Consider the following 64,045-nt stretch of genomic DNA (forward strand, 5'->3'; position numbering starts at 1 on the left):
GCATGGGCTAAAATTTTTTCAATGATTTCTTCCAAACGTAAATAATTAAATAATTCATCCTTCATCTTGTTATTTTAGCGATCGATCTTCATGTTTGAAAATGCTGGCTCAGAGTTCACACAATGATCGAAATTGTGACAATTAATGATCACGACGCAATTGAAAATTATCCATTCAGTAAGCAACTAAGCATTAGCTAATATAGTTTCAAATTAAGAAATGTGCTTCTTTTCTTCTTTTTTATTATTTATTATTTTTTTAAAAAAGCTTTCACCAGAAACTAATTCAGCTAAATATAAAAAACTACAAATAATAGAAAAAACAAATTATTTAATATTGTCTCCTACCGCTCTTCATATATATTTTATTCTCATATGAATTTGCTTCATAAAAATACAAACTATATATATATATATTAGGTGAAAATATTTTAAACGTGCATCACCTTAATTGCTTACAAACCCAAAGACGGGTAACATATTCTGTGAATTTATTTCATTCTCACATGACTTTCCTCCATAAAAACACAAACTTTTATTCTAATAAAGTAAAATTATTGTGAAATCAACAGTCAACCCCTAGAGTCTTTGCTTTAGGCTTAAACCCTTCTTTTTAAAAAAAATAAATAAATTAAAAAATCTAAAAATCTAAAAAAATCTAAATTTTTTTGGGATCGACACATAATAGGCAGGGTTCAGGGGCGTTCAGCCTCTATTTGCCGTTGGATCGGTATCAAATGACTGCATGTGGTCAGTGGTCACGCTTCATTGGTCTCAGTTTCACAAAAAGTTAAAAGCACAAGAAAACAAAAGGACATCAAATAAAGCAATTTACAAGACTAGAAGCTGCTGCTGCTGCTCCAGTCTCGTAAATCAGATATTATATACAAGTTATACAACAATTTATTTGTAGGAATATACGTTTGAATGTTTGATTACAATTAATTAATTCCTAAATCAAATTATAATAACAAAATAATTGATATATATATATATATATATATATATATATATATATATATATATATATATATATATATATATATATATATATATATATATATGCCAGAGAGCATGTTAGGGTGGTCCCAGCAGTAGTCCAGTTAGAATTTAAAACTTAGTATTAAAAATTTGGCATCGTTTGATTTGCGGAGAATGGAAGGTGGCGGAATGGAATGGTTATTCTTAATCTTTAGTTTTGTAAGAATACATATATTTTAATTGTAATTCAATCAAAATTACTAAAAAAATCTCACATTTTCTTTTTAAAAAAATACTCGTCGGGGGTGGCCGCGGAAAATCGGAGGTGGCACAAGCCACCCCCAAAAGAGCCAGGGGTGGTCGCACCACTCCCGAATCCATATACTGGCTGGCCGGCCACCATTAGGTTTTGTTTTTTGATTTTTTGGTTTTTTTTAAAAAAAAAAAAAAAAAAAAAATAGTGGTTTTTTCTAGAAAATATTGCATTTACCCCAATAAATAGTTATTCATCTTCATAAAGGAATATGTATTCCATTTGAATACCTATTCCAATGAATAGACCCCTACCAAACAAAAGAATGACTATTCCTATGAAATAGTCATTCAATTTCAGGGGTCTATTCAGCGAACCAAATGAAGCCTTAAAGTCTTAAAGCAAACAATGAGTTCATTCTTTAGGAACTCTTCCTCTATATCTCATATGCCTTCTTCTTTTGATAATAATGACGATGTCATAAATCACGAAGAAATTGATATTATGAATCAGGAATGAAATCTTCAAGAATGGAGTATACCTATGGTCCCTACAAGAAATATTTATAAATAATCAACTTTTTCAAATTTATATTTTCTATCAGATTATACCATTAAAACAATTGAAATAACATTTTCTTTAAATAAATAGTATGAAATTATTAAATTATTTTCAAAATATAATATTGAAAAGTATAAGCAAAAGTATTCTTTTATACATATAGGACTTGCCCAAGTAGCCGTTAAACCTTTAACAAGACAATGATTAAATAATAGTGTCTTATTATGTTTAAGAGATGGTAGACATTTAAATTTTAAGAATTCGTTATTAGGATCAATAGAATCATCTTTATATGAAGGCCCAATATATTTTAATTGTCACCCGAATTTTTCATTATCCTTATTTGACCCTACTCTTCTACATGCCTTAGAATTAAATATTAAAACCAATGGTTATAGAATGATGAAAGGTGCACTGCCTTTAACTATTGTTTATAGAATTTATTATAAACTTATGAAAACAACATTAGAACCTCAAGCATTATTAGAAAGTCCAAAAGGACAAACTTTATTATTACAATGTAACACACAAAATTCTACAATATGTACACCAAATCAAATTTGTTGGGATGATATAATCTTACCGAATAAGTGGACTTTAAAAAATTTAGTTCCATTACTAAAAGTAGAGAATAATGTAACAGATTTGAATTATGTTACCCAAGCAAAATATGGTACTATAGGATTAAATTTTCAACCTTATAGAAAATCATGCTCAAGAGCTTCTGGCTCAAGAGCTCCCACTTCATATAATGAAATAATAAATAAGCATGTTTCCCTTCCTATATATAATTTAAGTTAATTAGAAACTAACCTACAATGAATTAATAAGGGAAAATTTATAAATACTATTTTTTATTATGTATCCTTAGCAGCCAGTATTAGAGAAATGAATAATTCTCTTAATAATTATAATGAGATAAATAATCCAAATTCTCAAACTCAACCTCATATGGAAGATCCACAAATCATGAGGATAACTCGAGAATATAAAATAAATAAAGAAAAATTACGAAAATATTTTATGTCTCATAAATATGAACATAAGAGAACATAGTTTTTTAATACATTTTCACAAATAGAACTAAATCATATAAGAACTAAATGGTATAATCAAATGAATGAAACGAGAACAAATATATATTTCTTCCACTGGTTTGAACATAATTATAAACAAATTAACACTAGAGAAATTAATACTATTAGTAAAGCAAAAAATAGTTGGATAAAATTACAAACTAATGAAATTACTCGTGAAGGCGCAGATATTAATTGTATCAAAAAATGAATTTTATATATATATATATTCTCCTTTATAATTATTCCCATGCATTCTTCCATGATCATTTCCATTTCCTGAAGTCATTCTATTTAGATCTAAATTTTTGAATTGAGACTGTAACTTATCTACGTAGGATTTTGTATCTCATTCTGTTTCTTTTTCTTCATGTGATTTTTTTATGGTCAAAATTTATTTATTATGATTTGATGTGGATGCATTAGTTTTAATTTCATAATTTTAAATTTTTAAAGTATCTAATATCTTAGAAATTTATTCTAATAATTATGTATTGTCATTTTTTAATGAAAATTGTAAATTTGGATGGGTTTCATACGGTATAAATAAATGTCTTTCAGTTTCTTTTTCTTGATTTTTAATTGTTAATGGATTTATCTGATTTTCGATTCATTCTAATTTTTCACCAATAACTTTTATATATGTATTTGTAAAATTATTTTGTTGCAATCAGGCCAAATTAGCCTCCTCCAATTCAAAGCAAGAATTCAGAAAACATTTGTTAGAAACTCTATCTCAATTATCAAATGATGAAAAAGAATATAAATTAGTACTACCAGGGTACTCTCAAGATCCTTATGCAGATATAGAATTATGAAACATGCATGGAAGAGTATGATGAGATGAAAGTGGAAAATAAAAGGAATGATGAAAAATCATGATATGGAACAAATGGAGAATCCCACTACCATAAAAAAACAAAAGAATCTAATGAATTATTCATGTCGACGTAGAAGACAAAAATAATGGACTGACAAGATTATCAGTATTCAAGAATTATTGTTGCATCTACAGTTCAAGTCTGTCAAAAAATCATGACAACTTTCACTGTTTAGAAGACATGCGGAATCTTTTTTACCGTTTATGAATTATTGATATTTGTATTTTATCTATTTCTTTAACCTTTATAAGGCCAGCTTAATGTAGGAGGAAGGCATAGGAAATTCCACAAGAGTTAATTCCACAGAGAGAACATTTATAGCCTTTCTACTTGCCTTGTAATATCCCTTTTGTTCAATCATCCTTGTAATCTTAGCATCTAGTCCTTTGAAGCTTGTAACTATTTCCTCTTTCTATCAATAAATTCAAGTAAGAATGTTTATCTTTTCATCTCAATTTTCACTTATGATTCTCCTTTATTATATGTTGAATTAGAAGTATATTTATTTGTTTATTCTACAAGAATTTCTATTAATGTTTGTGAATTATTTTATTATTAATTTGAATTTAGATTTGTTATCTTACATTTGCATTTACATTAAATACTTTAACAAGAGAATAAAGAATAATATTAGAACTTTTATATCAAATTGAAGATCTAGAAACAAAAATAAAATATTTATCACAAATTAGTCAAAATGAAAAAATAATTACTAATAGAATAAGTTACAATTTTATTGATGTATCTAATAGATTCAAAAAAGAAAAACGTTTTATTACAGTTCAAGATTTACAATTTGAAATAAATAATATAAAACAATAGATAAAAGAATTAAAACTTAATTTTAAAATCTCTAATGAACAGTTAGTACAATAAATTATAATACTAAAAACAGAAAAACAACAAACAAATAAAATCTTTCAAAATGATAATGAAATTAAAGTTGAAAAGATTAAAGAAAATAATGAAGATAAGCTGAATTCAATATAATCAAGAATTATTAGAATATTGCAAAAAATAAGTCCATAATTTACTACAAAAATGATTAATAAGGAAAAGCAAATCACCTTGAAGTTGTTCAACCTTTTATGTTCAGAAAAATGTTGAATTTGAGAGAGAAACCCCTGGATTAGTCATAAATTATAAACCACTAAATGAAACTTTAAAATGGATAAGATATCAAATTCCTAATAAAAAAGATTTACTTTAAAGGTTATATGATATTACTATATTTTCAAAATTTGATATGAAAAGCGAATTTTTGCAAATTCAAATAGATGAAAATGACAGATATAAAACTGCTTTTACAGTACCTTTTGGACACTATGAATGGAATGTCATGCCATTTTGGTTAAAAAATGCTCCCAGCGAATTTTAAAATATTATGAATGATATTTTTAGTCCTTTTACTGATTTCTCGATTGTCTACATATATGATGTTTTAATTTTTTCCAAATCTATTGAACATCATTGGAAACATCTACACACCTTTGTCCAAATCGTAAAAAATAATGGATTAGTAGTTTCACCCACTAAGATTAATTTATTTCAAAATAATATTCGTTTTCTTTGCCACAATATTGTTCAAAATACCATTACTCCCATAAATAGATCTTTACAATTTGCAAATAAATTTTATGATGAAATAAAATATAAAAATCAGTTACAAAGATTTTTAAGAAGCTTAAATTATATTTATGATTATTATGAAAATCTTAAAATTATTTGTAAACCTCTTTATCAGCGATTACAAAAAAAATCCTCCTCCATGGTCTACTCAACATACAGAAATTGTTAGGTAAGTTAAAAAACGTGTCAAAGTCCTGCCATGTCTAGCCTTCATTATCCCAATACTTTTAAAATTGTTGAAACATCCTCTGAAATAGGATATGGAGGTATCCTTAAACAAAGAATTTCTAATTCTAAAGAACAATTAGTTCGCTATCATTCTGGCATATAGAATACTACACAACAAAATTATAGTACTATAAAAAAAGAAATTTTAGCTATTGTATTATGCATTCATAAATTTCAAGATGATATCTTAAATCAATAATTTATTATTCGTGTTGATTGTAAAAGTGCAAAAGATGTTTTACAAAAAGGTGTTAAAAATATTGTCTCTAAGCAAATATTTGCGAGATAGCAAGCGATTTTACGCTCTTTCGATTTCAAAATTGAATATATAAAAGGAGAATCAAATAGTGTCCATGATTTCTTAACCCGTGAATTTCTACAGGGAAAATGAATAAGTCCGATAGATCAAAAATTCAGAATCCTGGTGATTATACCATGAATAAGCAATTATCTCCAACTAATCATTCATTCATTTATCCTTCTATGAATATTGTCCCAACCTAGAATAAATTCACTGTCCCAGGAAATTTTCCTCCCTTACCATCTAAATTAGCTACTTTTTCTCAAACAACATCATATTCCTCAAAGGATCGTTCCTCTTCAAAATCAGACAGTATAAGTTCTCATTCTCTAGCGCCAGCAATACCCACTTTTGCCCAACCATCCCATGTACTGCACAAATACAAATCAGTCAAACCAAAATTGTTCCCTATAAAACTTGAGTATCAACATATGAAAAATGCTAGAGAATTAGTAACAAAAGTGTTTCTACCAGGATGGAATTGTATGTCAGAAGAGCAAAATAAATCTCAAAAATTGTATGAATTTATCATAGTTGATTATGGATCAGTTATTTTATCTCATGCTCCTTGTAAATTCGATCCAGAACATAAAAGAATTATTTTTTCTAAATGTACAATTAAAAATGCTATTTCACCAACCTAGTGAAACTATAGCCCTTGGCAAGGCAGAAAATTTTCACAACCTTTTGATCCCCAAACTTATAATTATTTTGATTATCAAAAAGCTTAGTATACTACCTTTTACCTCCAGAATAATCGTTATCAACCTTCTTTAATTTTTTATCTTTGACAAAATTCATCCAATCCAATCATTACCATTCTAGTATTTTAAATTGGGTTGAAATTTTGTTAAGTTGAGTTGAAAAAAGTTGAGTCGGCCAGTCGGGTATAACACTCAAACATCCCCTTAAGATCTTTATCATTTTAATCATGTTAATAAAGGGCCAGTTCAAGCGGCCCTGTTGGTTAGCGTTTAGTGGATTTGAAACGTAGAGCTCGGCCCAACAAGAAACCATAAAGAATCAAAAAGCTGCCCTGCCGGGAACGGGGAACCTCTGAGAAACCAGAACCGGATAGGCGTAGAAAAGAGCAATGAATTTTGAATGCTCTGAGATTGGTCTCTGGAAAGAGGCACTCTCTTCCTACTCATCTCGCATAGAATCCCTAAACAAACCCAATTTACTTTCCCTGGACGACTTTTACCGCAACCAACTACCTCCAGTCCTCCACCAACGAAACCCTAGCCCCCACATCACCACCACCGAGCTCTCCAAGCTCATGCAGTGGAAGCTCACGCGTGGCAAATGGAGGTACTCTCTCTCTCTCTCTCTCTCTCTCTCTCTCTCTCTCTCTCTAAATACATACATTTAAAATGCAGTGTGAATGTTATGATAGGAGTATACGTGAATTTCGTTCAGGCCGCGTTTGTTGGACTTCGTTTCGTCCTTGGACGAGGCCTTAGTGAATTCGGCATCCTCAAAAGCGTTTCAATCTCTTCCTGATGTCTCAAAGGCCGTCTCCGAGCTTACGGTGCTCAAAGGCGTCGGTCCCGCCACCGCCTCTGCCGTCCTGGCCGCTTACGCGCCGGATTTGGCACCGTTCATGTCCGATGAGGTATAATTAGGGTTTGGTTTTAATTAAATTATTGTGTTGATTATATGTGAGTCACTGGGTGGCTAAGTCACACGTCGGGTAGTTGTCACAATACTGAATGATTGATATATGATAATTGGACCTGAATCCGTATCTTGTGTTTATTACTTTATGAACTCTGTTTACGTTGCTGTTGATTTTGGATTCTAGGTTTTAGTTATTGATTTGTTGTAATGTTGGTAAAAAAAAGGCTATGGAGGCGGCTCTGGGCAACTCAAAAGATTATTCACTGAAGCAGTACTTGCTATTCGCGGATAAGCTCCAGACTAAGGCAAAGGTCAGTGAATGTCTCTTACTTGTTAATTATATCATTATATGTTCATGTATGTTTCAGGCGAGAAAAAGACTGGAAGTGTTTACTTGCTGTTATAAATGCTTTATCTGAGGCAAGGACGTTGTTGGATTGCAATAATCAACGGTTATTATTTGTTTCTCTACTACATTGATGTGGTAAAAAAAAATTGTGAAACTAGAGATTGTAAATGTTTATTTTTTAACCACAAGGTGAATTTCAACAGAAAATTTGAAAGCCTAGTTTGCTTATTCTTTGAGGGCTATTGTAGTTTGTTGGAAAACAAAGCTAGGGATTGATATCTCACTATCTTAATGAACAAATTATGCATATGTAGTGGAGTCCCTTTTGGCTTTATCCTATAAACTTACTTTCCCATTCATTTGCTTTACAGAATTTATTTTACCCCGAAGATAACTCTTTTTTTTTTTTCAAAAGAGACAAAAAAGAAAAAAGGACAAACTCTTCTTACGAATACTGTCCTTTTTCATCTAAGCTTATGGATAATTTGAATTATTTTCTTTCAATATATTTCTAATCCAATTTCTTGACTATCTTCTTTATAAAATAATTATTGTTTCTGGCGTGCTGACCGTTGGGATTCTGACTATTGTGTATTTGGTTGAATAATCAAATAATGGTCACAGGACATACAGGTTCTTTGTTGTTGTACTTAAAATATTTCTGTGGCTTCTTGGCAAATCTTTCTAGGTTATTTTTTACTTGATTGGTAACTTACATACACACTGGTGGGGGATGACAGCTACTCCGAGGTAGTGCTTAGTGCGAAGGGGCTCGCTCACACTCTGGGGATCTCCTTTGGGGTAATGAGAAAAGGTTTCTAGGTTTTTAAAGGTGCAAACTGCTTGGGAACCCATCACTCCTTGTCAAAACAAAGTTATTTGCATCACTAGCAAGGCTCAAGATGTTGATCATAGGGTGAATATCAACACATTTGAAAAATTTGAAGAAGACTTCGAAATGTTTTACGTGGCGGAGTAGGTGTCAGTTTTAGTAAATTAAGAAATATAGTGTAAGATCATGAAAAAAAATATATAGGTGGGTGTTGACGGCAATTTAATTCAAGTCGTCTTTGGTGGTGTTTAGGAGATAGTTTGGGCGGGTTCACATGGGACAAGCCTGTGCTAATATCATAAAGTTAGTAGTAGCTGCAGAATTTTAAGAGGCTGAACCTCCTTGAGAGGGATTGCTACTAACCATTGTGATAAAACCAAGGCCTTGTTTGAAAACCACCTTCCCCCTCCCCCCAAATTTTCCCCCACCCCCGGGCCCACACTCAGCAGACCAAAGGACAAGGCAAATGACCAAAGGACCCCAAATTTTTTTGCCCCTGCATCGTTCATCACTTCATCCAGCTTTTCTTTTTGACTTGTCCAATCCAACGCTGCAATTTACAGGTGTGTCTAAAAGACCAAAAAGCCCTCCATCTCCATCGCATCCCCATACCAGCAATCCGGATGCGATGGAGAGATGCTTTGATTACCAAGGAAAAAATGTGCATTTGGGGTTATGAGGGTGACATCTTATGTCCATTCTGCAGAGCATGTATTGAGTGTCGTGATCATTTGTTTTTCAAGTGTAGCTTCAGCCGCCGGATTTGGAGGAATGTGATGCAAAGTTGCTTGGAACCTTTTCCTGTTGTGGATTGGGATGATGTAGCTATTTGGTGTATAATGCAGTTGAAAGGTAAAAGCCTTAAAACTAGGCTCTGCAAGTTGAGTCTAGGTGCTGTTGTTTATCATATTTGGATTCAACGTAACAATTTGATTCATGGTAATGTGGTGTATTCAGAGGAAGGCCTTATTGCAAGGATCAAATGGGAAATCAGGTCAAGGCTTATGGGGAAGGGGCAGTATCGTAGATCTATGGTCAATATCCGTCTTCTGCAGAATTGGAATCTGCATAACTTGTTGATGGATTGATTTTATTTCTGGTGTTGTTTCTGTGTTGTTGTTGAGAATTGTTTGTGTAAGGGCTGTTGGTTGTATTTTTGTTTTTTGGTTGTAAGCCCTTTTGGGTAGATAGTTGTCCAGCTTGCTGGTGTGTTGGTGTTTTTGTTTGGTTTATAAAGCTCTTATTCATCAAAAAAAAAAAAAGAGCAAGCTGAATGTCTGTGTTTCCATAAGGAGAGTTCTATCGGCATGATACAAAATCATGATGGTCAATTTTAACACCTCAAGGACAGCGAGAAGAATGATCTATAATTATATGGGATTCTTGTTTACTCGATATTCATGTGTGCAAAGGCTTCTAACTTATAGGTATTCAGGGCACATTTTGTGAAAAACATGATTTCTGAAAACTTGATAGTTGCCAATAAAGCAACAAGCTAGTGTCAGAATGTTTAATATTCGGTATGAATGAAAATATGACTTTGTAAGAGATTGAAATCATGATTTTTTTCCTGCATAATAGTTCTAAAAGTTCAACCATTTCCCAGCAGCCATACACAGGTTCAAACACATGCCCATCAATGACAATTAAAACCAAAAAAACAGACCACAATATTAGGAAACAGACCAAAAAAACAGACCACAATATACACCAATCGAGACATAAACGAAGAAGATGAAATTTACCTTTGTTCGTGATCTGGTAATTGGACCCGTTGTTGTCTGCGTCTTGGAGGGCCTGGGTTGAGATGCAACACCGGGGAAATTCCTCTTGGGTCGGAGATGACCGATTTCAGGGGAAAATTCCTTCAAATGGGTTATGACCATCGTCACTTGGTGATTTCTGGAAGATGATAGATTCACTTATAGGAGAGTGATGTGGGGTTGTAGAAATCGAAATTCAACAGGTTGAGCGGATGGGTGAGCTGATGGGTGAGCCAAAGCTCTGCAGCGTATCGCACGGTTGATTTGGGTTTCGAAAAATAACTGACCAAAGTGAGCGTTATGACGCTTTGAAATCGAGTAGGTGACAGGCCAGACTACATTGATGGAGCGTTTGGTTCCCACGTGATTTGAGTAGACTGAATGCTAGGCCACAGAAGAATCCTTCTGAAGAGATGCTTATTACTGTTAGGAAAGGGATACACAAATTCATCTGCAATTGAAAATATTGGAGGAGGACAAAGGTCTCCTTGAAAGTGGAAGGAGTACGGCCGTTGCACAGGTTCAGGTGGGTGAAAATGGAAGAGGAAAGATGAAGGTGGATGAAAAATCTGGAGAAAGACGAAGAAGGTTCAAATCTGGAGAAAGACGAACCCATCCGGAATGCTGGTATGGGGATGCGATGGAGATGGAGGGCTTTTTGGTCTTTTAGACACACCTGTAAATTGCAGCGTTGGATTGGACAAGTCAAAAAGAAAAGCTGGATGAAGTGATGAACGATGCAGGGGCAAAAAAATTTAGGGTCCTTTGGTCATTTGCCTTGTCCTTTGGTCTGCTGAGTGTGGGCCCGGGGGTGGGGGGAAAATTTGGGGGGAGGGGGAAGGTGGTTTTCAAACAAGGCCCAAGTCATTTTGGAGAGTGAGGCTTTGGCAATTATTAGATTGCTTAACTCAGTGGCTTCTGATGTCTCTTGGCAGATGGGAGCTCTGATATTTGGATCAAACTGTGTTTATTTTCATGATTTAAACTCAATGCTAATTGAGGTTTCAGTGGCATGCTAGTAAGTTGTCTCTCCTATCTTGCATGTTAGAGCAAAACTTTATTTGAGTTGGAGTACAATTACTCATTGACAGGATGTATGAAATAGTACAATTACTCACCTATGAGCTTTAGCTCAAATGGTACTTCCTCCCTTTGTAGCAAGGTGGATGATGAGTTCGTGGGTTCAAGTCCCACTGGGTGTGTGTAACTTACCAATTTTTTTTTTTTAAAAAAAATTAAAAATAAAGTAGCCATTCACAAAAACTAACCACACTTTATGTATTCGTTCAAACACTTTGTGATTGGCATTTCAGATGATGGATGAGTCTACCTTGACCATTTACCATAGAAAATTCTTATCTCAGTTTAGTTTAGCAGAGTGTTTCCTGAAACATTCTTTTTAGTATCTAGATTTATAATGCATCAAATCATATATGCACTTGCTCCATGTGGGTGTATTCCTGTCAATGAACTGTAGAAGTAGTCAAAGTTGGAGCTTCCACTATTTTATGGACTGTAGCTGTCTTTTTAAGTATCTGGTGGAAGATTATCTGCAGGAATTAAGTTCAGAATGCGATTCCTTCTCACCATCAGATGTAGAAAGGGCTCTATGGAGTTCTGCAATAGGGGCCAAGTTGCTAGCTTCACATTCAGATCCAGATTCCAAGAGAAAGAGAAAACGTTGATTTGGTGATGAGAAAGTTGACAGCAATGCTTGTAAGTTTTAACCATGTATTTGTAAGTTATGTATGTCCTTACAGCTTGCTTAAGGCCCTTGCTCCTGACAGGAGTAATTTATCAACTCCTTAATGCTAACCTTTTTCCTTTCTATTAGTGGTTTCTGCCACAGCATTTTCTGCAAAGTACAATTAAATGACCCATTTTTGCTGATTTTAGTTATTATGTGTAGGAAACCTTCTCATGCAAATATGTTCCATTTGTTCTGACGTGAATTCCATGAAATAGAACATTTTCCTTGGGCCATATGGTATGCATATGGTGAATGGGGCCAAACATTTTGGTTTATGCCTCACCTAATTAATCAAAGCCCGTCTAAGGAGGTTACCTGATTCTTTTGCTAGTTTTGCTGCATAAAAAAAATCGATTAGAGTCTTCATTTAGCACTGTTAGTATGTTTTATTGCTTTTGGGAGACATTGGTGCATTCTTCCTTCGATCCCTAATTGAAGAACCATTGAAATATAAAGAACATTACATTGTAAGTTTGAAAGGAGTAAGTTTCCTAGATTCTGGAAAAGTTATTTCGTGAATTACACATATCCAGAGAGTTGATATCAGGCAAAGGGATTTTTAAGAATAGTGAAGCTCCTTGCATTGTCAAGGAAGTCAGGCAATCGTTCTTTGAACTAAATGTGAAGGATATTAAGAGCATGTTCAAGGGGTTGGAAGTAACAATAGATGGCTGCAGTTTGCCGTTTTTTTGTTGTTACTGGTATTCTATGATTGCAAGATAAGGTACAATTTTTATGAACCACAATTTTTAGAGTAGGTGGGATAAGGTCTCAACCATGGCCGCGGAAATTTTCAGACGTTACTTTGCCTCACTGTCTCTTGATAGCTCTCCAGTGCGGCTGAATTTCCCATGGTTATGTTACCCTTCCTCGTGCACTGGACTGGGTTCACTTTCTCACACCTAAAGGCTTAGTGTAAAATAAGCTCAAAATTGTCTTCATCGGCGTTTGAAGCACAGGGAGTTGTACCTCTACATTATGTTTGGCAACTCAGGTAGATAAGAAATGATCAGAAGTGAAGTGGGAAGAGAGAAATATGAAGAGAAGCATACTTATTTTTGTCAGTTTGGATTCTTGTCGTTAAATATACTCTTTTTTTTTTTTTTTTTTGACCGTTTTTGGTTGTGTAAGTTCTTTTAAAATAATTGGGGGTTTTATGGTATGAAATAAAAAGTGGTAAAAGGCCCTCCCGTTTCCATCCACTTGAGAGTTGGTTCTCTATTTTAATCTACCTTCTCTTCTATTCACTTTTCACACTTCCATCCAAACACACAGTCAGCATGCGTTAAAAAAGTTATAAAAGAAAATTTGCTTAAGATGGAAGAAAATTGTTTCTGTGCTGGAATATTAATTAGTTACAAATCTAAATGTACTATAAAATTTTCAATTTGTTGCCGCCCATTCTGTGATCAATGGTTTGTCTTCTCCCCTGAGCTGGCTTTTGAAACGTTCAAAGGGGATCAGCTTTGATTTTATAATTTATAGTAATGATGGGGCCCAAACATCCATTTGACACGACAAGTCGTGTTGGTCACAGATAGACACGTTCAATTCAAACTTGAAAGTTTCCCTTCAACAAAACGTTTAAGTTCCAACTTCCAAGCATTAAATTGCACCCCACCCCTCTCTTCTTCCTTTTTTTTTTTTTTTTCTTTAATTTATTTGGTTTTCCTTAATTTTCAATATTGAGACTAACAAGAATTCAATTTATAGCTACAAGAAACTAATACGACGCGTGGCCAGAGGTGTGATATTTTTCCAAATTTGAACCTATTTAATTAGTAGTAAATGTAAGTTAAATGCTTCTTTCCACTTTCAACCAAGAGGACTTGAGACTCCCTTCAAAAAAAAAAGAAAAAAAAGAGGAGTTGAGGCTCGTGAAAGTTGTAACGGATACATATATATATATGTAGCCGTTGCAACATGCGGCGCACAAAAGCGAATTCTAATATTGATGAAGAAATCAGTTGGTGCGTAGCCCTATTGGATTTCCTCGTGCTTGCAGTAACAGATTCGTCGAGTAGCTAGAAAGACTTCCCTTTTGTCGACTTAGTAACGGCTAACCCAAAAAGTTCCACTTCCTCTGAATTTTAATATTGATGAAGTAATCTTCCCATTCGCTTCCCACCACCGAATGCACGTTTGTACACTTCCTACTCCTGCTCCCGCGTAAACATCTCCGCTTCCCGAATCCCCTCCTTCCTCGCCCACCCTCTTGCGAAACGGCTAATTCTTAAAAAATGACGATTCTGCCCTCAACGGACCGGAAGTACCGCCGAAGTCCTCGGGCGCCTCTTCTCCTCCCCGAGAAACATGACGACCGCGAGGTGGAATTCGGCGGCGCGTCCTACTCAGGCGCCGTTTTCAATCTCTCCTCGACGATCGTGGGGGCGGGGATCATGGCTCTCCCGGCAGCCGTGAAGCAACTGGGGCTGGTGCCGGGTCTCATCATGATCGCCCTGGTCGCAGTCTTGACGGAGTCGTCCACCGACATGATTCTGAGGTTCAGTCGGGCCTCCAAGTCCGCCTCGTACTCGGGTGTGGTTGGTGACGCCTTCGGTGGCGCCGGGCGGACCCTCTTGCAGGTCTGCATTGTGGTCAACAACTTGGGCATACTCGTTGTTTACATGATCATCATCGGTACGTACCCTTTTTTTCGTGACTAGATTTTTTGTTTTTAGATTTTGGTAAATTCTTCTGTTGGGGTTTTGAATTGGGTCCTATGGCTCCCTTATGAGCACCTGTTAATTTTTTGGGATTAAAGTCTAAGGCAGCTGTAGGATTCAGGTTGGTATTAGCGGCGCTGAATTGGGAGTTTTTGTTTAAGGGTTTAATCTGGGGCAGCAATTAATCGAAGTGAAATCGGAGTTAATTAGCAAAGATAGTCAGCAGAGGGGCATCAACGACATAAATGAACGCATGTAAAGGACTATAGCTAGGAGAAGAAAAGCAATACAATCACACATAAATGTCGGAAGAGGGAGTCACCTCGGAATATAGAAATATTGGAGGGGTAAGGTGCTTGTGGACCAATGGGAATTTTGAGTTATCAGAGCCCAAAGAAGGGTAATGTCACAAGGTCTCTTCAAGACTGCCAGGGAAGGTTATTAAATCCTTGTGGTATGAGATGTAACCTTTAGGGATCCTGAGCTTTTAGTTGATAATATGTCTTATGACTTGCTTGTGTCATATTGATCGCAAGTTTTTGAGTCTTATGACAAGTGATATAATTTTCCTAGTCTAATGAAAAGCCATCTGTCATTTATAGGGTAATTGTGACAAGGATCACAATTTGACATTTTTAGTAGATGGAATCACATGTATCATTCAAAGTAGGAACATGCTGATACCAAAGTATGAAAGGTTATGGCGAAGAAGTCAGCCCTAAGGAGTAACGGCCATAGTGTTTTCCTCATTTAATCCATCGAAGCTACAACCCTAAAATGGCATTTCCTGTTGAGCTTATGACTGCCATGCTCTATGGGCATCCTGAGCCCTGTCTCCAGTCTGGCAGGCATGAAAAACTTGTGTGCTTGGGCAGCTTGACCAGGGCGTACAGAAGGCAAGCCCATCTAAGACGCCTTTGTGGGGTTAATATTAAGACTCCTTTGTGGCGTTAGATGCCTCTGCCAAAGCATGGTCATGACTAAGGCATCTTGGTTACATGTTTTAATTTGTTAATTAAAACAACGTGCAATTTTCGTTTGTCATCAGGGTTGAGGTTGGTTTTATAGTTAGACTTCAGGAAATTATTGCTAACTTTTGCCAGGTTGAACAGCCTAGCTAGTTAACATCTTCTCAAACAGTTGTACTAAGTCCCTCATTGTACATGATGTTATTAGTTTTGTTGGTCGAATTGCTTGCGCATGTGATCAGCAAAGAAAGTAAACATTGTGGAATTTTATTTTTCTTTTGATGTTATTTAGTACTTTTAATTATTATGCAATTGTGTGCAGGTGATGTGTTATCAGGGACATGGTCAGATGGGATGCGGCATTCAGGTGTGGTGGAAGAATGGTTTGGTCAGCATTGGTGGACCACACGCTCCTCCTTACTGCTTCTAACTACACTCTTTGTTTTTGCTCCTCTCGTTTCATTCAAGCGCGTTGGTGGGTCTCCACTTTCCATGCATGTGTTTGTTTATATATCTTATCTATGGTACCTGATACTCTATGCATTTTAGCCTGCTAGCCCTGATATGATTACTAAGTCATTCCCATTTTTTATTGAGAGCATGACTTTGGTTTACCATATGGTTTTTGTTTACCTGGCTGTCGCTAGACACTACTGGAGACTATAGTGTTGGCTATGGATGTCTGGCTGTTGCTAGACACTACTCTTTCTCTTATTCCAAGAAAAGAAGAGTTTGCCACTGGTCTTTGGCTTTTTACGCTTATGATTAGTTCAAAATATTTTGAGCTGTGTCATTCAGTTCTGGTAGTCCTATCAGTGCAATGTGCACAAGAGTTGCCAGTAGAGTTCCTTTATAACTCTATTAACTTGACAAGGCACACAGTTAAAGGAAGTTAAATTAGTTTCTTCCATGTTCCTTCAAGATGACGGTAGTGTTTGGTAAAGATTGTTGAGTTGATTTTTTTTTTTTTTTTGGGTAGTAGTAAGAAGTGATTGATGTGATATAAAGTAGAAAGAATTTGTATGAAAAAGTGAAAAAATTTTGTATTGTAGTGGATATTTTTATATGAATAATAATAAAAAATTATTGATGTGATATAAAAAGTAAAAAAGGTTAGAATGTTTTGAAGTTGTTTGTTTTTTAGAAAAATGAAAATAAAGGAGGGGAATATGTTGTTTGTTGCCAAACACCCCCTATAATATCTGATTGTAGGACATATACATATAAACTTGCAGAACTTTTCCTATGCGTTAGAGTGCATTCACCTTTCTAGTTTTTGTTGTTAACTGGCCCAACAGCTGTGATAAATATTGATTGATTTATGTGCCTGTATTTTATTGGTGATGTTAGATTCCTTGAGATACACTTCAGCATTGTCAGTGGGTTTGGCGATTGTATTTGTGGCAATCACGGCAGGAGTAGCAACCGTTAAAATGATGGAGGGGAGCATTAGAATGCCTCGTTTGATGCCTGAACTTGTTAATCAGGCATCATTTTGGAAGCTTTTCACAACTATTCCAGTTCTAGTCACTGCCTATATCTGTCACCATAATAGTAAGTTTTGGAATCTCATTTAAGTTCACAACAACTATGACAGCAATTACTGACCACCCCCTTATAAATTTATCCATAATGTTGGGGGTTGGCTCTGCGCAATTTTTTGTTTTCCTCTCAACTGCTCAATTTCATTTGTTATATAACACCGTGATGGACAAAAATATAGTATTTTTTGCTAATATGGAAATATTATGAATGCATTTTGATATCATTCGGAAAGTATTTTCGAGAAATATCTAGATGTATTTTCTGTTTGAGAATTTCTTGGTTTAAGAAGTCATGGCAGAAAGGCTCATATTACTTGATTTTTTACTATGATCAGATGTTTAAAACAAAAAAGAAAGAAAGACTTTTCAATTTACTTTTACGGGCTAAATACTTTTTTAGTACATGTGTTTTGCCTTGTCATCAAATAGCCACCTCGTTTGCAAAATTTTCACAACTGGTACATGTGAACATCTTATAAATGCAGTTGGTACTTACGTCCAATAACTTAACAACATGACATGTCAAGTCCTCTCACAATCCGACAAGTGTCTCACATGCCACATCAGCATTATTTTAAAATAAAATAAATAAATAACAATTTTTATTTTTTAAAAAAAGAAAAGAATGATGGTGTGGGAGATCTCCTGGTGGCGGGGTGTATCCCCCCCCCTCCACCCCCTAATTCTTTTCTTTTCTTTTTTTTTTTAATTTCCTTTTTTATATATATTTTTAATTTTTAAACAATACTAATGTGACATATGGGACACATGGCACTCTTTGATAGGTTTGACGTGGCGGGCAGTTCATTTTTTGGACGGAAGTACTAACTGCGTTTAGGCTATTTAGGCTTGTCATGAAATCAATATTTGGAAGATGTCCAATTGGTGTTAATTTATTGCTTCGACTTGTATTGATAACTTGCACAATGCTTTTTGCAGTTCATCCTATAGAGAATGAACTAAAAGATTCCTCTCAAATGAAGTCAATAGTCCGAATGTCGCTCACGCTATGCTCATCTGTTTACATTGCGACCAGCTTCTTTGGATTTATTCTTTTTGGGGATCAAACACTAGATGATGTACTTGCTAATTTTGATGGCGATCTTGGAATTCCATACAGCTCAGTACTTGATGATGTGGTTAGGGTGAGCTATGGCATCCACCTGATGCTTGTTTTTCCGATTGTGTTTTTCTCACTTCGCCTCAACCTAGATGGTCTTCTTTTTCCCTATGCCATTCCCATTGCGTTTGACAACCAGAGATTCTTCTCAGTAACTTCAGTTCTCATGGGGTTTATCTTTGTGGGAGCCAACTTTGTGCCTAGTATTTGGGATGCGTTTCAGTTCACTGGTGCCACAGCTGCCATCGCTGTTGGATTCATCTTTCCATCTGCAATCGCACTTAGGTAAGCAAAACCAACTACGTTGAATCTCGCTAGTTGCCTTTTAGTTCATACATTAATTAGCCAAAACTTGAAGACTAGCTGATTTTATTGTTTTGGCCAACACTCTTTAGCCTAAAAAATAATAACATCTATAATAATGTATATTTGTGCTTATTTTCACTATCGCATAAATAAATGGAAATGCATATGTAGTTTAAATTTATAGTCGCACGCTAAACTTTTTGCTAGTGTTTGTTTACTCTTTCTCTAGTTAGGTGGCTGTCAATGATAAGGCCACTGTTGTATGATTCTAAACGAACTGCATCTTGAAGCATAGTTGATATATGAATCCATATATCGATTTTTTCTTTCTAAGCCAAAATAAAAAATAAAAAAAATTATTGATAGTTCCTAATTTTCTTTATTTGATGCTCAAGTTGAACTCAGTTTAATTCTGTGAAAAAAAAGAAAAAAATTGATGTCCGATTTTGACTTGATTAAAGATACGGACACAGATAGAGCTGAATGGTGAAAGTGTGTACATCTGTGAGAAAGTTGATCTAAAACACCTCCTTTCTCTGTCATAAACTTATGCTTCCTTATTTTCTTAACGTTTTAAATGTAAATAATTATATCTGCTGTTGTGCAGGGACACTCATGGAATTGCAACAAAGAACGACAGACTAGTATCATGGGTGATGATATTGTTAGCTGTCTCATCGAGCACAGTGGCCATCTGCAGTGACATTTACAGCATTTTCAGTAGTGAGAAAATAGTTGGAAGCTAACCTAACAAAAAGAGTCGGACAACTTTGCAGTCCTTGTTCAAATTCCTACCCTGAAATGGGGGCCTCCTGATTTATCAAAAAAGAAGCCCTAAACCGTACGAAGAGCAATGCTTATGCTGCAGTTCCGCATCTGATTGCTGGCAGCACCCATTTTAGCGCCCATGATATTTACGTTTCATGGTTGCCATACTTCATAGTTTTTTTATGTTTTGTTCAGAGTTAGAAAGACGTCCATATCTGCATATGGCTGAAGTTGTTATTGTAGATTGTGGACATTATTGATATCTTCAACAAGGAAGTGGCGATGGTGACAATGAAGTAATCAGTAATGTTTCACATGGATGATGTGGATATCACATATCACAGCCATAATTAATTTCAACGGCAAGAAAGCGCTGAAGTTAAATCGGATACCAACCTAGACGGGACATTTAATTGCTCGTTCAAATTAAGTTTTGGGGATTCACATCGACTGGCATCTCATGAGCTCTCTCATTCAGTAGTATTTAGGGAAAAATTACAAAGGACGAGTGTTTTTACCGCTCTTAATCCTTAAAGCAAAAAGAAAATGCGAGTTTTTGAGAATGCTTCTAAACACCAAGTGAAAAGCGGCTCATTTTGCAACCGAGTGTGTTAGAAAATTGGCACATCTAGAGACCTTAGAAGTGGTACAAGAGGAAAACAAGGGCACACGGCCGATCAAAAAAACAAAAAAAAAAAATTGTCATTTGTTGATAGCCAAGATGGGAGAGCAGGAATCACCTTCAATCAAGGTAAAAGTGCAGCCCCAAGATAAAGCTAGGTGGATACCAAGTAGAGCTGCAGTGGCTACAAAAGTGATTTTAGGAAATTATAATTTGACTAGTAATTTTGAAGTGATAGTATATATGTGGTTAATACTTTCTCTAGGTCGTTACAAATGATATCAAATAAACTTATTAACACTATGCGGCGCTGAGGCATGTCATGGCATAAGCCCTAACAAAGACATCAGAGATTTGAGTGGAAGAGATTGTGACACCTCCGGAAGTTAGTTCCACATTGAAATGATCCCAATGATTTGAGTGAGATAGATTGACATTTTAGGAACGTTAAGTTGTGGATTATAAATGTGTTCATGAGTGTTACATTTTATATTGGTTTATTTTTTTCTTTTCTTTATTTATATTGGTTTTATTAGGCTTTTAAGAGTGATAACTTAAATGTGGGTAGCACATGCAGCCAAAAGAAAAATAGAATGGGAAATATCCAAAAAAAGAAAAAGAAAAAAAGAAAAAGAATTCTTTCTGCAAATGTCAAGGATTGCGACGGTCTAAGTTAGTCCCCATACTTGTCGGTATTGATTTTCGGGGACCCTTCGATGGTGGTTCTGTGCTCCCCTTGGTTATGCTGACATAGAAAGTTCTTTCTAGTCATTGGACAATAAACTTGGAAGCTTCGGGTTGAGATGGCCATTGGCCAAGTCAAGTCCTCGGTAAATTTCAGGATCCGACAAAACCATTTTCAACACAAATCGTACTTATAAAAAGCTGGTGGGTAAACGGCGTGTAGTTTTTGTTTTTTGGATGAATATATATGGTGGGTAATTTAGTGTAAGAAAGAGGATAATAGCAGAAATTATGATTAATACACGATTTATAATTTTATAATATGAATTATGTTCCTGTCTGTGTCTGCTCATTGGTGTCTGTGGGCACAAAAATCGTGTGCTGGATAGGAAACAATGTACATTATTCTTTCTTTTTCTTTTCCTTTTTTCTTTTCTTTTTTTTTTTTCTTGGAGTAAAAAATGTATATTATCTTGTTTAGCTTTTGTCGGCTTACTTAACCAGAATAATTTTACTGATCAAAAAATGAAATCTTGTTGGCATGGCAGTAAATATTAGGCCCTTAATTTTATTTTTTTAAAAAAATAAAATAAAAAAATATATATACTACTTTTCAAACTATCACTCCTTAATGTTTTCTTTAAATTTTTTTTAAATTAAAAAAATATATATATTGGTCAATTCGTGTTTACTTGTCAGGTTCAAATTATGTCGATGCATGGATATATATATATATATGTCAAATCCTAACTCAATTTATTTAATTGAACAGGTCAGACCCATCAACTATAAGTCTATAACTCACTAATTTTATATTAAATTAATATTAAATTCATAAATCGTGTAAAAAAAAATTGCCACCCCTACTCGACAATAGCTTCGTTTTAATTCGTTTGTATATATGAATCAATCTGTAAGTTTGATTTCTTGTGCCGGTGCCTACACGCATAAACGCACAATTGCTAACCAACTGGAAAGAACCACAAGGGATCGAGTCTTCGATCCAGTTAATTATATAATTAATAAATATATATATATATATATATATATATATATATATATATATATATATATATAAATATATAGTCAGTCAGTCTTTCTTCAATGTGAAAGTAAAACCGACAGGGATTATATATATTTATGGAGGAGTTGAAGAAAAATATATAAAGGAAGCTAAGGTCATTGATTGGTCAGCGTGGAATTTCCCCACGACTTGCACGTTGGCATTTTTCAATTTTCATGACCATTTTTTTTCGTCGTGCTGGAGTGCAATCATGCACACATTGAATCTCAGCTTCTCTATCTACCAAAATAATAATAATAATAATTAAAAATTAGTAAATAAATAATTTAAAATTCTCAACTTCTCAATGCAACAAACACGTTACCCATGCGTGTCTCTCATCTTCCCTTTATATCATACGCATGATTCATGAACGAACGTATTCACATTCTTATTCAGACAACTCATTACTTGTCCTCTTGATTATCTTATTTTTTTTTTATTTTTTTTTTATTTTTTTTTTCATTTCAACTCCTTAGGAATTGACAATTTCTTTCTCAGTTCCTACTCTACGTAAGTACGTAGCCTTTTTTGTTGCTGGACGGCTAGTCCATGTCTCACTATATATATATATATATATATTTTTATGCACTAATAATATATATTATTTGTACGTACGTAACCCATGCACAAAATTAATTTTGTTAATAAAAGAATGGATATGCACCAGTTTAAATTTTATTAAAATTAAAGTTTCTGCATAAATTTTGTGAATGTGTCATACGCAAACATGCACTAATATTTATTGTTAATTTTTAATATATAAATATATATATATACTTGGCCCTTTGTTAATGTTTTTAAAAGATTATGGTTCCATCCCTGTTGGTATATACCTAAGAAAAAAATTTGATATAGCTAGGTAGTTGTAATTATAAGGTAGACAGTAGTTTTTCGATCATTGTGTTTATTCCTATAAAATGACTATTTAATTGAGAAAAAATAGTTATTATTGTGTTTATCTTAGAGATACGAATAGTCGTTGTTCTTATATATATCTTAGAATAGCTTAGGCAGTAACGTACTCTATGATCATATAAATAAATTATGAATAAAAATTAAGTAATTTACATATATTGAGATTACGCAAAAAACTTATAAGGTTGTTTTTAAGGTAAACAAGTTATAAAAATATAACAAATAGAAGAAAAAAAAAGTCATAAAAATATAAAAGTAATTTTAAGATAGAATGTATTAATTCTAAGTTATACTCAACCGTTGCAACCAAACGCAGACCTACGAATAATTAAATTATATTAAAGATAAAAATTCTTAAAAAAATCTATTACTGTTTTTATTTTATTTTAAAAAGAGCTTCACTTATAATCTTCATCTTTTATCATTTTTTAAAAAAAGATATCCAAATTTTAAATAGTGTTAATTTAGGATATCTATCTTTCAATTTTTTTATTTTTTTTTTTCAATTTCAACCACCCATTAGAATTTTTCGTTAAATCCTATCAAAATTTCTGAAATACCATTTTTTTTAGGAAAAAAAATTGCTACGATTTTGGTGTTGGTCAGAATTTAACGGAATTTGTAAAAATACTCATACATGAATCGTTGAAAAAAATTTTAAAAAAATAAACACAGGTATTTTGAAAATTTTGATAGGATTTAACGAAAAATTCTAACAAATGGTTGAAATTAAAAATAATTGAAAGATTGATACCCTACACTTACACATTTTTAAAGTTTTGGTATATGTTTTCAAAATTAATGAAAGATCAAGTTTTTCTTTTATTTTATTCCATAAACTTATGATTGATTTCTATTTAAACCTAGGAAGTTTGTATTTATAAATGCATTTTAAAAGGGTGGTGTCAATGAACTGGTCATTCACGTCCCCTATCATTCTATAACTAATTAAACTATTTTAATGGTGTAATTTAATTATTCGATTGACCATACACCTGTAGAGACATTATTATGGATTCCAGAAGATTAATTATGGATTAAAGACCATTGCCCTTTTATTTTTCACACCTAACCCTTTGATTAGCCAATAAAGACGCCACGGGGGCCTACATGCCATGCCATGCCATGTTACTTTGTTTTGTTTTAAATTGTCTTTGTTATGTTATATAACAAGAAAGCTCCATACTTTTCCATGGCCCTCTCGAAAAACAGTCCAAAAGCAATTATATGGAGCTGTCATCCATGAATCCCACTTCCTATTATCTCTAGTCAGTTCCATTAGCTAAAACATTTTGGATCCACACCAATTTAAGGAGATATTATGGGAGAGTTTATGCGGACTTAATTATTCAAATAAATTTAGAGCTGGTCAGCCGTCTGTTCGAATAGTTGGGTCTCACGTGAGCCCTTTCATAAACAATTTAAATAACTAATTATTATGGATCACAATTCAATCATTTTGCTTAATGAGAAGACTTAACTATTCAAATAAATTTGGAGTTGTCCAGCCGTTTACCCAAACAATTAGGTCTGATCACATGAACTATTTCGCAAACAATTTAGACAACTAATTACTAAGAATTCAAATCCAATCATTTTGCTTAATTTGAAGCCGTCTATGGACTTTCTATTTAAATCATACAATCAAACCTCATTGTGCAGAGCATAATCTTTACGTGGCAATGAAGGAGAAACATGACTTTCGATTTAGATGAAGCTTTCGTCGAATTGGCTCGATCAAGGAAATTTTAAATTCAATCTATTAAATTGACATATAATTTTAATGCATGTAATTATCATATCCATTTCTAAATATATTTAATAAAGCATATAATTCTCTCATTTTTTAATAAATTGACAAAATAATTTAATAAACTTTTTTGCAAGATTTTATTTAGATTCAATTTGGAGGAAAATTGTATCATTTTGTATTTTTGCTAGAGAACTGTGGGTTATCTATGGTCATTGAGGCCTCCGAAAAAGATAGATTATATTCATCGAGTGGTTCCAAATGATCAAAACGGCCGGTTATTAATGGAAACTACTATTCTTAGTAAGAAAAACGCTAGGCTTATAATTCTTTTATAATTTTTTTACAGCTTTATGACGAGTGCCACCATATAATTGGAGGGTGTTAAAAAAAAAAATATCCTTTGAGTGACTGACATTGCTCCCATAACATTATGTGTAAAACATCGACATTGTAAAATAATTAATCATAAGTATCTATCATAGTATTTCGTTAAGACATATACATCAACCTAATAATATGGATAACCATGTTATTAGGTTATAAATTTCGAGATATTTGAGCTATACGGATCCCGGGTATGTCGAGAAGGAATCGCGGAGTCAGGAAATCAATTCTCACCCGATCCAAAGTGAACTGTTGAAATCCCTTCTATAAATAAGTGCAAATCACCCTGTATGAGATAGATGAATTTTTATTTATAAAGACTTGATTTGAATTTTCTAAAAAGACTGACTTAGGCGTTGGAGTGGGTCCGACTGGCATCCCCAGCGAGCTCCTTTATGATATTTATTATTTTGTAAGGTGAAGAAAGGATTTTACGAAAGCTTGTGTCACCTTATCGGAAACTATCCCAATAGTGATAAGTAAGTAATTGTGTTCCCATCAAACTTACAAAAAATTTAAGACGATGGGTACTAAGGGCTCATTTGTTAAAAATTTTAAAAATCTATTTCATTTTTCAAGTACTGAAAATTCTTTTTTACCAGACAAATGTTTGGACGTGGCTTTATTACTTACACACCTTTCATAAAAAAAAAGAAAAAAAAGAAAAAAAAAACTGTTTTAGAAAAGAGATAGATTTGGTGTTATTCTCCCTCCTACACATCTCTTTTATGAAGATGGACAAGAGATGTATGTGGAATAATGAAAATAAACTTTTTCTCTTTCAAAAACACAAAATAAATAAATAAAACACAAAATAAATAAATAAAACACAAAATTGTTCATATACATTTACTTATTTATTTATTTCCAAGTGTAGGGGTGCTGATTACATGTATGACAATAAAAATAGTAATTATCTTTTTTTAAAAAAATAAATAAATAAAAATAAAAAATTGGATGGTGCAGTATCTGCTAATGGAGGTGGGGCCACCATTAAGTGAATCTAAGGTGGCCGCTATACGCATTTGGTGGCCTCGTAGTGGCCGCTATATGTCTTTGGCGATGATCAGGGCGGCCAAATTACCATCACAAGGGTGGCCCAGCGGTGGTTGCCACTACCATGAGCAAAAATTTTTGCTTCTTTTTTTTTTTTTTTATCTCAAAAAGGGAAAAAAATTCTGAAGACCAAATTTATTTTTGCCCTTCAAATAAGAAGTTCTCAACACAAGACTATTCAATATTGACTATAAATTGCTATTTGTTCAAAAACCTAGGAGCAAGCCTCAAACTAAGAACCACCTACTGAGCTCATAATGCAAATCAAACTGATGCAGGTACAAACCAATCTTTTCATCGCAAAATTAGTCAAGTTAAGATGTCCACTTATAGCTTAATCATAAGTATGTGTCTAAAAGGACATAATTTTGGGTATGAACAAAATGAATAGTTTTTGGGCATCTTAACTTGACTTTTGTGATAAAATGATTTTGACATATTTTGGATGGGATATTAATTGGAGGAATTTTGTACGATTTAGCCTATAAAAAATGTTATGTAACTTTTCAGTATTCGAGAAATCACTTACTATCTAATAGTTATATTACAAATTTATGTGTTTTTTATATATATACTAACTAAAAAAATTATGTGTTTCTCCTTTGTTAAGAGATACATGGCAATTTTATAAATTGGATTGAAACTTTAGTCGACAGTCAGTAAAGTGATATACAATACCAGAGTGGATTGAATTTCATGTAGAAATTATTCCACTCCAATTTGGAAAAAATTTATTTCCCTTCCAAAATATGTCAAAATCATTTTATCACAAAAGTCAAGTTAAGATGTCAAAACATTGTTCATTTGTTCATACATAAAATTTTGTCTAATTAGGAGTATTTCTTATATTATTATTTAAAAGGAGAAAAAAAAAAAACTCCTAAACTAACACTCGATTTTAGAATAGCACCATAAATTTTCAAATGCAATAATGTGATCCATCAAACTATCAAAGTGTGTCAAAAATACCACTTTTGTCAAAATATTCCTATAATATCTTTATTCTCTTAAAAACTAAAATAAAAAATTAAACAAAAACTTTTTTTTTTTTAAAAAAAAACTATTAATATAAAACTAAAAAGTTAAAGAAATTAAAAACTTAAAAAAATTATTATTTTTTAATTAAAAAAGAAAATAAAAAAAGAAACAAGAAGAAAATGAGTGGCTGTCGGGCTGGTGGTGGCTCCCGAGCTACCCATTTTCTTCTTGTTTTATCTTCCCTTTTTTTTTAATTAATTTTTAAAGTTTTTAATTTCTTTAACTTTATAATCTTTTATATATATATATATATATATATATATATATATTATTAACAGTAACGTATGTCGTTATTTTATTGATGTTAATATGATACATTAATGAAATTTGTTAGGTGTTTTGACAGAATTCGATTGCAGAGAGTGGCATTTTTGACACACTTTTAGTTTTTAAGAGAATAGATGTATTATATGAATATTTCGACAAAAGTAATCTTTTTAGTACACTTTGAAAGTTTGATGTGTCACATTATTGCATTTGAAAATTCATGTGATTATTCTAAAATCGATTATTAGTTGTGGCGGCTGATATATAAAACTCATTAATGTAATCACAATTATGGTCCATAGACCCAGCCCAGTCTCTCTCATATAACTAACACTATCAAAACTATTTAATTAATCATGCAATTAATAAAAGAATGTATATAAATAACACTATCTGCATATTTTTTATTAACTTAGATTTTTATTATCATTATATTAAGGTTGATAATTTTTTCTATCAGTAGCATAAACAATTGTCGCTAAAGAAAGCCAGAAAGGCAAATCAATAGTAATTTGACAATTGTCGTTAACAAAAAACAAATTCAGAAAAATGGGGAAGAAGTTGGTGGTGACGGCCGACTGGTGAGGTGGCGCGCTAGCGGAGATTGCGCGCATATACCTGCGAGCACGACAGGCCTTGCCGGCTGTGGTGGCCAGCCTGTCAGTCCAGTGTCCGACCAGGGTCCATCGCTCCTGCCACGTGTCCCAATGTCTCGTTCATCGTGGCACACATTTTATGTGCACTGTTTCTCACGTGCGGTTCCTCGTCTCTAAACTCACACACCTAACGTCCCAGGATCGACCCGTCCATTTGTCACCTCCGAGGAATCCAACCCATGGCTACGATTAATTCCCTTTCAATCCCTCTAGTTTTATCGGAATCACGTAAATGCCGGGTCTGTATTAACTAGTGTGAGAAATAGGGGACGGTGAATTTAAATTGTCCGTTTTACCCCTTTATCCATTCGAACTTTTGCGGTTGTGTGGCGTTGAGCTATTTTTTCGAACTTTGAAAAGGCGCTCACTTTCCTTCACTACAGAGAGAAATAATTTAGTACAGCTCATCAGTATGGACATTTGTATGGAAATATGTTATTGACCGCAAATCAAGAAGAATAACAGTACTTGGTGATCATTCACGCTTTTCAATTGCGGTGATACCAGAAGTAGCACCGTAATCTCGTGGGGATTAGAAGCACTTTTACAAAATCTCCAGCTAATTTTTTTTTTTTCCAGGATTATCCACAGCGCCTTGAGGCTGAAACTGTCGGTGGCTGAAGTGGAGGAGAGGCTAATTTAGACTATTCGGATCTTATCTTATTAAAGTGAGCAATTAATGGGAAGATGTCAAGTGCACCCGCTCCCCGAGCACGTGTGCTCATGCTGCAGGACGATGGTAGAAACAAAAAATGAAAAAAAAATTAAAATTAAAATTAAAATTGGTTCTTGTATTAAGAAATTATGTTATTTTAGGTACGCCAAATGAGTATTTCATTAATTTGTAAAAGAATATATTTATTTCCTCTATATTCTATTATTTTCTTTATAATTGAAAAACTAATACGAGTTGAATTAAGTAAAATTTCAATGAACCTACTTAAATTTGTATGTAGGAAAATCAAATTAATATTCTTTAGAATTCTAAGTTATTCTATCAAATAGATTTTTTCGAATTTCAATCAATATTTTTAAATTAAATAATTGGTTTGATTTGAAAATAATAATTAGAATTTAAAAAAAAAACCAGAAACGATAATTATCCTAGTTTTATGCCAAACGGACAGCCTAAAATTTAGTCATTGGTTGACTGTGTTGTAACCTGCACGGTCTCTGCTGGCGCGTGAATGAGAAGCTAAAGCTATAAAAGTTTAAAAAGCAAAAAAAACAAATCCGACTTGGAGCTTCCAATTATCGACACTAGAAGGACTTGGTCATATCCAGCCCATTAAAGGGCCTTTATAAAGTTTTAACCCTTCCACAAATGGGACGGCCATGGATGACTCTCATCGACCCCTTCCCACTTCCCGTTCAAAGAAAATTCTAAAAATAACCATATTTAATGATAATTAAAATAAAATGAGAAACACAATTTCACTTTTTTAGCCGCGTTTGGGTTGTTAAGACTCTCTCTCACCTTTCCCCTTTGATCCTTCTGGCCGTGGTGCCACCGGCGTGTGACTTTTTCTTTTTTGTCATGTATAAGAAGTTTCCTTTGGAATAAAATGTTGGAAAAACCATTCATTCTTTTAGTTTGAATTCATGGACAAAGACGAGAAAGGAAAAGGAAATTTTCAAAAGCTAGGGCTTACGTTGTTGGCTGCTATTCGGTTTAATTAAGATTTAAAAGTAGTAGGTGGTATAAGGAAAAGAAAAAGAAAAAGAAATTACAAAAAAAAAAAAAAACAAAAAAGCTGTCTCTGTCGGAAATCTGGTTCTTTTATTGATTGACCTTTTAAATCCCATACCTACGCCAGTGTGTTTTCGTTCTAAATATGATGGTCTTGTAGTAATAACCTTAGATTTCAGCAAGAAATCTATGGGAATTTGCGGATATGGAAACTGGTGAAAAAAAAACTCCCATTTTTAACCCCAGAACGTGCTTTTGTGTTTATATTTTGTTTTCTGCTTGAATATTCTTTTTAATTTTGGAATCAAAAACCTAAAGACGTGTTGAGCTGTTACCACATCTTCCCCCCTCTGTATATCAATCACTATCTATCTCTCTCTTTTTTCAAGCACAAACGCAAACACGCCCGTTTGTTCTGCTTCTCTCGTGACGTTTAATAAGACCTCTTTTTGCAAGCTGTAATTGAATGGGAGGTGTTTTGGACTGATTCCCCCACACAAACCCGAGCTTTAGCTATCTCTCTCTCTCTCTCCCTCTTAACACAGTTCTCGTATAAGTTTTCGCCGAATGTCACCATGTTCTAGAGACGCCTCGCTCGGCCTTCTACTGTCTCCCCCTCCACGCGGCTGCATTTCCTTCAGTTCTCATTTTCTTTCCCTTCTGTTTCTCTGACAATGACAATGAGATCAAAGGCATAGCCTTTCTCTTTCTGGGTTTGTTTGTTTATTAGCTTAGTCTTTGAAACCAAGTGGGTGGAGGGGGTCTTGTCGTGAAACTGTGAGATCGGGCTCCCAAGAATGGCACCCTCGTTCCATTGGTGGGAAAAGGAGAAGCACAAAGGTACGCCGGTTGTGGTGAAGATGGAGAACCCCAATTGGTCCATGGTCGAGCTCGAGGGTCCTTCAGAAGATGACTTTCTTATTACCACCACGGACTCGCCTGTGTCGGGTCGCCCAAAGGACAAGGGCCACCGGGGGGGCAAGAACGCGAGGCAGCTCACCTGGGTCCTCCTCCTCAAGGCCCACCGCGCCGCCGGCTGCCTCACCTCCATTGGCACAGCAATGTTCGGCCTCGCCGCGGCGATCCGACGCCGCGTCGCCTCGGGTCGGACTGACTCCGAGAATGACAACGACGACATCCAAAATGACGTCGTCGTTGGCGGTGGAAGAGAGAAGGAGAACCCCACCGTGAGGACCAGGTTCTACTTTTGTATCAAATTGTTCCTCTGGCTCTCGGTGCTTTTGCTGGGGTTTGAGGTCGTGGCGTACTACAAGGGTTGGCATATCGGAGCTCCGCATATCCATTTCGACCAGTTGCAGAGCCTGTGGGCAAGGCCATTGGGGGTTAAGGGTGTGTTCGAGTGGATTTATTCTCGGTGGGTTTTGGTTCGGGTGGAGTACCTCGCTCCTCCTCTGCAATTCCTCGCCAATGCGTGTATTGTGCTCTTCTTGATCCAGAGCGTGGATAGGCTGGTTCTGTGTCTGGGATGTTTCTGGATCCGGTTCAAGAAGATCAAACCCGTTCTCAAGCAAGACGACCCGGTTAAGGATCTGGAATCCGGTGAGAGTAATGGTTACTTCCCTATGGTCCTTGTTCAGATCCCCATGTGCAATGAAAAGGAGGTAAAAACTTTCGAAATTGAAATCCTCATTGATGCTAAACAAAACTCAGTATTTGAAATTTATTTAGCTAGCTGTTAAAGATATGTTTTTCTTGTTGGTTCTGGGTTTGGTTGCGTTCAGGTTTATCAGCAATCAATTGCTGCTGTGTGTAATTTGGACTGGCCGAAATCGAAGATTCTGGTTCAAATTCTTGATGATTCGGATGACCCAACAACGCAATTTCTTATCAAAGAGGAGGTGCATAAATGGCAGCAAGAGGGTGCCCACATTGTGTACCGGCATCGGGTGATTAGAGATGGGTACAAGGCTGGTAATCTCAAGTCCGCAATGAATTGTAGCTATGTTAAAGACTATGAGTTTGTTGCCATTTTCGATGCCGATTTTCAGCCCACCCCTGATTTCCTCAAACGCACAGTGCCTCATTTTAAGGTACCTTTACCTTACCTCATCATCATTGCCTTTGTTTGAGTTACTATTACAATTTTTGCTGTCCGATATGAATTCAATGCTTGTTAAGGTTTTCGTAATTCATTCTCAGTAAATTGAATCGAGTCCCTTTTTGTGGCACAACAGGGTAATGAGGATTTAGGATTGGTTCAGGCAAGGTGGTCCTTTGTGAACAAGGACGAGAATTTGTTAACAAGGTTGCAGAACATTAACTTAGCATTCCATTTTGAGGTAGAGCAGCAAGTGAACGGTGTTTTCATCAATTTCTTTGGGTTCAATGGGACGGCGGGTGTTTGGAGGATAAAGGCCTTGGAGGATGCTGGTGGGTGGTTGGAGAGGACCACTGTGGAGGACATGGACATTGCTGTCCGTGCTCATCTTAAAGGATGGAAATTCATTTTCCTCAATGACGTCGAGGTAATACTTACCCTCGATCACCCATCTTAAGGAATTCTTTTTTGTTCTCAAATAGTTCATTTGAAATTGATAGTTAGTTCTGTTTGTGTTCTACTTCAGTGCCAGTGCGAATTACCGGAATCTTATGAAGCTTACAGGAAACAACAGCATAGGTGGCATTCTGGACCTATGCAGTTGTTTAGACTTTGTTTGCCTGATGTCATCAGAGCCAAGGTATATTTAGTTTTAGACAGTTGCTGTGTTTAAGTACTATTCATCCAATTCTATATGTTTTAAGATCATGGTGGAACTCATTTGCTGATAATATACTCTGTGATCAATGTCGGTTGATGCAGATTAGTTTTTGGAAGAAATTCAACTTGATATTTCTGTTCTTTCTCCTTCGAAAACTGATACTGCCCTTTTATTCCTTTACCCTTTTCTGCATTATACTCCCAATGACAATGTTCATACCGGAGGCTGAACTCCCTGCATGGGTTGTATGTTATATCCCAGCCACTATGTCCTTTCTTAATATCCTCCCTGCCCCAAAATCTTTCCCCTTTATTGTCCCTTACCTTCTTTTTGAGAACACCATGTCGGTGACCAAGTTCAATGCCATGATTTCTGGCCTATTCCAGCTTGGAAGTGCGTATGAGTGGGTTGTGACCAAGAAATCTGGGCGTTCCTCTGAGGGTGATCTTGTCTCCTTGGTCGAGAAGGAGCCGAAGTATCAACGGGGGGTCTCCGTGCCCAATCTGGAGGAGATGAAGGAGGAAATTCGACAGCAAGAGAAGGCCTCTCGGAAGAAGAAGAAGCATAACAGGATATATACAAAGGAGCTAGCTTTGGCTTTCCTTCTTCTAACAGCTTCAGCTAGGAGTCTCCTGTCGGCTCAGGGAATCCATTTCTACTTCTTGCTGTTTCAGGGGGTATCATTCCTTCTGGTTGGTTTGGATCTCATTGGCGAACAGGTTGAGTGAACCCAAAAAAACAAGGGGACTTTGAAGGGATACATGGATGATACAAGTACAGGCAACATGGGTGGACAATCTATCTGAGTACACCAATGAGAGAAAACAGCTATGGGGAGATTGTAGAGGGCTGAGAGTGCTTCCTTTCTTGCATGCCCTCCACCCTCTAGATCCCCCCAATCAGACTCCCACCCAATACAGGAAAAAATAAAGTAATATGGACAGAGCAGCAACTTTCATGTTGGAGAGAGATGCTTTAGGGAATGGTGAACCTCTTCAACATGTGTAAGGTTTCATTCTTCTGTTTTGTAATTTTGTTTTGTTTTGATTCTTTTGTTTTTGGGTCGATTCTTTTGTATGAAAAGTTGTCGTTCAGATATCAAACAGAGATTTTAGAGTAAGATTAGCAGAGCACTCCTCTTGGTGCTTTTTCTCTTGTCAATCACCTGATAAGGTCGTTAGATATTGTTGATTTCCTGTGGCAGAAAAGTACAAAATTTATTCCCTGCGTAGACTGGGTTTCTTAGATGCTTAAAGGTAAGGTAAATCCTTATCCGATGTTAGTGAATGAAATTGTTAGTCTGTTCTCTCACATTCATCTGAATTACTGTCCAAAAGAAGAACAACAAAAGAAAAAAGAAAAAAGAAAAAAAGAGTTGCACTCGAATGTTAAGAACTCAGTGGTAAAAAACCAATCTTGTTTGAAATTGAGCTGTTCTGGTCCTCTGAGGAGAATCCTCAATCAAGGAAAAAGTCACTTTCATAAAATCATTTTCAGTACCATATTATGTTAGTTTCAGGTGTTAATTACCTCTTTTTTTGAGGATTTAAATTATGGAATATTTGAAATTTAAGTGGCATTTCAATTTTCTAACACTTTGTGGTCAGAACCAGTATCTTGATTGATATGGAGCTAAAGATTGTTCGGTCTCTCAGGACCCCAAACCGCTGACAGGGAAGGACACACGTGGTTCGACTTTTGTCCGATTTGTGGACTGTGGTCCTTGGAAGAATTGGCCGAACCCAACTAACTTTTTGTATGGGTTGGAGGCAGCTGGACCACTCAATAGTATGGTCCCTTGAAACCCCACTTTCCCCGACCATATTCAAAGGTTTCCCCATTTCAATTTTGTTTATTTTCTAAATAACATTTCTCTAAAATTTTTGTTTTTAATGTCTTTTGTTTTCTTTTCTCAAAACATAAATATTGACAAATAACCTAAATACAAAACATACTCTTAAAAAAATACAATTAACGTTTTTTTTTTATCTATATGTCACGTAAAAAAAAAAAGAAAAAAAGAAAAAGAAATGATCGAACCATATCCATTCTCAGTCAATTCCCTGCTTTAGTGCTTTTGAGGGAGATGCTGAACAACTTTGGGCGTGAGAATGATTTTACAGTTTTCTGATATCAAAACGCGTTGTTTGAAGCTTGATGCTACTTCAAAAGGTGGCTTTAATTGTTTGAAGGGTCAAGCGCGTCTGTAAATGGACGGGCGTGTGGAACGCGGGAGTGGAGCTACATCAAGACGGCAGGTCGTACTGTGTTGCAGGCCCCATTAATCATAATAATATGTCATCCATAATTGAAAGAATTTTATTTCGGTCCGTCCAGCGGACCCTCCATCGCGGTCCGACTTTTGATAAAGTGGGAAATTTGGGAAAGGAATAATTACACACTACCCTTTATCAAAAACACTTAATTACCTCGTTTATGATTAAGTAATCTTGTTCGTACTTGGTAACTTGGCAGATTACGACGTTCAACTTGTCAACTAGGCCATTGAATATCGGCAGACTTCTATAATTCCTTCCCCTTTTTTTTATATTCTTTATTTTTTAAGAGAGAATGCAATGCATGAAATCTCTTTAAATTACTATTCTTTTGACACTTGGATTATAACTTTAAAAAGTGACACTTTGACCCTCTCCAAATGCCACACAATTATAAGTTACACCGACGGTTAGCATTTGGTGTTAAAATGAACAGAAAAAAACAACATGATTTTATTTATACAACCAAAATTATTCATAAAAAATAATTATTTTTTTAAAAAAGGATGGGTGACTAAATTACCCCTTAACCACAACCACTATCGAAAAAAAGTCCAAAGGTCATGAAGGTGACAGAACCATCCCAAAGTCTGCGCGCATCTGGCTGTGAGGGTGGTCCGATCACCCCCCAACAGATAAGGGGGTGGTCAAACCACCCCTTCATATTTTTTTTTCAATTGTTTTTATTTTTTAATAACTGCTAAGGGTAATTTTGGTGTTTATGTATAAAAAATTCATGTGCCCGTCACGTGTGGCATGCTCCCATTCATTTTAATGCCAAAATGTTAACGATTGGCAAAACTTGTAATTGTGTGATATTTGGAGGGGGCAAGTCTCACCTTTGGTATGCAGAATAAATCCCTCAAATATAGTAGTCAATTCCTATTGTTTGGTTACACACTACTCATGGGAATAGGAAATGGCTATTCCTAAATAGAGGAATATCATTTTCTTGAAAAAAAGAAATAAAATGAGAGGAATAACTATTTAGAGGAACATAACGTATTTTTCAAAAAACACTCACATTATTTTATTTTATTTTTCAAACCCATTTTTTTTTAATAAAATAAAATTCTGAATATTCTATAGGTGGCCAACTACTCCAACAAAACATAGAGGGCGGACCTCTTTGGGGTTGGTCTTGTCCACTTCCGTTGTTTTGTTAGGACGACCGGTCACCCATAGAGCATTCAACACTTATTTTTATAAATCTTGAATATTTTAAGAATTTTGGTTCACTTCCACTGAGGGGTTATTTTTGGTTCGATTTCGCTGAAATTTTAGTATGTTTTTCTAGATGATGAAAGCTTCGTATTGATTGGTGTCAATCGTTGGAATTCCTTTCCCATTTCTTTGTTGCAATACCTACCCACTTGGTAATATATCTCTTTATTGTTCTTGTTGAAATCCACCTCTAGGGTGAAGAATTGATGTTGTAATTCTTCTTGATGTGTTGGAAGCTTATAGAAATTGTTCTAGAGAAGGAAGTTGTAAGCTCATTCTTATTCATAGTAGAAGATTTAACTGAAGTAGGTTATATGGTTTTTTCCTTCTCATTAGAGGGTTTTTCATGTAAAAACTCGGGTGTATTGCTTGCAGGTTAATTTTATTTTCTGCTGTTTTTGTGAGTAGTATTTTGGTGCTAGAAGTTATTATTATCTATTTGATTTGCACAAAGAAAAGGTAGAAAAGTTTTGTTGTATCTTTGTTATTGGAGTTCACCCTAACAAGAAAGAGATGTCGTGTTTTATATCAGGTCCAAGAGGTCTTTGAAAAGCCTTATTGCGTACTTTTCATAAGTAATGGTAAAAATCACATTTTTATTTTATACCTATTGCACATTACTAATCTACATTACTAATCTGACATTTTTTTCAACTAACTCTTAGATCAATGATTACTAGATGCTGCTTGGACATCGGTCCTTGCGGCGTCTTTGAGACCACTTACAAAACGACCAATTTGATGGGCTATTGAGAGCCGGCCCAAATTGATTCATAAATCCAATCTGTTTTTAGCTTCATGAAATCGCCAAAATAGTCTCCAAATTGTGGAATCCTTCTTTCAATGCTTTACAGGAAAGTTTCTTCTTCACTTCCCTCCAACATAACATGCTTTCATGATTTATATTGTGAAAGATTTTACATGAAAAGAAACAAAACAACCTCTTGTCCGATCTATGCTCTTTACCCCGATGTACTTACTCTACATAGAAACTTTCATCCACTGTTTCCCCAAAACTCTCACCAACTTCCACACATAAATCATTCTATTCTACAGCAACAATGGAAAACAATAATCTTCACCAATCAAGAACTCACTTTTTTGTCTGAATATACATGGGGTTTCTAATTCTAACAGGTCATCTTCTTCTGCTAAAAATTAGAAGAACAGTCAGGAAATGACAGCCTATACAACTGATTTCTTTCCCCTTTGTGATTTGGTTAAATGTGCAGTCAACTTGAAATATTTGTATTCTTTGTTAGGAGGAAACCAACACTTTCTATCTCTTCCAAACATCAAAGCTCTGGTTTCAAGTTCCCTGCTGAACATCATACTATGCCAAGGTTAGAAGAATGTGGGAACAACTACCGGCACTGATCTCAAACAAACTTCTGCAAATTACCATTTGGTCCCAAATTGTCAACGGGACAAGAATCGAAGCCCATTTGGAAAAGATTATGGAGCTCATTCTCCAAGACATTCTGCATGTATACAAAGATGCCTTATATTAATGTTACAGCAAGGAAAAGGATGACTCTTTGCATGATCTGAAGAAACTAAACCTACCTGAGGCAACGAAGGAAATTTTGGAGTGGCAGTAGGAATACTTGGTAAGGCTCCCTGGAAAATTCCATGTGGGTAACGGTGAGAGGAGCTCATTCCAGGACCAAATCCAAGAATAGCTCCGGTGCCGGCCCGTGAATGAATTATCTACACAGGAGGAACTCAAAGATCAAGTTACTTTCATTCAACAGTCATAACTGCATAACATATTATATTGTTGATCAAGTTCAGCAATATGATGATCTAACTTACATCTTTCGACATAATCTGTTCCATGTCAATGTTCAGTTCTGGATTGACAGTGGCAAGTTTCATTGACAGAAACTGCGACATGAGAGCAACCATATCTTTAGTGAGTATTAGAACACTTAAAAGCCAAACCATCATAGTTGTGAAATTGATTTATTTTTTTAAGTGTGACAAATTCTCAATGAGAACATATGCCGTAGTTTAGTATGATTTTTTTTTTCCAAGAGAAAAAAGAAATATAGTGCAACCAAATAGTTGAAACCCTGTAACTTCCTGTGCATTTGCCTAAAAGTATAGAAGATCATCATCTGGTATTGAATGAGGAATATAATCGATAATAACAATCTTACAGAAATAAATATGGCCTTTTGTTGTCATTACTCTTTTTTCTTTTTTACTTATTAGTTCAAACAGCAATTTCAGCTATGCTCAATGGAAGTTCTCAATTTCATATATGTTAGGCTATGCTCTCATCAGTCTAATGCAATCCAAGATTGTCACAAAGGGGTTATAAGCTCTCAACTCCCATTTAGGAACTTATGATAAGAAAGAAATGAACAATTCCTAATCTTAGAGTTGCAAAATAGCATACCTCAACTTGCTGTTGCAGCGACTGCACATAGTTGATAATCTCATCAAGCATTACTGCCTTCCCGGTAATCTAAAACAGTAAAGAGCGTCAAATTAATCAATACACGAAATAAACATAAGAGATCACTCAAAAGCTTGGCTCTCTCCAATTACCTTATTGCATCCGGGAACAAGTTCTTGAAGCAATCTCATTCTCTCACTAATCTTTTCTCTTCTCACCTGCAAGCAGAAAGTTCTATCCTTTCAAGCTAATAGCATAGCAAGGACCTTTCAAAAGTAAAATACATGATCGTAAGAAGTACCCTTTCTGCAAGGCTATGGCTATTTGTGGCCTGTCCCCTTCGGGCTCTTACATGAATGTAATTTTCTTTAGAACCATCTCCACTGGAAGTGTCTTTAGCTTGTTTACTAGTTTGTTTACCACGTAAATTCGAACATGTGTTTTGTTCAATTTTCGGTTTCTTCTCGTCCGGTTCTTTTAGAACATCAGAGCTCTCCCCAGAAAGATCCTTCTGCACCTCCCCTTCGGCATTCTACCACAGATAACAAAGCAATTTGATATTAAAAGAATAGACACAATCTGAATGTTTGTAACTCTCTCTTGTTGTACTACAAGATTACATAATCTTCCTTATTGCTATATATTTTATCTGCTATACATTTTATTTTGAAATACTGGTTTCATCATCTTGACTGAGTCGTTGGTTTATCTTGAGCGTGTGATCTGAAATATTCTTAATAGATATGAGGTACTAACAAAATTCAAATTGAAATACAATCTTCAAGATCCTTATTAATACTATAGTATAACTCAAGTTACCTGATGTGGGCTGAATGGTGAATTGTTGGAATCAGGCGCTCGTTTCCTTCTTTTCGCATTCGGCGAAGATCCGATAGCACCCTCTCCTGAAATTTGGTGATCATCCTGAGACTGTGCACCATTTGTTGAAGTCTTTCCAGTGCCACCACCATCCTTGTTTGAGGCATAATTCTGAGGACATCCAGAATTAGCAATCTGGCTACAGTCGGGAAGGCCAAAGGAATTAACCATATCTGAGAAGCTCCCACTTCCAAAGCATGGAAGCTTTGGCACTGGTTCAACAAGGGTGGAACTGGATGGGTACTGAACCATGTGGAAGGTGCTACTGATTCCCTGATTTTCCATTACAACAGGGTAAGGAGGATTGGAAAATTCACTGTGAGAAACCATGGAAGAACCTCCAAAATTCTCACTGTGGCTCAACGAAACTAATGGATCCCAACCAGAACTAAAGAAAGGATCGGCTCCGTTCGAAGGTTTATACATGGAGACTGAACTCATAGCCATCCCTGAGACCTTTTCAGGCAGTGGGTTTGTGCTCATCCCTGAAGATGGACAATGCAGGACGCCATCACTTCCATGTTGAAACCCCACATCCTCATTTTCATGACCATCCATCTCCCAAATTCAAAAGCTAGACCACAAGAACTATGAAACTTAACTTATATACTAAGGAAATGAACCCCAAGAAAACAGTTGCTTCAGACAAGGACTAAAAATAGATATGAATAGAAGAAACTACAAAACTAAAGGTAAAGTGGGTTTGACTAAAATTTACTGGTGATTTCTTGCAGGACTCAACAAGGAACAAGTAACCTTGGCAGCTTTATAGACCTCAGAGGGTGTAAAGCAAAAGAAGCCTGTTATTGCGGCATCCCATAGACACAAAGTAAAAGGACAAATCCAAATCTATCAGGCATAAAATCTACACAGCACCAGCAAATCGCCCCTTCCTTTAGAAAACCCTAGGATCAAGCTTACTCCAATGCTAAGGAAAAATATAAAGGGAAATGCTTCGCACAGACAGGAAAGTGAACCTTTCAGAGTATAAAGTAGACAAAAACAATGGCATCGGCTAATTAACAGCTCACGAGACTAGCGAAAAGAAAGCAGATTCCCTTTTCCTCTTTTGTTTACGGGAATGGGGAGAAGTGAATTTTCATGTACTCCACTCAGTCAAACAATACTGTGATTGATTTAAGCAAGCTTGGATCTTTTCAAGCAGGATTTGATTGAGAAGAATCACTTCAAGCTTCAAGCAATGAATATAGAATGAAGTACCGTCTAGTAAGTCCTAATGAAGAAAAACCAGTTCTTCAAGTTTTGAATCAAAGGCCCAACAGCCCCAAGAACCAATAAATGCGATTTGCAGGAACCCTTTTTGAGATATTCCCAGACGGGTACCTAAAGAAGAACAAAAGGCATCAAATTTTAACTAGAATTGTGCAAGAACTGAAATGTGGCAACGTTTGAGCACAGTACCCTGAATTGGGTATTTGATCGTACCTTGAAGAGCATCAAATGCTCGCTCAAATTTGACAACAATAATCAAATTCACCAATTGGCTACTTGCATAAACGCCAAAGGAAGCATCAAATTCCAACTTTTATAGATCATAGACAATGTAGTGAGCTATTAGGCTAGAGAGAGAGACAGACACAAACACACACAGAGAGAGAGAGAGAGAGAGAGAGAGAGCGAGAGAGGAAAAGAGGCTTTGTTTACCTGCCCAAGCTAAGAGGTGACATGTAAGATTTTAAAAGAGAAAACTACTGCCAACTGCTCTTAGTTGTTATTGAATTATTACAGAACCTAATCACTTGTCCTTCCAACACTTTACTCTTTGTAATTTCTCTCTTTCTTTTCTTGGCTTATAATATAATATTATATTATATGCTTTTAATTTCTTAATTTTTTATATGTCTCTCTCAGAGGGGATTGGAGTCTTTGGAAAGGTACTTCTCTTCAAGCCCAAGCTTGCTTTGCTTGCTTCTTTGACATGGTACTTCGTTTTCTATTTTTTGACTGACACACTTGCCAACTATTCCAACAGACCTCTCTTTGCTGTTACACACTCATTTTTCTCAGTGCCACCCAACCCCTTTCATTTCTATTGAGAACATGCACTGTGCACCTAACCTCTATCCTCCTCCATGGACACCACTATTCATATTAGTGTCAAATTGCCCTTTGATCTAAAACTTAAATGTATAAAAAAAAAAATGAGATTCTTACACAAGTGTAGGCTTAAACTTTCTCTCAACAATTGAGACTTTATACGTGAAATCTTTAGCTGAAATGGAAGATGAACAACAGAAACAAAGTTCAAACTCGAAATCTTTATTAGGATATCATGTTATATCGCAACTTATCTCAAAAGCTTAAGCTGATAAAAAGATGTGAATTTAATCATTTAATTAATGTTCTAACAAATTCTCTTTCACGTATAAGCTGAAATATTTAACTGAAATGTGAGTGAATTGTGGAGTCAGGATTTAAACTTATGACTTTGACTTTGACTTTGATACCATGTTAAATCAACTACTTATCCAAAAAGCTTAAATGTTAAAATATTAATTAAATGATTAAATTTATTAATTCCTATCAAATTAAGCCTTTGGGATAACTGATGATGTAGCATTGTATCAGAGCAAAGGTTCTGAGTTCAAATATCGTCTTCATTATTCACCATCTATTTTAGTTAAATATTTCACGTAGCTCACACGTAAGAGGATTTGCAGTTATTAAATATCTCGTGTAGCTAGCATATGATGCAAGTGGGTCCTGCAATCCTATTTTAAAATTTCTATAATACTATTCTGATAACCTATTAACAAAGAATGCCCGATCTATCTCATTGGGCTCTTGGGGGCTCACGGGATTTTTTTTTTTTTTTTTTTTTTTAGGAGCATTGAAATGTACAACAATATATTACTTATCTAATTAAAAACATATCTTTCATTTTAATTAAATATTTAATGCGGTTTATTTGGACGGGAATTTGCGGTTATTAGGTATCTTGTGCAGCTAGCATATATGATGCAGGTGGATCCCACAACCTTATTCTAAAATTTCTATATATTATTCTAATAACCTATTAACAAAGAATGCCCAATCAAACTCATTGGGCTCCTTTGGGTGCTCACGGGATCTTTCTTCTAGAGCATTGAAACGTACAGCAATGTATTACCCATCCAATCCAAAACGTACGTTCCGTCTCAAAGGTGATAAGTTTCACTGTTGATGAGCTATCCGAACAAGTGGATGGCTATGATTAGACAGCTCAGAGTGAAGACTGTGGGTGCAGCGCAGAGTATGATTGACTCCATATTTTTATATAATTAATTAAACATCTTTATCTTTTACTTTAGGGGGGGGAGGGGGGGGGGGGGTTTGGGTCTGAGGAACATAAGGAATAATGGAATCTAATCATCAAAATTTTACCTCCTTGTCATTGTACGATTTCCAGCTGTATACTTGCCCTGCCCGTTCAAAGCCTCAAGCCCTACCTAAACCGGTCAAACCGAATTATCTGGTCAACCTCTAGTCCGGTTGTGATCTTGCTGGAAAATTGAAAATTATTCCGAAATTAACGCCTAATTTGCTCCCAATCCCCCAAGTTTAAGAGTTAAGACACCCAGCATAATAGAAATGACTGCTCCTATAAATTTAATAAATATTCGTAGACTTTTTTCGAGATTTGTGAAATAATATTAGCTACTAACTTCTTTTCAATTAAAGAAATCTGATTACGCAAATCAAAAATTTAAAAACTGGTTTGAATGTATAAATTATTACTTTTGTCTCTGAAACTATAATAAGTTAATAACCATTGAAAAAAAAATTATTACTTTTGTCTTCTTTTTTTTTTATAAGTTGTTTTTTTTTAAAAAAAAAAAAATTATTAAATTCGACTTAAATGTTTTAAACCATTCTATTTTCCGTAAAGGGTCAACATTTTGGAATTATATATGATAGATTTTCTTCTCTTTTTTTTTAAAAAAAAAAAAAAAATAAGGATTTAGTAACAGGTTTTTTTCAAGAAATATGGCTCGAATACATGAAATAAGAGCTTGAATTCAGTTTGAGGTCGAACCGAGTTTTGAAGAGTTGTTTGAATTCGACTTGTTAAGAGCCTAACCAAGTTCGAAATTAACATTAAAATTCAATACAATTTTAACTTTTATCTATATTTCATATTCTAAATGGAACGCTTGTAGTATTACATATATTATGTTTATTATGGCATCGTTTGGTTCACGGAATTGTCATTCCATTAGAAAAATGAATAGTTATTATTGGGAATAGAAAGTAGTGGAATGGAATGGCTATTCATATTCTTTTATTTGATAATAACTCACAAATTTTAATCGAAATTCAAAAAAAAATTACTAAAAAAAATCATACATTATATTATTATTTTAAAAAAATCAAATTAAAAAACAAAAACAACAAAAAAAAAAATTGAAATAAACTAGTGGGTGGCCGACCACCCATTGGGGTGGCCGTAGCCACCCCGATCGAGAACTACACCTCCAGTTGCTCTGGGGGTGGTGCGACCACCCCTGGCCCTCCACAGTGGCTGAACTCATTTTTTATTTTCTTTCAAATCTTTTTTTTTTTTTTGTTATAAAAAAAAATATATTTGAAAGAAAATAAAAAATGAGTTTTTTTTTTTTTTTTGGAAAATGTAGTATTTACTCTTTGGAATAGCTATTCCTCTTATTTTTTTTAGAAAAATAATTATTCATCTCATTTTTTAGAAGAATATGTATTCTTTTTCGTAAGGGAATAGCTATTCCATTGAATAGACCCCTACCAAACTAAGGGTCCGTTTGGGTTTGCGATTTCAAAAAGTGTGATTTAAAATCACGATTTTAAAATGTGGTAATTGAAAAAAAGTGATTTTTAAAAACGCAGTTAAGTGTTTGGCAAAATCGCAGTTTAGCATTTAAAATTGCAAATTAGTCTTTAAAATTCTGCTTTTTCAAAAAAAATCATCTTACCTGCGATTTGAAAAAACATATTTTTTGCATTTTCAAATCGCAATTTTTTAAAATCGCAGTTCCCAAACGATTTATATTCTGCGATTTGGTTTAAAATCGCACTTATTGTCTATGAAATCGCAATCTCAAACGCACCCTAAAGAATAGCTATTCCTATGGAATAACCATTCAATTTCAGGAGTCTATTCCGCGAATCAAACGGGGCCTATATATGTTAATATTTATACACCACAATTATAGAATCTTATATTTATAAAACTTATTTTTATAATTATATATTAATAAATATGAAGATATGTAAAAATATATACGATCGAGCTAACGATTCAAGTTGAACGCATCGAGCTGAACTTATACAAGCCGAGCTCACGAGCTTTGTTCGTTCCGAATTTATACGAGTATGTCTTATTTAATATATGAGCATATTAATTGTGTTCACGAACAACAAATTTATTTTTCAAATCAAGACTAAATCAAGTTTAAGCAAGCCAAGTTCATGAGCCATTGCACTCATCTAACACCCCTAGGTGGAGCTCAATTTTCAGGTTTCTAGGTTTTTGAGTCTCGAGTGTTTTGAGAGTGGTTAATATACAATGTCTTTTTTCTTTTTTTATAAAAAAAAAAAAAATATATGTTAGTATAGTAACCACACCAGTGGCGGACCCAGCCTTGTAAATATGAGGGGGCCAAATTGAAAGAAAAAAATTTTGGGGGGGCAAACTAAAATAATAAACAAAATTTAAGGTAAAATTTAATATATATATATATAGATTTTTTTTTTTTTTTTGGGGGGAAATTTTTGGGGTTTGGGGGGGCCAAGGCCCCCCCTAGCCCCCATATAGGTCCGCCAATGAACCACACGTTGTTCACTAGAGAGGATCTGCAAAGAAGAGGAGAGGTTAGAGGAGTTCGTTCGGGCGAGATATGGAGACCGGTGATACTATTCTAATGCTCAAGCCAGTTGGAGGGAATGGAGAGAATATTTATACAGTCTTAATAAGGCAAAATTAGGCATTGCTAAATGAGTATTTATTAGAAAAAAAAAAAAAAAAAAAAAAAAACCTAATTTTCAAGCTTTCCTCAAAACGCAGTTGTGTGCTTTTTTAGAGCAAAAAAGTCAATTCAGTTTGAGCAACGGATCTTGACGTGATACATCTTCGTAATGAAAATAGAGTGGAAACATTAGTTGGCTTTTACAGTATCTATAGAATGAGCACCGTAAACTATCTGCTTCAAAAAGATAGTTGTAAGAATTAAAATCAACACCTAACTCTTACGATCGGAATACGAATGAGATCAAAAAGGCCATCATTGAGGCAAACAATGCAATAGCTTTGGTTAGAGTAAAGCCCAAAATGGCATAACCAAATGATTGTTTAGCCAATGATGGATTTTGTGCCACTAAATGGATCAAAGAACTGAACACGTTTTCAATACCGACAGCAGCTCCCCTCCTACTCAGTCCAGTCCGAGAATCCTCTTCGTAATTTCCAAGAAGTGATAATGAAACAATAGGAGAAAGGAGTGTAGGATTGGAATGGGTCGCGAGCGGGCTGCCCTATCTCACAACTCATCTGGAGAATTGATTGGGCCAAAGTTCTTCCTTTTTTTTTTTCATCAAGCATGCCTATTTTTGCATGGCATAACTTTTTATATACTAAAAACATTTTTTAGGCTCTTAATGCAATCCTCAACAACTCTTAGCACGAAGTTGCTTGGTCCCTTGTTAGCTTTTTGGGCTATTGGTTAGAAGGCTCATCGATGGGCAATTAATAGAGTGGAAGTCCGTCAATAACTAGGCACTCCAATAGTCCTCCAATTCTTTTGACAAATTTGGGTTGCCAATTGTTTATGAAAATTTTGCCTTTTATAGAATTAATTGTAATTAGGTTTACTTACATTTTATAGGATTGATTGTAATAAGTTTGATGGTACTATATTTATTTGTATCAATTCCTCCATAAATAAAAGTCTTTTATATTGTAAAATCATTAAGAGAAATAAGAGTAAAATGCAGCCCTTCGAACTTTATCCTATGAGCTTATCATAAACCGAACCATATGAAACTCTTGTCCATATTTTATTATTACGTACCTTATCTTTGATTTCTTTTATTTTCGTTATTGCTTTTATATTTGAAAATCATTATGATTTTCTTCGTATTAGAGAATATATTTCATAACAAATATAGCTAGACCCTTAAGAAAAAAAGAAAAAGGAGGATAGAGCAAATATGCTCCATCCTCTTCTCTTTTTCCATTTTTACTCCCCGCTCCTACCCTCCTCCTCCCATTCTTGTTTTTTCTTTTGTTTGTAAGTGTTCTTCGATTAGATTAGTAATTTTGGCATCTCCACTATGCATCTGTCCATCTACCTCCATGCTATGCCGTTCATCTCCTCCAGGCTGCTGCTATTGTTTGCTTTGAATAAGAGCTTTATTTCTTTAGATCTGTCATCATGAGCAATCTATGAGATGAAGGTTAGTCAGGTGTGAGAAATTATCTTTCACGGTCTGGATAGTTCGGTGTAAGAAATTATCTCTTACGGCTGTTTAAATAAATTTTTTTAAGATATTTAGCTACCATTGTCTTAGATTTAGTTTGCTTGGAGTAGATATGCTCTTTAACTAGTTTTATATATGGGTTAGCGGAAGATGAAAGTCATAGATAGTATTTTATTGTAAGAATTTCGTTTATATCTATGACTATGTAATCTTATAGTATGTGTTATGATTTTGTAGAGTTTTATACTTTGTGATGTAAAAGTTTTATACTCGTAATTTGATCAATGAAATACTCAAATTTTTATTTTTTATTTTAAAAAAAGAAAAGAAAAGAAGAGAGAGAGAGTTGTATTTAATTGAAAATAAAAGAATATATAATAATTTCATATAGCCTCCAAGAATTCCCCCAAAAAAAAAAAAAAAAAAACAAAATGATGGAGATATTTGAAATGATATTTGATTTGTTTGATGTAGAAGGGACCCACATGAAGTCGTGCATTAGTCAAGGAGAATCTCTGGAAATGATGATTGAGATGGTACACCAAACTTATCAATGTGGGTACTCGGGCCAAATCATTCTGCTCGGTACCTTCCAAAGCGGGGGGCTGGGCCAGCTATGGCCTTCGCAATCCCCTTTCCATTGTTTCCCGGTAGCTGCGACGCGCCCTTCCGCTTCCACGCACCCTTCCTTTTCAGATGCTGCACACTACACATCTTACACGTGACTCCCACGCATATTGTTTGCGGCAATCAATTGAATTTCCATTTTTCTTTTCCTAAAAAAAAAAAAAAAAAAAAAAGTATTTTAGTTGAACGTGAATATAAAAAAAAGGAGACTAGATGGTAAAAATCGTAGGCACTCGTTCAAGTCTGATTGAGTTATAGTCTAATGAAGCCTCATTAGGACATTAGTAGAATTCAAAGCGGCTAATAGTGATAAAATTGATGATTTATATTTTAGAAGTCGAACTCTCACTATATTGCATCTCCAACCATTTGAGAATTTTCTTAAAGCCACTGAACTGCCACAACTGATCGTGGAAGGCAACTGCTTAAAAAGAGAAATGTTACATACACTCCTAAATGCACAATTTTTGACGTGACAAATAAAATCATGAAAATCACTGTTGAATTTCACATCTAAATTCAATAGTGATTTTTATTGTCACATCAAAAAGTGTGCATTTGGGAGTGCATGTAACATTTTACTTTTTTTTTTTTTTTTTTTTCCAAATTATTAATTATTCTCAAATAATGAAACATTTTTCTACGATTTTAAACTTTAAAATATTAAAAGATAGTAGAGCCAAATGCACTCTTACTTTGAAAGCATGAATGCCTATTATTGGTATGAATTCCTTTTGACATACCCACCAAAAAAGAGAAAAAACAACCAACTATTGACTAATTTAGCAATCGTTTGATATTGAACATTTTTATTTTCAAATTTCATAAGAAGAAGAAAAAAAAAAAATCATTACCACCGACACCATGTCATGGACCTATTTTATTTAAGCTTTGTACTTCATGACAGCCTATTCCACCTACTGGTCATTAACACTCACCAAATCCCCGGATTTTCTTTTTCTTTTATTCCCCTCACTCACTCCTTCAACAAAAATTCCATCCAAAATACAACCCCCCCCCCCCCCCCCCCCCCCAATCTAGGATTTTATCATGATCCAATCCCTAAATCTTCAATTATTCATGCTGGGTCATACTGTGAGTAAACATAAATTTCTTCCACCAACCCAATTTATACAAAAAATAAAAAAATAAAAAAAAAATTGATAGAAATCATTTATTTGTTCATATAAATTTGGAAAACGAATATTTTTTGGAGTTTGAAGAGGAGCCGATCTCTTATAAAATAAGGGGTAAAATTGTTATTTTAATTTTTAGACAATTTTATCCAAATTTAATTTCAGAGGACCATTAAATTTGTGAATTTTTGCTGATATATTGAATGTGTGGATCCTTGCTATATATATATATATATATATAGCTTCCATATCCTAGAATGAGCGTTGACCCAGGAGAATGGGTGGGTGGGTGGGTTCTATTGGCCCCGGCCCGGTTAGAGATGTGAAATTAGTGACACGTGTTAAACATCAGTAACAGTGAAGGAGAAATAGTATAGGAAGGAGCAACATAAAAAATAAAGCAGAAGGAAAAGAGGGGCCTTGATCACGCGTGCGGCGTGCATTGAGGTTGCGGTGGGCCTAATCCTGTGGTCCTGCATGCCTAAATCCTAATTAGCAATGATGGGGTTGATACCTAAGAGAAGAATCTCACAAGATTATGGCTGATGACAATTTTTTCCCAACCCCAATTTTAGTGCATAATGTCACTTAGTCCTTTTCTTTGATTATTTATTCACTTTTACTCTTCGCTTTACAAAGTTGACAGCCCATGCTTGATGTTCACTTATACTCTCTTTATTGCCACGAAGGTTTATACTTTTAATGAAACTTTTCTTTCTTTACTAAAAGATGCCCACCCACCTTTTCTTCTTCTAATTATTCAACAAAATCCCTACATACTTCACCCAATTTCATACCCCCCACTTTCTTTCTTTTTTTTTTTTGCTGACGTGGTAATATCCATAAGCTATTATTAAAAAAGAAAAAAATCTAATGGCATGATCACTGTCACATCAGTCCAATAAAATGAAAGTGTAGTATTTAACATTGAACAATACTATATACTATACCGTTATCCCATTATGCTCATGTGGCATTGCCAATCCGCCATTGTTACTTAAAAAAAAATGAAAAAAATCATATTTAGTTCATAGATTTTTATCCGATTTGAATATAGTTCTTGCGTTTCTAATGTCAAGAATATGATCCTTAGGTTTTGTCAAATTTTAAATAGGTATTTCTATCACTTTTCTGTCAACATGAATGGTTTGTTATATGTCATGTGTGTCTCAATTGCCACGCTAGCGTTCATATCAATACCTAATATCAATGTTATATCATTAAGTGCTAAATCATCCATTTAAACAAAAAAAAAAAAGGAAAAAAGACTCAAACTCCGAAATAAAAACCATTTCGTTGTCATCTTAATTTTATAGATTTGTAGCCTTAGAGGAAAAATCATTAACTTAGATGCTGAAATAGATCCTGGCGTGTCAAATGAGATACACGTGGCAAATAAAAAATCGTTAACTTTGACGGTAAAGTGACAGAGGGAATAATTTAAAACTTGAGTAAACTTAAAAACCTTATTCTTAAAATTAAAAACTTAATGACTGAATTCAAATAAGATGAAAACTTAGGGGTTAAGTATGATTTTTCTAAAAAAAAAATCTAATAGTGGATTGACAATGCCACATTGTGAGATACTGGTAAGATAGTAATGTGGTATGTAGTATTTCTCCTTAGCATTACTCTAATAATATACCTTTATCCTATTAGTCTGTTAGCCCTTAAATTTGTCATTATTAAAAGTAAAAAAATAAAAATTAAGGATTACTGAACATTGTCACACCCAGTCCAATAAAAAAAAGATTGTGATCATTATTCAAAGCTCTAGTACTACTACTTGAAGAGGAAAACCAAAAACCTCAAACTCTTTAGTTTATTAATGGACCGATGGGGAACAATAAACAAAGAGGATGATTAGACGAATTCAGCCCATAATGGATATTAAGTAGGAATATTGAAAGAGATATAAAGAATCCCAAACCCCCATATCCTCCAATGAAACAGATGGAAGCATGCGCCGAGCAAAGTAATGACCATCCAGTCTTTTTAAAAACTAAAGCACAGAAAGGCTGCTGTTAATTACTTAATGAAGCTGAAAAACCATGATGATTATGCAACAACTCATCAAACCCATGACGGCTTAGAGAAAATAATCATTCTAAACCCAACAATAATATCTTTTGTATACTCAACATAATGATTGAGGATCGACTCCTAACAAAAGGTGGCTTCTGAAACTACCAAGAACCCAACAAATATCTTTGTGTTTTTGAACATAATGATTAGTTTAATTAGAAACTGAATATAAGCCCCAGACTCGGATCTTTTCATCTCTAGATATACCCGGAATAGACAACATCATCTCCTGATCTCCCCGAGATATAAAGGCATCAGGCATATAATCAATATGTTAATCTAGCTAGTCTAGTAATTTTGTGCCTAGGAAACCATTTCTGATCCTTCCCTTCTCATGTGATGCTGGAACCTCTTAGCATGATAGCCAGGAATATATTCTCCTGCCTGCCTCCACATATATGCACTAAAATGTCTCATCTGTCTGTCTTTGTAGTAAGAAAGTGAAGAAGGTTTCTCAGTAAAAGAGTTACGCTTGAGGAATTTGCGAATATTTAGAAACACTGATTAGTACAATGACAAGATTAAGATGCACTATTTGAAGTTTAAACAAAAGTGTATTAAGATTAATCGTTATCAGATCAGCTCCTTTGCTTCCCATGTTCATCAGGACTCTGCTTTGAGGTGGACTGGTTTTGCACTAGCTCATTTGCCTATCCTTATCAATAATCTGGGGCTCATTCAAACTATCCATGGATGATTATTCAATATGCATGCCACCTTGGTAGAATATTAACTAAATAATTAAGATTGAACTTTGATTCCCATTTCATGTTGGGTCTCACTTATTGAAAGGAGTATTAGAATATTAAATTAAATGATTGAGTTCACAATTTGTTGTTAGTTTAAGTTTTCAGGATAAGCAGTGATTTAACACTCCTCAAGCTCAATGGGAAAGATTGCGAGCAAACCGAGTTATGAGTAGTGATTTAGTAAGAATATCAGTCAGTTGTTCATTGAAATAAAACATCAAGAAAAATCTTCTAAGGTAAGGACTTTGTGAATGGGTCTGCCAAATTCTCAGCTGATGGAATTTTAGCCACAACCACATTTCCTTGAGTCATTATCAAATGATATTTGCGTTCGATGTGTTGGAAGGATGCGTGGAGAACACCATATCCACGGTTTGATTTGATTGTCTCATTAAACCTGATGTTCTATGATCGGAATGCTTTCTTAAGTCTATAAATAGACCTTTGCAATTTACGCACCATATCCTCTTGGTTATTAGCTATGAACCTGTTTGGTTGCATCATATGAATATCCTTGTCAAGTTGCCCATTTAAAAAGGCTGTTTAGACGTTCATTTGCCAAATCTCATAGTCAAAATTAGCAGTAATGGCTATGAGTATCCGTATGAATTTAAGCATGGCAACTGGTGAAAAGGTTTCATCAATCCTTAACGGCAAAATAACCATTAAGGGTCTGAATTATCGAGCATCAATGGCTGCGTTGGAAGGATGCGTGGAGGCTAAAGTGTAACCTTTGGGCGATGTGAGAAAGGCACGAGAGATAAGATATCTTACTGTGCCATTTGTATAGCACTTGGGCTTGACTATATAGTCATCAGATGCAAAGAAGAAGTGGCAGGAAGAATCATGAATGGCAGGTGCAAGCAAAGAAGAATCTATGGGTACGGTACTGAGGCCATAATCACTGGAATATATAGATGGCATGCACCTTTGGCAATTCTGGTAATCTGGGAGCTAGGTGATACGATGTGTTGGGAAGAAGATGGTACAGATTGTGAAGCCTGGAATTGAGTTGATGAAAGAACAGACAGAGGAGTAGACTGTGAAGAACACTGCATAAAACTTGAACAAGTTAACAAATGGACAAGATTTTTCATCCACAATAACATCCTCTAAAAATATATATCCAACTAGATGAAGGATGAAAACATTTATCATCTTTATGAGATTGTTTATAACATAACCCAAGAAGACACATTATTGCACTAATCCAAAATCCAGTTTGAGAGAATTATACAAACAAGGGAAATTACACTTACACCCCTCTTAAATTATCATATGCGACACTTAATCCTCTCAAGTCTCAACTATTATTTCATTTCAATTAGATTAAAAAAAAAGAAAAAAAAAGAAGAGGAGGTTGAGCTATGGTTGGATCACTCCCTCAAGACAAAAAGGGGATGGTTTGACAATCCTTAAAAGATGATTTCAGGGGTAGCCAAACCACCCGTGCAATCCTAACGAGTTGTTCGGTTACCCCCAAAAGATGATTTCAAATTTACGGGCGGGTGCATTTCTAGAAGCAAGATTAAGATCAAGAGTAACATTATTTTGTTCCGGCCGAAGCTCATGTCTATAAAGGTGTCCATCCATAAATATCTTCAATGGACATTGAATCAATTCTGGTAGTTACGAATATTACCCAAAGAAATGAACTCAAAACCAAATCGTGCCAAGAGATATGAAACTTCACTATTTCAAATCCTTTTAGATGCTTGCTTATCTATTGCGACAGAGACGTCTCTTTTTCAGTGGCCCAATCGAAGTCGATGGCCATTCTCATATGTCGATGTCGTGGGCCTACTAGCTTCGACGACGAGCCGCAATTTTCCGTGGTGGGTCCGCACCGAAATCCAAGCCTCCGCCCGATTTATTCTTGAAATGAGACTTAAAAAAGGTAAAGGATAATTCTGGGTCTTCTTGGGCCACCAAAAATTGAAAGCCCAAAAGAACCCGATGTTGGTGGGCGTAAGCGTAAGGCAATTGATTGGGTTGTCTTCTTCTATCTCATACCTTATGGTGTAGGTGAGAAAAATCAAGGTTCTTTTGGAAGGCCCAAAAGAAGTGCTCAAGCACGAGAATTGTTAGAGCCCCATAAAATATCTACCCCAGTGATGCTGCTATTCCGTACCGGATTTTCACTCAAAAGAAAAAAAGAAAAGAAAGAGAATTACTGGTCGATTCTATCTAAAGCCAAAGAAGTAATAATATGAGTATTTGTTATTATTATTTTTTTCAATTGGATTTGAAAAAATTCTGCTAATTTAATTATTAATTGACATTTGTCTTTACAATATGTAATTATTATATGTATTTTTAGAAAAAATATATATATTAGAACATGCTCTTTTAAAAATACATGTACATGTAAAATTTTAACAGATTCTAAGAATAAATTTCAATTTAACTAACAAAATTATTTGCACTCAATCTAATCAATGCAATCACGAGTGATCATATGCATACATAATTAATGGATTGGATTCGTTTGACAAATTTGTTTAAAGAGTGCTGAAGGCCTAATTATTGACAGCCTACAAGATAAATTCCTATAAATAACTATCGGCTCAAGTTATTCAAGAAAATTGGGGAACTGCTGGATAGCTTAACTACCGACAAGCAAGGTTACTTACTGAAGTTGCCATGAATGCCGGTGGCCCATAGTCAAAGGGCCTAAGGGGCTGGCGATCCATATATACTTTATCAGTTCAACCAACGGCTTGAGAAATGAATCTTTATGTCAATAAGAAATTATTGGCGAAAATTTTTAAAACCTTGCGAAAAATTATGAGGGACAAAGGCCTATAAAGATGGTAGAAAGATATTCGTTCAAGTATGCCTAATCCAACTCTACTAGAAGTCTGCCAAATCTCTCTCACCTCACTAAATTGACTTGAGTTTTGAAGTGGTCTCGTCGGATCCACTACTAGCAAAGCCTCATACCTTCTTTTTCTCTTGTAGATTCTCCTCCAAGTGAGCGGCGTGTAATTACTGTTCTAACATGTACTTTTTGCTTATAATATGAAATTAAAAGTGAAAATAATTTAAAGTGTTTTGAGGTATTAATTAATACTTTCAACTTTTTTTTTCTCTCTAAAAAACAGTCAGTTACCGGTAGGTAAACGAGTTCAATTATTTTTGCAGGATAAAAAGGTGTAACTAACTTTACCATTACCCCCACGTTAAATTGCATGGCAAACTCATGTAAATGGGATCATTATGATATAAAAACACAGAAAAGTAGTTGGAAATACGACGTGCTAATCAATTACTAGAATAAAAGAATCGATAAGAAACCATCCGTGGGTGCTGTCAAGCAGTAGCGAGGGAGAGAGAGAGAGAGAGAGAGAGATGCCTATCTGTGTCGCTGCGGATACCCTGCTACCCTAGATTCCGTGATCTCTCTCTCTCTACCCGCCGGTTCTGAAGAAACAGCCACGGCAGTTACGGCGGGACTGTAACACACAGAGAGAGACGGCCTAGAAAATGCAACGTGGAAGGAGCGCAGCAAGTAATAGCCGGATCACGAGGCAAAATGTCAGGGTCCAAAGATTCTGAGTTAGATACGGGACGTTGACAGCTCCCTTCATTTTCTATGCTCTCCCCACTAATGCCCACCACCTCCCCCTTCTGACCACCCTCTTCTTCATCTCTCTCTCTCTCTCTCTCTCTAGGCTAGGCAACCCTATAAACCATGTACGGACACCTTCTTTCCGTCTTGTCAGCTTCTGAGGTCAGAGATATGTCCCCAAAACCGTCCTTATCCTTCCTGCCTTCCCTGCTCTCTCTCTCTCACAACTTGCAACCTCCAATTTCGTTGCCTACAACCCTAGATTTTATATTAAGAACAAGAGAATTTCGATTAGATTGTTCGTAAATGTCAAATGTTTTTGGAAGAAGGAAAAAAAAGAAAAGAAAGGAAACTTGTACGACAGTGTTATGCATTGATATATATTAATCGTTCATTATTCACGCATGCTTTGTTCTTGTTGGACTTGGGTGGAGGCATGGAGAAAATACAAGGGACAAAACACCAGGACGATCGTAAGCAAGTGGCCGGAGTGTGTGATGATAATGACAAAAATGACAATTAATGCCAGGGTGCTAAGAAGCACAGATATCTGAACAGGAGGACCCCAGCTTGCAGATGCTTTTTCATTTTTCATGCCGTTGTTACGTCTCTTTCTGGAATTTGACTCCAAATCGACACATTTTTTGTTCTTCTCGTCTACGGTGGAGGAGATCGATGATGAAGGAAATAGTAGGGAAAATTAGTTCTTCTGTCCTTTCCTTCCTGTTTTGTTCCATTTTCTCTCATGGAATCTGGTAAAAATCAAACCATACAAATGTCATGGGTTTAACGTAATATTTTATACCCGTTAAATTGATATTATCAATAACTTTTTAAAATATGTTACGTTTAGGTTAGTTAATATAATTAAAATAGGTGTGAAAAGTAATAATTTTTATAATATTATATATGATCCATGTACAAAAATCACGTAGAGTGGAAAATCACGTAGAGTGGGCCACTCTGAAGACTACACGTCCATGGGCTTCATCTACTCTATTAAATTTGTAACAGTCCTCTGGTGAAACCACATAAAGTTACACTTGTCCTGCCTGTATACCATTGAAAACGAAAATTGCCTGCTGCTGATCAGCACGATTCTATTTGTTAATTGACTAATAAATTATGATATATATATATTTATTTATATAAAATATGCGTAATTTAAGCAATCAATGTCGAATCCCTACTAGCGTGAGCACCCACCTTTCGGGTTAGTGTTTGTCAGATTTCGACTATCGAATTGACTGTGTTCATAAACAAGATATTTGACCATCAGCACCAAACCCACCATTCCTCAAAAACCGCACCAACCCGATTTGACTTTTTCCTGTGATTTCAGTTTGGCTGGTCCGTTGGATCGGGCTTATAGATTTTAAGGCATGTTTGGCAAACAACTTTTATTCCCTTTTTATTTGCATTCACCTTTTTTTTTTTTTAAAAAAAAAAAAAGTCAAATAAAAAAATTCATTATAAAACAAAACTTTTTTACTTTTCTATAAAATAATTCTAAACTTTTTAATATTTTATATTACACCAATAACTTTTTACTACTTTTCAAACAAATATTCCATAATTACAATCATTTGCCAAATAAACTCTTAGTTTTGATTTAGGTGCTAACCACAAAAAAAATAAAAAATACTTGCACTCCTTGGTTTGTTTGTTTTGAGAATAATTTCACTCGGTCCGGCCCAAAAAGGAGATAGCAGGACTCTCGAAAAGTTATACTCCAAGAGATAAACACTTAACAACTATTCCCAAGAAATTAAATATCCTAGGAATTCCGGATTAACACTGCACTCTAAGTTGAATTGGAATAGGAGTTATAATCCAATCAGCAGTTCTATCCCCTGCAGAATTGGAATAAGACTCTTAGTCCTAGTTTGTTTAGTAGTCCTATTCTCGAAAGAATTGGGATATGAGGGATCGTATCAAATTATATGTCTACTAAAGAATCAAAATTCAAGTAGAACTCTGACAGCACTTATAGATCGAGAAGGAGCATGAATTTTAATTCAGGTTTAACTCCACCTCTTTAGCCCATACCCTAAGTATAAACACAGACTGATTATTTTATGTACATAGCATTATTTTCACACAAGCTAATTTTTGTTTTGCATAAATCTTGGAAGCATGAAGAACATTGAAGAACGTGTTGATTCACACTATACCAAAAACTATACTAACAATTAGTTTTTTTTTTTAATTCAAAAAAAAAAATCAAAACATTAACAAATAATTTTTATCAAAACTATTAGTATGTCACATTAAAAACAATATATATATATATATATATATATATATATATATATATATATATATATATATATATATATATATATATATATATATATTTTCAACCAGAAAACCAAAAAATACTTGTTAAAAAGGGTTATCAAATAGTTACCACTATAATTTTTGTAATGGTTCAAACCTATTTCAATCTCTCTCTTTTTCATGAAGAATTTGAAAGTAAACATTGAAAAAACTGCATATAATTTTATTTGAGACCACTCCAACCAAAACGATGAGAAATATGTTGAAGGCACGACATAATAGGACACGATGAATATGGGACAAGACCTTGTCTATACGGGCTTTTGGTCCTCCACGTACACTCGGCCTACATTTTTAGCCACACATCTCCTAAATCGATCTACAACGCACCAAAACCACAATAAATTCACTCAAATTTGAACTTCACATTTTTTCATCATTATTGAAAAAAAAAGGGATAATTGCACCGTTAGTCCTTGTAACATGTCATAATTATTTTTCACTCCCTCTGGTTTAAAAAGTTCATGGGAGGTCCTTGTGGTTAGCGATAATTACAAATCGATCCCTACAGTTAAATTCCGTTAAAAAATTTAACAGATTTCGTCAAATGCCACATCAGCTCCACGTGTCGCCAATAAGATGGTGACACGTGTCCATTTTAATAAAAAAAAATATAAATTTATTATTATTTTTTTTAAAAAAAAAACAAGATAAAAAAAAAAAGGCAGCAAAGGGGTGACTGGGCCACCTCCAGCGGCCTTTGGGGGTGGCGCCTGGCCACCCCCTTTGGCTGGGGGTGGCGGCGCGTCACCCCCTTGCCACCTTTTTTCTTTTTTCTTTTTTTGAATTTGAATTTGAATTTTTTTAAAAAAATAAGTATTTTTATTTATTTATTAATAAATTTATATTATTTTATTAAGAGGAACATGTCAGCGCCACGTGTTGCCAATAAGATGGGGACAAGTGGCGCTGAAGTGGCATTTGACAGAATCTGTTAAAATTTTAACGAAATTTAACCGTAGGGATCGATTTATAATTATTGTTAACCACAAGGATCTCTCATGAACTTTTTAAACCATAGAGAGTGAAAAATAATTATGGCATACCACAGGGACCAACAGTGCAATTATCCCAAAAAAGAAAAGAAAAATGAAGTTCAAGTTTTATTAATTTTGCGTGACATTAAAATACCTTTTCAAACCAAAAATTAAAATTATTATCAAAGCAATTAATAATATATATCTTTTTTTTTTGGGTGAGCCGGGCTATGGCCAATATCGTCTTTTCATATCCATAAATTCTCCTGAAAATTTTCAGAACGAGTGGTCCGAATTTGAATCCTCTCAATTTGAATAGCGTAAAAGTGAGAGTGTAGTTGTCTTTTTACATTTTAAGGAAATATAAGAAGTCAACTACACCTTCACTTTTACACTAAATAGAGAGAATTCGAAAAGGAATATTAGAGCATCTCCTCGTGTTTTCCTACAATGGCATATATGTAATTTTTTAATTAAAAAATTGCATTTATGTCATCTAAAAGGACATAGATATAATTTTTTAATTACATCTATGCCATTCCAGGAGAACTGAAAAATGTTATAGCATTTCTCGAATTCAAATGAAAAAGATCCTTGTCCGAGTGGTCCAAATCAAAGGCGAAGAAGGTTGATTAATTTGAAGGGCCCCTGCCCCCCTAGTGGAAGGTCTCCTTTGAAGAAACAGGGTTCCTCCACAGGAAACATATCCCTTTCCAAATCAATTACAAATAAATTATAATACGTCCAGAAGGTCGTTCCATCGCACTTATTGGACAGTACGACTGCGTTTGGCTTTTAACTCTAATAGCTGTACCTGTACCCGAGCAATTCGACACGTCACAGGGCCCTAAACAAAATGGGACCATTACGGCCGAAATTGTCGCTCGTTTATTTCTGCTTGGACCGTCCGAGCCCTTACCCCTGTCCCTGTATTATAGAATCTTATTGCAACATTTTCAACAACATTATTGGCTTATTGCGACTATCATCGTCACTAACATGGCTGCCTGTTTATATGCATGGTAATTCTGATGTTAATATTATTGTTCCAGAAAGTTAACATTCAATAGAAAACACGTTTTCAAGAGGCATAATGTGAAATATATTCTCTTATTTTTTTAGATTTCATTTTATAAGTAGTGGAGATTCTTGTATATCTTTGTAAACAATAAATAACATAGAACTACTTATTTCCATAATTGTCCTTACAATATTTAGTATGAATTATTATCCCATTATTTAGGCAGATACATTAGTCATAAATAATAATAGGGTTAAATACGTTTTTGTCCTTTGTGGTTTAACGATTTTATTTTTTTGCTTCTTGTAGTTCATTTCGTATCGTGGATGATATTTTGTTTATGGTTAAAAACGGATATGGTACTTCCGTCCAAAAATTAACGAAATTCCACGTCAACACCTTTTGACATATATCCTATGCTTAATTAAAAATAAAAATAGACGCTTTTAAAAATTTATAAAAAAAAAAAAATTGAAAAAGAAATGGGGTGGCTCGAGCTAGCCCATGGCCGGTTTGGGGGTGGCCAAACCACCCCTATGGCCCATGGGGTGCTTTGGCCACCCCTAAACCGGCCATTGAGCCACCCCTTTTTTATTTTTTAAAATTTTAGAGCTTTTTTTTTTAAAAAAAAAAAGTTTTTAATTTTTTTAGAAGTATTGACGTAGACTTCCGTCAATTTTTGAATAGAAGTACTATCTTCATCTTTAATGATAAACGAAATATTATCTACAATATGAAATAAACAACGGTGATAAAAAATAAATAAATAAATAAAATGAAGCCGTTAAATTACGGAATCCAACATATTTAACCCATAATAATATCCCACGAATTTGAACTCTCTGCTTTCCAACTTTTCAGATGGGAAACGAATGGGTATTCGGCCACAGCGTGAAAAACAAGGAGTGAGAAAGGGAGCCACAGCCGCACAACACAAAGGATTTTATTCTTTGGGAAGCTGTCACACAAGAGAAATAAAAAGAGGTTGTTAATGTGTTCATTTATTTTATTTTATTTTATTTTTCTTTTTTAGAGTAATTCTCTTTTGCCAGTGTGAGGTTTAAAGTATATTAGGATGTTGGGTTTTGAGTGATTTTTTTTTCCTTCTATTATTTGTACTTCATCTTTTGAACTAGATAAGTTTGATGGTCATAATATTTTTAGCCTTTGGTGCATCAAGATATGTGCTTTGTTGCAACAATAAGGCTTGGCGAAGATTTTGGGTGGCAAAGCGCTATCAACATCCTCAAAGGGAGAAATTGCGAAACTTGAATAAAAAGCCTATAGTGCTATTTTGTTGTTTCTTTCATATAAAGTCTTTGAAAGAAGTTGTCAATGAAAAAAACTTCTGCTAGTATTTGGACGAAGCTAGAGAACTCGTATATGAAAAACTCACATGGTAACCATTTGAAAGAGACAACAAGATGAAGGAAATTGCACCTCTTTGTGATCATCTTTACGGCTTTAATAAAATTATTTTAAATTTGAAAAATATTGATATTAAAGTTGATGATGATGATCAAGTCTCGATTTTATTGTGCTTACTATCGGATTTCTTCAATAATTTTGTTATTTCAATATTGTCAAATAGACATACCATCTCCTTAGTGGATGTTAAGTCTCCTTTGAATTCTACAGAGGTGCAGACAAGATTAAATGAAAAATGTAGTGATAATGAGGCACATGGTTGATTTGTTAAGAGTCATTCGAAAAATTGCTCTAGCTCTAAAGGTCGATCCAATGGGAGGGACTCAAGTAAAGGTAAAAGAAAATCAAGAGGCCTATTGCAGTCTAAGTCTAAGAAGAAAGTAAAGTGTTATTATTGCGGAAAGTAAGGGCATACTATTGTAACGCCCCAGAATTTAAATAATTAGTAGTTAACTCAGCGCATCTCTCAAGACCTATTTACCACATAAATAAGCCTCAAGGGAACTATAATTCCTATAACTATGAGGAAATGCATAGGAAAAAAAGTACTTATTACATCACAAGGTAACCAATTCTAATAAAACCATAATACATTAATTATCCAGAGCAAAATGCTAGTCTTCCAAAGTAATTCATTAACATAAAAATAAAACCATTAGTATCCAAATTCCAAAATAAACCTCAAACTCTCTAACAAGGTCCTATGTGAAAAACCTTAACGTTAGAAGGTTCTAACGGACCAAAAACCTACTTGAGAACCCCAAAACTGACAGAATAGGATGCTGGAACTGTCAAAAACCAGCTCGAATGTCGTTTCAGGTCCATTTCTTTATCCGCTTAACCCAACCTTTGATCCTCACGAACCCTAGGGTCCAAAGTATTGATATATATCTTAACACTGGTCTAGGCCAGAGTGTTACAATTACAAAGCCGATTGTACGAATTTGAAAAAAAAATAAAAGAGGAAGGTGATAAACTAATTAAGTTTACATTTATCCCGTTTATAAATTATTGTGACAGTCCATGCGGCACATATCACAACCGTCATTGATGCTATATGGCATTTCGCATTACACTTATTCTCAAAAAAAAAAAAAAAAAAAAAAAAAAAAACTGAACTGTCGCATAAATATGCAAGAAAATTAATGATAGTAAAATTTATAATACCACAAACATTTTGTAATTGCTCAAGGCTCTCAGATCTTTATTATTTATTACCACCCCTTGGGTACCTATTCATTTCCATTCTAAAGAACGACATATCGTTTGTGAACCTAATTATTAAGTGGCCATTTTTTCAAATGGTTGAAACTGTGAGTCCGTACTTTTCTTTGGTTTGTGCATTGTGGGATTTTATAATAAAGATTTGGAATTATTATGAGGCACAGTATATATATATATATATATATGATGATCCTAGCTTGCTCGTGTGCCCAACTATATGAATGCCAGTAAATTGCCAATGATGTCTTACGTGAGCTTTGTTTTCGCTATCAAAGCTGTCAACTATAAGGTTGTAATCATATTTGTTGACTAATCTCAAAGAGTTTGAAGAAAATTCAGATGAGTGATCCCTACCTTTTCTCTTAAAAATGACAAGTGCCTATTTGCTTTGCATTCTTTTCCACGAGACTTGCAATCTTTTTGACCATCAATCCCGTTTCTGTGGCCTTTTCTTTGTTGTGTTGTAGTTGTTGGGTTGTTTCCCTTTATTTATGCCTCCTTTTTCTTTGACCAATCAAGGCCGATTTTATCTTTATCTTCTTCTCTTTCTTTTCTTTTCTTTTTTTGGGTTTTTTGTCAGCATAATTTCAGAGTAATTCTTGGTTTTTTTAACTGTTGCAATCCGTGGGTGGGGCATTTCACTACGGATTGATTTGAATAGTAGTAAGAAGTGATTGATGAGATATAAAATTGATGAATGTTTTATGGAAAAGTGAAAAAGTTTTGTTCTGTAATGAATTTTTTTTTATTTGAATAATAATAAAAAATTATTGATATGATGTAAAAAGTGTAAAAAAGTTAGAAATGTTTTTTATTTGATTTTTTTGGAGAAGTGAAAAGAAAATTGGAAATTTGGCTATGGGTTGCCAAACATGTTCTAATCAACTTGAAAGTACTGTTCTCTGCCATTGTCCCCCCTCCAATTGCGCCATATTCATGGAATCATGGGAAGGATGAACTACAGTTGAGCTAAATCAAGCAAAACTCCACTTGTGGGTGACATCTTTTCCAAGTCTTTGAACACATTTTATAGATGTTAGTCGTTTGTTTATTTTAATCGGCTCATTTGTTTTGACAAAAACGTTTTCATACTAGGAAATTTTCATAATAGGGACACTGTATTTCCAGAGAGCTTTCAGAAGATTATTTGCAAAAGATATTTTTCAATATGGAAAGAACTGATCAGAACAAGTATCTGCACAAAATATCAATAAGAATGAAAGATTCTGGAGATTTTACAGCTTAGAAAGTCGGTTTTTCCTAGAGACTGTCTGGACGCCCAACTGCCAGAGTCCAGATGCTCAACTCAGAGACTTAGAGGTTTATCCAAACGCTACATCAATGGTGAAGTCAGTAGCTCAAGATTCAGAAGTCGTCCGGACGGGCCCAACGGACGCTGAAGTCAATAAGTTCCGTCAGCAAGGAGTCCGAACGATTATGCGGTGACTGCGGATGGATGAACTACTTTATGCAACTGTTCGAACTCTAGGGTTTCGAGGTTTGGACACGCTTCAGAGTTTTATGCAGTTTCAGTTGCAGGTCCGAATGCCACCTATGCAAATCCAAGTTTGAGTAGAATTAAGATTTCAGAAACATATTTAAAGAGGCTCATAGGCTACGTAATTCCAAGAATTCCATAGTAGAATTCTCATTGTGCTAAGAGAAGGTGTTTTGGTAGAAATTGTTAAATGTGCTAACTCTCTTAGAGTTTCATGTTTGTGTGATTTGATGAACCATTGAAGTTTAACTTAGAGAAGAGATCTAAGTTAAAGGAATCCATTGAAGAACTCTTTAGAGAGGAGGTCTGATAAAGAGATGTTCACGTATAGGTACGTATTAGAGTTAAATGTATGACTATTGCATTGGGTTATGTGAGCGTGATTGCTTTGTAACTAGCTATTTCTTCTGTTAGTGAATTTTCTGGGTTTGGCTGCCCCGGAATGGTTTTTCTCTTTGATACAAAGAGTTTCCAAGAAACTTTGTAACCAAAATATCTGTGTTCTTTACTTTTTCGCATTTTATATTTTGGTTGCATGTTTGGTTGTGATTACACACACTTTAGAAGTCATATTTTATTTTCATTACCTATGCATCACATGCCTTTGGTTGTTAAAAATATGTTTTAATGGTTTACAATTGTTGACTTGACACGTGAATTTGATACGAACTCAACATAAAAGTAGTAGGTTAGAGTTGAAAGATATGACTC

General features: G+C 34.8%; 4 protein-coding genes across 10 annotated transcripts; 3 read left to right on the forward strand and 1 right to left on the reverse strand.

The window, feature by feature from the left end:
• Positions 1–6,922: 6,922 nt before the first annotated feature.
• LOC133871176 (uncharacterized) lies at positions 6,923–16,314 on the forward strand. Of its 4 annotated transcripts, none has more exons than XM_062308562.1 (5): positions 6,924–7,220; positions 7,329–7,524; positions 7,754–7,840; positions 12,030–12,189; positions 16,180–16,314. In XM_062308562.1, the coding sequence occupies exons 1-4, from the start codon at positions 7,003–7,005 to the stop codon at positions 12,156–12,158; spliced, it is 630 nt and encodes a 209-aa protein (XP_062164546.1). In that variant the 5' UTR covers positions 6,924–7,002; the 3' UTR covers positions 12,159–12,189; positions 16,180–16,314. The 4 variants fall into 4 exon arrangements, with proteins under 4 accessions (XP_062164548.1, XP_062164546.1, XP_062164547.1 ...); XM_062308563.1 differs by lacking the exon at positions 16,180–16,314 and adding an exon at positions 12,383–12,553; XM_062308564.1 differs by lacking the exon at positions 16,180–16,314 and having other exon boundaries at positions 6,923–7,220; positions 12,019–12,172.
• Positions 14,183–19,955, forward strand: LOC133871175 (amino acid transporter AVT6A-like). The gene is made up of 5 exons (XM_062308559.1): positions 14,183–14,863; positions 16,180–16,332; positions 17,208–17,411; positions 18,341–18,806; positions 19,435–19,955. The coding sequence occupies exons 1-5, from the start codon at positions 14,464–14,466 to the stop codon at positions 19,571–19,573; spliced, it is 1,362 nt and encodes a 453-aa protein (XP_062164543.1). The 5' UTR covers positions 14,183–14,463; the 3' UTR covers positions 19,574–19,955.
• Positions 19,956–29,978: 10,023 nt separating this feature from the next.
• On the forward strand, positions 29,979–33,757 carry LOC133870327 (probable xyloglucan glycosyltransferase 12). Its single transcript, XM_062307417.1, has 5 exons — positions 29,979–31,348; positions 31,469–31,777; positions 31,922–32,212; positions 32,312–32,425; positions 32,548–33,757. The coding sequence occupies exons 1-5, from the start codon at positions 30,524–30,526 to the stop codon at positions 33,172–33,174; spliced, it is 2,166 nt and encodes a 721-aa protein (XP_062163401.1). The 5' UTR covers positions 29,979–30,523; the 3' UTR covers positions 33,175–33,757.
• Positions 33,758–36,793: 3,036 nt separating this feature from the next.
• LOC133870923 (transcription factor bHLH74) lies at positions 36,794–40,883 on the reverse strand. 4 transcript variants are annotated; one of them, XM_062308203.1, is made up of 9 exons: positions 40,676–40,881; positions 39,170–40,573; positions 38,652–38,882; positions 38,503–38,568; positions 38,351–38,419; positions 37,762–37,833; positions 37,513–37,656; positions 37,349–37,427; positions 36,794–37,267 (listed from the first exon to the last, which is right to left on the reverse strand). In XM_062308203.1, the coding sequence occupies exons 2-9, from the start codon at positions 39,785–39,787 to the stop codon at positions 37,242–37,244; spliced, it is 1,305 nt and encodes a 434-aa protein (XP_062164187.1). In that variant the 5' UTR covers positions 39,788–40,573; positions 40,676–40,881; the 3' UTR covers positions 36,794–37,241. The 4 variants fall into 4 exon arrangements, with proteins under 4 accessions (XP_062164187.1, XP_062164188.1, XP_062164186.1 ...); XM_062308204.1 differs by having other exon boundaries at positions 36,794–37,264; positions 39,170–40,881; XM_062308202.1 differs by having other exon boundaries at positions 39,170–40,881.
• Positions 40,884–64,045: the final 23,162 nt, after the last annotated feature.

Source organism: Alnus glutinosa, chromosome 6 (assembly GCF_958979055.1).
Source record: "Alnus glutinosa chromosome 6, dhAlnGlut1.1, whole genome shotgun sequence".
Lineage (NCBI taxonomy): Eukaryota > Viridiplantae > Streptophyta > Magnoliopsida > Fagales > Betulaceae > Alnus > Alnus glutinosa.

Bases quoted from the DNA above. Each gene is read 5' to 3' on its own strand.
- LOC133870327 (XM_062307417.1), top strand. From the start codon at position 30,524: ATGGCACCCTCGTTCCATTGGTGGGAAAAGGAGAAGCACAAAGGTACG. The intron at 32,213-32,311 runs GTAATACTTACC...GTTCTACTTCAG, and splicing joins TTTTCCTCAATGACGTCGAG to TGCCAGTGCGAATTACCGGA. The intron at 32,426-32,547 runs GTATATTTAGTT...CGGTTGATGCAG, and splicing joins CTGATGTCATCAGAGCCAAG to ATTAGTTTTTGGAAGAAATT.
- LOC133870923 (XM_062308203.1), bottom strand. From the start codon at position 39,787: ATGGATGGTCATGAAAATGAGGATGTGGGGTTTCAACATGGAAGTGAT. The intron at 37,428-37,512 runs GTAGGTTTAGTT...GTATACATGCAG, and splicing joins AATTTCCTTCGTTGCCTCAG to AATGTCTTGGAGAATGAGCT. The intron at 37,268-37,348 runs GTAATTTGCAGA...TATGATGTTCAG, and splicing joins TGACAATTTGGGACCAAATG to CAGGGAACTTGAAACCAGAG.
- LOC133871176 (XM_062308562.1), top strand. From the start codon at position 7,003: ATGAATTTTGAATGCTCTGAGATTGGTCTCTGGAAAGAGGCACTCTCT. The intron at 7,221-7,328 runs GTACTCTCTCTC...AATTTCGTTCAG, and splicing joins CTCACGCGTGGCAAATGGAG to GCCGCGTTTGTTGGACTTCG. The intron at 7,841-12,029 runs GTCAGTGAATGT...GATTATCTGCAG, and splicing joins AGCTCCAGACTAAGGCAAAG to GAATTAAGTTCAGAATGCGA.
- LOC133871175 (XM_062308559.1), top strand. From the start codon at position 14,464: ATGACGATTCTGCCCTCAACGGACCGGAAGTACCGCCGAAGTCCTCGG. The intron at 17,412-18,340 runs GTAAGTTTTGGA...TGCTTTTTGCAG, and splicing joins CTATATCTGTCACCATAATA to TTCATCCTATAGAGAATGAA. The intron at 18,807-19,434 runs GTAAGCAAAACC...GCTGTTGTGCAG, and splicing joins CCATCTGCAATCGCACTTAG to GGACACTCATGGAATTGCAA.